Source organism: Natator depressus, chromosome 1, assembly GCF_965152275.1.
Source record: "Natator depressus isolate rNatDep1 chromosome 1, rNatDep2.hap1, whole genome shotgun sequence".
Lineage (NCBI taxonomy): Eukaryota > Metazoa > Chordata > Testudines > Cheloniidae > Natator > Natator depressus.
Genome location: NC_134234.1, coordinates 4436181 through 4508269, shown reverse-complemented (window position 1 = coordinate 4508269; position 72089 = coordinate 4436181). Strand labels below are relative to the sequence as shown.

At 45.1% G+C, this 72089-nt stretch overlaps 4 protein-coding genes across 4 annotated transcripts; 3 read left to right on the top strand and 1 right to left on the bottom strand.

The window, feature by feature from the left end:
• Positions 1 to 1910: 1910 nt before the first annotated feature.
• Positions 1911 to 2798, bottom strand: LOC141975851 (olfactory receptor 52N4-like). The gene has a single exon (XM_074936544.1). The coding sequence runs from the start codon at positions 2796 to 2798 to the stop codon at positions 1911 to 1913; it is 888 nt and encodes a 295-aa protein (XP_074792645.1).
• Positions 2799 to 20816: 18018 nt separating this feature from the next.
• On the top strand, positions 20817 to 21786 carry LOC141981021 (olfactory receptor 52D1-like). Its single transcript, XM_074942839.1, has one exon. It carries the CDS (start codon positions 20824 to 20826, stop codon positions 21784 to 21786), a length of 963 nt encoding a protein of 320 aa, XP_074798940.1. The 5' UTR covers positions 20817 to 20823.
• Positions 21787 to 48214: 26428 nt separating this feature from the next.
• On the top strand, positions 48215 to 49144 carry LOC141975767 (olfactory receptor 52P1-like). The gene has a single exon (XM_074936440.1). The coding sequence runs from the start codon at positions 48215 to 48217 to the stop codon at positions 49142 to 49144; it is 930 nt and encodes a 309-aa protein (XP_074792541.1).
• A 12119-nt stretch (positions 49145 to 61263) lies between these two features.
• Positions 61264 to 62202, top strand: LOC141975699 (olfactory receptor 52E2-like). The gene has a single exon (XM_074936313.1). The coding sequence runs from the start codon at positions 61264 to 61266 to the stop codon at positions 62200 to 62202; it is 939 nt and encodes a 312-aa protein (XP_074792414.1).
• Positions 62203 to 72089: the final 9887 nt, after the last annotated feature.

The following is a 72089-nucleotide window of genomic DNA, read 5'->3' as shown; positions in this document are numbered from 1 at the left end:
CTGGCCATCTCTTCCCCATTCTGTGATATGCTACATATCAAGTCATGTCAAGTAACGTATCTCTGTAAACATTATGATCTACTGAATCTATTAATCCTATTTGTATGCATGTATCATTTTTGTATTCAAAGTTATGAATATTGGCTGCATACTTGTTTGATTCTGAGAAGGTTTTAGTGAAGCAGTTGGTCAGCTTCCTGAGAAAAGACTATTCTCAGTAAGTGCCCAGCCAAGAAGCCCTTAAGCCAACATTGAACTTGGAGACGCCAATCCACATCTGGGCTTTCCCAGGAATGTGGCTTGGCTGGTAAGGAACTCAGTCATGTGTGGACGTGTGACTGTCCGGGGACTCCAAAGCTCCATTTTGTAGCTGGACTTTGGATAGGAGAGAGGAGGGAGTCTCCACCCACAAAAGAAAGTCTATTTAAATCCCTGGGAGACCGCTCCATTTTGTCTTCAGCTGGCTAAAGAGAGAGCCTCTCCACCCCCAAAGATACTTGAAAGGACAGTAACTATGGGGGGGAAGGGTGAGTGATTGCTGGACCCAGACTAGAAGGAGACTAGTCTGTAAAAGAAAGCTTACTGGAACTGGTGAGGTTTTTATCTGTATCCAGTTTTATTACCATACTAGACATAGACTTGCATGTTTTGTTTTATTTTGCTTGGTAAATCACTTTGTTCTGTCTGTTATTACTTGGAACCACTTAAATCCTACTTTTTGTAGTTAATAAAATTACTTTTTACTTATTAATTAATCCAGAGTATGTATTAATACCTGTGGGTGGGGACAGCTGTGCATATCTCTCTATCAGTGTTGTAGAGGGCAAACAATTCATGAGTTTACCCTGTATAAGCTTTATACAGGGTAAAACAGATTTATTTAGGGTTTGAACCCCGTTGGGAGTTGGGCATCTGTGTGTCAGGGACAGGAACACTTTCTAAGTTGCTTTCAATTAAGCCTACAGCTGTTTGGGGATGTGGTTCAGACCTGGGTCTGGGTTTGCAGCAGGCTAGTGGGTCTGGCTCAAATCAAGCAGGACACTGAAGTCCTAAGCTGACTGGGCAGGAAAGCAGGAGAAGTAGTAGTCTTGGCACATCAGTTGGCAGCCCCCAGGGGGGTTCTGTGATCCAACCCATCACAATCTCAATACTGACTTTTGACATCTTCCAGCATGGGAAAGGCTGGTGTATATCTTATAAGGTCCAGCTTAAAAGCAATACCAAAATCGACTTCACAAAGCAACAAGTAATTTGACACCAAGGTGACATCATAGCTTAATCCAGCAAAGTCCGGTTCTCAAAAACACACAGTTTCACAACTCTCACCAAGTCCTCAATTCCTGCAGCAGGTTTCCTGTATTATCACTTTCCAGTGGAAAACTTTGGTTTATGCTCCAGGCTTCCTGAAGGATTGGATGTACTAAAATCAGGTAAATTTTGCTTACTGGATCACTGTGCATATGATAAAGAAGTTCAGCACTGCAGTTACTTTCCTTGTCTTTAGCTATCTGAAAGAATCCTGTTCACACAGGAACTAATGGAAAGTCACCTAGCATCGGAAAGCTGCACTACCTTCTGGTGGTCTGGAAGGCATGGACAGGCCAAGTGAGAAGGGGATAGGAGTGGGAACTGGTGAGTGACACTAAAAAGTATCAGGTGACATTCAGGGACAGGAAACTCAGCAACAGAGAAAGCAGTGCTTGGTGATGATGTGATAAGACATTAGATGTGAGGAACTTCTCCAACTGTGAAATTCCACAATGCTATGCTGATCCAAATGGGTACAGAGCACCCTTGATTAACAAGGAGATATCCTTCCCCCTCTTGTCACACAGGCTTAAAGTCAGTGGCCCAAAGTTATCACTTTCTGCAGATGTATTTGCCCACTTTGTCACGAAGCTCTTTGGTTTTCACCCCATAAAAGATAGGGTTGAGCATGGGGGGACGAGGAAGTAGAGGTTGGCCAAAATGATGTGAACATGCGGAGCAATGCCCTCACTGAACCGGTGTGTCAGAGAGGAGAAGAGGGAGGGAGTATAAGATGTCAGTATCACACAGATGTGGGCTGTGCAGGTGTTGAGGGCTTTCTGGAGGGCTCTCTTGGAGGAGATTCTGAGGAGAGCCCTGATGATTAGACCATAGGACAAGGCAATGAGCATAAGGTCTAACCCATTGACTACAAATGCTATCACCAAACCATACATCCAGTTGACTATGATGTCTCCAGACGACAACTTCACCACAGCCATGTGGTCGCAGTACATGTGCGGGATAATGCGGTTGGTACAGAATGGCTGCCTCTTCAGGAGCAGGGGCAGGGGCAGAATGAAGAGAACAGCTCTTATCAAACCCAGAAGCCCTAGCTTAGCTACTCGTGTGCTCGTGAGGATGGTGGAGTATCTCAGGGGATTACATATGGCGACATAGCGATCAAAGGCCATTATCACGAGGACTGCTGAGTGCATAACAGAAGCCGCATGAAGGAAGAACATCTGGGTGAGACAGCCACCCACAGTAATGCTTTTCAAATTGAACCAAAATATACACAGTGCCTTTGGTATGACAGAGCTAGACGTGTTGATGTCTGTGAGCGCCAGCATGCAGAGCAGCAGGTACATTGGCTTGTGCAGGGTCTGCTCTTTGCTTACAATAAATAGAACCATGAAATTTCCCAAGAGGATGATAATGTAGAACATAGAGAAAAGGATGGAAATCCAGATGTGGGCATCTTGCAAGCCAGGGATGCCCGTTAGGATGAATGCTGATGGGTCAGAAGGGGTGAGGTTGAAAGATGCCATGAGGTAGTTGAAGCATCAATCAGAATTGCTGAAGATGCCTGTGAAGGGAGAGAAACAGAGATGCACGGGGGGTTACACACTTGATAACAGTACAGTAAAGACGAGAAAGGAGGATGAGCAGTGAAGTGACAACATTTACAGATTTCACCAGATTATTTTGGTCATTGTCAAGTCCAGAGAAGTCCTTAGAGGGAGATAACCAAGCCAGATGAATGGGTAGTATGATAGCAGATATATTTTGATGCCAAAAATGGGAACATTTATGCCATTGGAGTGAAAAACTTAAATTTCTCAAGCACCTTGCTAGGTTCTAATTTTACTTGTATGAACTCAGGACAGGGACATGGGTATCATCGTACACAGTTCTGTGAAACCCTGCTCACAGTGCAAGCATGGGCAGATGCTAAGCAAAACACTGGGATGCAGGAGGAGTGGGATGGAAAATCATTAAAAAAATACAGAAAATGCAATGCCATGAGATCAGTCACTCAATGTTTCACCCTCCTCTGGACTCGTCTGTGTAATACTGGGCACCCTTCTCACTCAGGGTATTGCAAAGCAAGAGGGGTTCAGGGAAGGGCAAGGAGAATGATCAAGGGCCCAGGAAAACAGCCTGTATCAAACGGAGTGTAGTTGGTACTGATCTGATTGTATGATTCTAACTCTCATACAGAGAAAGGTTTAAAGACTGGTATTGTTACCTTAGTAAGGCGATTAATAAGAGGGGATATGAAATACTGTAAAATAATATACAGACTGGTACAGCGTAGATCCAGAATGTGTTCTCCTGGTCCTCTAACTCAAGATCAAGAGGACATTCAGTTAAACCGAAACTTGGCAAATTCAAAACAGAAAAAAAAGATGCTTTCTTCACTCAGTGCCTAATTAGCCTGAGGAACTCATTACCACAAGAGGTAGTGGAGTCCATGAGATAACTGAGAATCAGGAATGGTTTGGACATTTACATGGATAGTGAGACTATACAGTTACAATAGTCACAGCAAAATACATATTTTGGAAAGTCTCTAAGCCCACGTGTTTCAGGACACAAGCCAACGTCTAGCTGTTAGGAAGTGTGTCACGGATCAGACCTATGGTCCATGTAGTCCCTTTTCCTTCTCTGACAGTGACAGCCTGAGGTGCTGCAGAAGAAGGTGTAAGAAACCCCTCAGTAGGTGGAAGGGATATGCGTGAATTGACCATCAAGAGGGTGTCACCCTAATGCCTATGCTGGAACAGAGCCAAGTTTCCCCCATGGAAACTGGCATTATCATGCTGTGTTAAGCCTGTGCTCAATAGAATGGACATGAAGGGCACAAGGGTCTTGGTATTTAGGGCTACAGGCCTGCATCTCTGTTACTTCCCCTGTTTCTTTTGGTGAGACACTTTCTTGCAGGCTCCCAACTTTGTGTGTGTCATATGTTAAAGGTGTTGACTGATAAGTGTTAGCAGAGACACATATCACCAACTGAGCTGCTAACCCATCTCATGCCTAAATATTAATGTACTTTACAGATGACACATACATTTGGGGATTGTTAATAATGGAGAGGACAGGGCATGGATTCAGAGCCATCAGGAATGGTTGGTAACCTGGACTGAAACAAACAATATGTGATCAAATATGAACTAACAGCTAATTACTAAGTGATCCATCCCCTGTCGCCCATTCCCAGCTTCTGGCAAACAGAGACTAGAGACACCATCCCTGATCATCCTGGCTAGTAGCCATTAATGGACCAATCCTCCTTGAATTTATCTAGTTCCTTTCTGAACCCTGTTATAGTCTTGGCCTTCACAACATCCTCTGGCAATGAGTTTCACAGGTTGATTGTGTTTTGCGTGAAGAAATACTTCCTTTTAAACCTGCTACCTATTATTACAATAACATAAAGCTACAGAAAGCAGTTTTCATTTAAGATTTCAGCAATACAGAAGTTTTCATATTATGTCACTTAAATTATGATTGGATAATAAAAGGAAACTATTTTCAAAATGAAAAGAATATTTAGAATCTCAGTTCAATTTATCTCAAATTTAAAAAGAAAAATTTCCAACATTCCTATACTCAGCCTGTGACAGTTCAAGAAGAAGTTGCTGGGGTTTTTTTTTCCTCCGAGAAAAATAAGCCAAGGTTTTTGGAAAGCTATGAGAGTCCTAATTTATAACCTTAAATATGAAGTCACAAATACCCTGGAAGCCCATGTGGAGAAATGGCTCTTGATGGGGGGTTATTGTTCAAGATTATTTTTATTACAACACCAACATTTTAGTTCTCCTAAAACACTCAAAATGCTTCTCTAACTCAGCTTTTAAGGAGATTGATTTCCATTCCTTATTATTATTTAAGATTATGGTCGCACCCAAAGAATAGTAGCTGGTTCCTAATCAGAGGAAACAGTTCCTATCCTGAAAAAAACACATTGTTTGATAAGAGAAAAGGGGGAATACAACATAGTATTTGTATTACAGTAGTGGCCAGATATTCTGATCAGTACTGCAGTCCTGTTACATTGTGTGCTACAGAACTAAAAGTAGATAGGGTGCCTGGTCTAGAGAGCTTACGGCCTAAGATAAAGAATTTACAAAAAAAGGGTGGGGGGGGAAGGAGAGTTGTTTTGTTTGTTTTTACTTTATTTGCATTAATACATATTGACTTTTTCCAAATGACCTTCAGCTTAATTATTTAAATGCTGGTGTTAGGAGTTGAGACTGAAACAGGTCTTGGGAAGAGATTTGGAGAAGAGGGTAGCAGTCTTACAGCTTAGTTCAAAGAGGACCATATATCCATAAGAGTCTATGTGGAAGAAAGCAAGATGACATTTGCAGAAGTCTCACATGAGTGGGCAGTCAAGTCTTGCAAAGCTGGGAGCGTGGAGGGAGACACTACAAGAGACGGGATCAGATAAGTGAATTGTGAACGTACTTCTTTCTTGTAAGTTTCATCTTCCTCCCCTTTCCTCACACACATTAACTACACTTCCTCCATCCTCATTCTGCAAACCAGCTCTCTTGTTTTTCCCCTTTCCAGCTTTGATTCAATTGTCATTATAACTTTATATGCTGTTTGAAACTTGTCTTCCATACATTATAAGTATATTACTTTCACTTCCTGTCCAGCCCTCACAAAGAAGGGGCAGAATATAAAACTGATAATGCAGAATATAAAACTGATAATGCATAGACTGATTTTCTTCCTATCCTAAAAGTAACACACATTGTTTAGATTGTTTGTGCATTTATTACTATAAAATACTGGTATAATTCTGTCAGTTCTTTCGTATTGATCCTGAGAGAGGTGTAATGATCTTGGTGTCCATATTTCTTTCATTCTAAGGTGAACTTGTTTTTAAAATGTCTGAGTACAGCCCTCTGCCTGACCCACAACCTCTGGCACTGCACACCTGTCTGTGTGCATGCCGTTCCCCACCCACAGAACCCCCAGCGCTGCCAGTTTGTCTGTGTATACCCTACTCCATGCCCCCTTTAACCCCAGCGCTGGCCACTTGCCCATGTAAGTTCTTCACCCCCCAAATTTCCAGCCTCGCCACACAGTGATACCCCTCACCCAGGACCAAAACCAGGTATCAGACCCCACAGCGACAGCCACAGAAATACCTCCTCAGATGAGGTGAAACTCAGTGTCTGCCTGCACCGGGGGAAAGGGGGGGATCAGCCTGAACAGCCTCCCTGGGGATGAAGGGAACCCCAGCAGCTGCTCAGTCAGTGCGGGGAAGGAGAGAGGGACAGATCCGGTGGGAGGCAGAGAGGATGTGGAGACTAAAAGGAGCCAGTAACTCTTCCTCAAAATGACACAAAGCTTTACGTATTGCAGCCTGTTAGAAACCCAGACACCCCTTCCTGAGGCTGCTTTTCCGTCTTGGCAATTGCTGATGTTACCACAAGGCTGTAGTGAGGCTGCTCATGGGAGGAGGGGTGGTTGAGAAGGGGTGGTGTCAGAGACAGTCTGCGACAGTGTGGTCCACATGCCGTTACTGTCTGAGACACCCCTCTGCCCAGGAGGCCTCTTTACATCTCTTTGGTCTGTACATTAGACAGAATGTGCATTCTCTATTTCGCCCAGTTTCAGGACTCTGTGCCACTGTGATCCGGATACTGAAGCCGCACCCCCCACCCCCACTGTGTGTTCCTGGGCCTCCCCCGGGGAAATTTCCAACACTGTCTGGTTTCCTCTGAACCAGATGCGTGCTTTTCTTTTTAATGTCTTTTGGGGCTTCTCGTCCTCTCCAGACGCAGAGGTGCAGGGCACAGAGAGCAGACGCCCTCCATCTCTGAAAAAAATTGTTATCCTGATTGTTCTGAACCTCTAAGCCTCGGAGTGTGAGATTCCAGCAACTCTTCTGTCAGTTCTTCTGTGGTCCAGAGGAGCTTACCTGTCCTTAGAGGCCATGGGATGACTCCAGTTGAAGTCACTGAAGGCTCATGGCTGGTGTAAATCAGGCCATTTATTTAAGTCCCTACACGAGGATTTAGTGTGAACTCCTGGCCGTGTTGGGAGTTTTGCCTTTGAACTTAGTGGGTCCTGCTCCAAGCTACAAAAATCATGGCTTCCATTCCTGCTACAGAAAGTGCTATTCTGTTAGAATGGTGAAAGAGTCTGAAGGAAACCCCAGTTTACGTGGCGACTCTCATTGTTATGTCAGGGAGGCCAGCGTCAATCTGGAATTACCCAGTGAGGGCAGAATGTTAGAGCAGAATCTGGCCAGTGTGTGACCCATTCTTGCTCTAAACCCTCTGGTTTAGACACAGATACCCACTGAAGAGGCTTTGTCTGCACTTCCTAACAGGGCAGCGACGTTTCTGAATTGAATTGAAAAACTGGAGAGAACCAGATGAAAAAGAGACAGCCCCCCCCAAAAGCCCACGAAAGCTTATGCTCAAATAAATTTGTTAGTCTTTAAGGTGCCACAAGTCCTCCTGTTCTTTTTGAGGATACAGACTAACACGACTGCTACTCTGAAACCAAAAAAGAGAGCTACTGAGACAGATAGAAGGACACAGTAAGAGAAAAGGAACTGATCTTAAAATCAATAATTTTGTAGATCCAGTGTTACCAGGTACATACCCTGGTGTTTCTGAAAGTACTAAATAGTAAAAGCTGCCACGCTGGTGAACTCCTGCCCAGATGTTTTCGGAACTGAACCCTTCCTGAGCCCTTTGTGCTAACTTTAATGCAGAAACAGGCAACTCACCGAAATCCCGCTGAACAGAGAGATGAAATCTTACTGCGACAGGAAGGCAGAGCCCTGAGAATCAGTATATGAATCTCACATGTCTGACACTCAGCTACCTTTATGAATCCCCTGTACAATCCCTGCAGACTCTCAGGTTGGCCAGGAATCCAAAGACTCTGTGAGCAGTGGGAATAGCAGAAAATAGACCCGAGAGAACTACAGCCTGAGAGCCTCCACTGGGAAATGATTTGTCAATAACAGAGCCTCGGGTTGTCAGGGCACACAGTCTTGCAGACTTGATAGAGTTGTCCAGCAGTACTGAATCCCCGGAGAGAAAAGGAAGACCCAAAGCTTAGAAAAAACTAATTTATCTATCAGCATTTCCGTGCTGCTGCCCGTCATCCTAGAATCTGAGCATCTCCTCCTCATCCTCCTGGCTGACGAGCCCTGCGCTGAATCCCTGGGAAAGCGACAAGCAATGGAAAGTCTCTGGGAAATCCTTGTTTCAAACACAGAATAATAATTCCTCCCATCTGATAGCCTCTTTCTGATTGAGGGCAGCACAGATTGCCCCTGCTTAGTCATAAACCCACCATAGCACAATATCATGCCATGGTCAGGAACAGCTTCCTGAGACACTTCAGTGATCAGCATGTGCCCTGAAGCCGGTGGACTGCTAGAGTCACTGCACCGGCTGTAATTAGGAGAGGGAGGGTGGAGGCAGATGTTCAGAGGAACAGCTGTGAGTTAGGTGCCCAGTGGTTCGTCTGCATTCAGTGGGACTCAGGTTGTTAGAGGCACAAGGCAGTAGACCCCAATTATAGTCTTGGCCATCATAACATCCTCTGGCAAACAGTTCCACAGGATAGGTCCAAAGAGTTCCTGGAGGACAGGTCCATCAATGGCTATTAGTCAGGATGGGCAGGGATGGAGTCCCTAGCCTCTGTTTGACAAAAAAGGTGGGAATGGGTGACAAGGGATGGATCACTAGATGATTACCTGTTCTGTTCCATCCCTCTGAAGCACCTGTCATTAGCCACTGACAGAAGGCAGGATACTGGGTTAGATGGATCTTTGGTCTGATCCAGTATGGCCGAACAACGTTCTAATGACTAAGAGGAGCTAGGATATTGATCTACAAAACAGTGACTGATGTGGAGAAAATGAATACAGCAGTGTTGTTTACTCCTTCACATAACACAAGAACGAGGGGGGCATCAAAGAAAATTAATAGGCAGCAGGTTTAAAACAAGAGGAAGTATTTCTTCACACGATGCACAGTCAACCTGTGGAACTCATTGCCAGGGGATCATGTGAAGACCAAGACCGTAGCAAGGTTCAAAAAAGAATTAGATCAGTTCACGGATGATAGGTCCATCAATGGCTATTAGTCAGTTTGTTCAGGGACACAACCTCATGCTCTGGGTTTCCCTAGCCTCTGACTGCCAGAGGCTGGGACTGGTTAACAGGAGATGCATCCCTTCATAATTGCCCTGTTCCATTCTTTCCCTCTGAAGCAACTGGCCACTGTCAGAAGACAGGATGCTGAACTAAATGGAACATTTGTCTGATCCAGTGTGGAAAGTTTTATGTTCTTATCTGAGTCTCTTTTTTTCTTCTCTGGATGCTGGCCATAGTCGACAGGGCCCGCATACCTCAATACCTCAGTTTTCCCTGCTATTAAACCAGTCATTTGAACAGCAAGCTTGGCAGTACCACTAACAGTCAATCACCCAGTTTGAACACCTGCAGAAGGACGCCTTTCTCATCAGCTTGTCCTTGTACCGACTGTGTGTTTAGGAAATTCTTCTAGCAAATGCCCACAAAGTCTTGAGGCAATTTCTTAATTGAAGACTGTATTGGACTATAAAAAGAACAGGAGGACTTGTGGCACCTTAGAGACTAACACATTTATTTGAGCATAAGCTTTCGTGATTGCAGAGCCCTTGGCCATTATGTTTGAAAACTCGTGGCGAACGGGGGAAGTCCCGGATGACTGGAAAAAGGCTAATGTAGTGCCAATCTTTAAAAAAGGGAAGAAGGAGGATCCTGGGAACTACAGGCCAGTCAGCCTCACCTCAGTCCCTGGAAAAATCATGGAGCAGGTCCTCAAAGAATCAATCCTGAAGCACTTACATGAGAGGAAAGTGATCAGGAACAATCAGCATGGATTCACCAAGGGAAGGTCATTCCTGACTAATCTAATCGCCTTTTATGATGAGATTACAGGTTCTGTGGATGAAGGGAAAGCAGTGGATGTATTGTTTCTTGACTTTAGCAAAGCTTTTGACACGGTCTCCCACAGTATTCTTGTCAGCAAGTTAAGGAAGTATGGGCTAGATGAATGCACTATAAGGTGGGTAGAAAGCTGGCTAGATTGTCGGGCTCAACGGGTAGTGATAAATGGCTCCATGTCTAGTTGGCAGCCGGTGTCAAGTGGAGTGCCCCAGGGGTCGGTCCTGGGGCCGGTTTTGTTCAATATCTTCATAAATGATCTGGAGGATGGTGTGGATTGCACTCTCAGCAAATTTGCAGATGATACTAAACTGGGAGGAGTGGTAGATACGCTGGAGGGGAGGGATAGGACACAGAAGGACCTAGACAAATGGGAGGATTGGGCCAAAAGAAATCTGATGAGGTTCAATAAGGATAAGTGCAGGGTCCTGCACTTAGGATGGAAGAATCCAATGCACCGCTACAGACTAGGGACCGAATGGCTAGGCAGCAGTTCTGCGGAAAAGGACCTAGGGGTGACAGTGGACGAGAAGCTGGATATGAGTCAACAGTGTGCCCTTGTTGCCAAGAAGGCCAATGGCATTTTGGGATGTATAAGTAGGGGCATAGCGAGCAGATCGAGGGATGTGATCGTTCCCCTCTATTCGACACTGGTGAGGCCTCATCTGGAGTACTGTGTCCAGTTTTGGGCCCCACACTACAAGAAGGATGTGAATAAATTGGAGAGAGTCCAGCGAAGGGCAACAAAAATGATTAGGGGTCTAGAGCACATGACTTATGAAGAGAGGCTGAGGGAGCTGGGATTGTTTAGTCTGCAGAAGAGAAGAATGAGGGGGGATTTGATAGCTGCTTTCAACTACCTGAAAGGGGGTTCCAAAGAGGATGGCTCTAGACTGTTCTCAATGGTAGCAGATGACAGAACGAGGAGTAATGGTCTCAAGTTGCAATGGGGGAGGTTTAGATTGGATATTAGGAAAAACTTTTTCACTAAGAGGGTGGTGAAACACTGGAATGCGTTACCTAGGGAGGTGGTAGAATCTCCTTCCTTAGAGGTTTTTAAGGTCAGGCTTGACAAAGCCCTGGCTGGGATGATTTAGTTGGGGATTGGTCCTGCTTCGAGCAGGGGGTTGGACTAGATGACCTTCTGGGGTCCCTTCCAACCCTGATATTCTATGATTCTATGATTCTATGATTCTTTCCCAGTCTCCATGGTGTAGTCTGGTCCTTGTGGCACTGCAGATAGCAACACTTTCCTAGTAGGGCAATTACAGTTACCGCCTGAATTATTATTGGTGGTAGGCTGAGTGGTCTAAAATACTGGGATGGGCACTATTGCAGTGTGTCCAACAGTGCTTTGTGTAGGAGAAGTAAAAGAGAAGTGTGGAGTGGTGACATTACGAATGAGGCCTTTATATACAAATGTCTTGTAATTAGTTACTACACAGTACTGGCCATTCATGTTATAGGTTACCCATACTGCCAGTTGTCACCTTCTGGTAAACTGTACTGGGCAGGAAACAGGAACAGCTTCTCGCTTCCATGGGTCGCGTTGCTCTGTGATACACCAGTAGCTGACATAGATCCAGTTGTTTCTTATGCATGCTGTCTTTCAGATAATCTACTGAATGGATGTAACCAATTTGTTAAATATTGCTGTTCCAGGATTTAGTGTTGGATCCAGATACTGAAAACGATTGTTTTGAATAACATGTGCCTTAATTAGGATGCAGTGTTACTGACCCCAAAGTGTGACTGGTGCTGTCAGGGAATTTGTTTACCCACTTTATAGTTACTGTGTTACCAATTTGTTTTTTCCAAGCCTTCATGTTGTTTGCTGCCATTCCTTTGCTGATTTTTACGTATGTGTTGGTTAAACAGTTTAGCAATGTTACGCACATTGTAAACGATGTACAACAAAAATACAACAATACAGCAGTAATACAGTCACTTTTACACAGTAGCCAAGTTTAACTTAACTGGCAATGGTTTCTAGCTGATCACCAACTTCATTGTCAATATACAGTAGGTTCTCTTCCCACTACAGTCACCAGTGTCTTCTCCATGCTCCCAGTCTGCTCCCAGAGGAGAAAAAATGCATTCAGTAATCTCAGGCATGAGCTTGCAGGCAAAATGCCTCCAGTTGACTCCTGGGTACATGTTCATAGATTCCAAGCCCAGAAGGAACCATTGTGATCATCTGGTCTTACTTTTTGAAGAGCACAGGCAGATAATTTCCCCAAAATTACTCCTAGAGCAAATCTTTTAGAGAAACATCTAACCTTGATTTCAAAATTCTCAGTGATGGAGAATCTGCCAAGACCCTCTGTAAATTGCTCCAATGGTTAATTACTCTCACTATTAAAATTATATGCCTTATTTCCACTCAGAATTGGTTTAACTTCAACTTCCAGCCATTGGATCCCATTACACCTCTGTACACCAGGCAGAAAAGTCTATTGTTATATATCTGTTCCTCATGTAGTACTGACAAATTGTGGTCAAGTCATAGAATCATAGAATATCAGGGTTGAAAGGGACCTCAGGAGGTCATCTAGTCCAACCCCCTGCTCAAAGCAGGACCAATCCCCAACTAAATCATCCCAGCCAGGGCTTTGTCAAGCCTCACCTTAAAAACTTCAAAGGAAGGAGATTCCACCACCTCCCTAAGTAACCCATTCCAGTGCTTCACCACCCTTCGAGTGAAAAAGTTTTTTTCCAAATATCCAACCTAAACCTCTGCCACTGCAACTTGAGACAATTATTCCTTGTTCTGTCATCTGCTACCACTGAGAACAGTCTAGCGCCATCCTCTTTGGAACCCCCTTTCAGGTAGTTGAAAGCAGCTATCAAATCCCCCCTCATTCTTCTCTTCTGCAGACTAAACAATCCCAGTTCCCTCAGCCTCTCCTCATGAATCATGTGTTCCAGTCCCCTAATCATTTTTGTTGCCCTCCACTGGACTCTTTCCAATTTGTCCACATCCTTATAGAATCATAGAATATCAGAGTTGGAAGGGACCTCAGGAGGTCATCAAGTCCAACTCCCTGCTCAAAGCAGAACCAACTAAATCATCCCAGCCAGGGCTTTGTCAATCCTGACCTTCTTGCAGTTTGGTGCCCTCTAGTTCTTGTGTTATGTGCAAGAGTAAACAACTCTTTTGTGTACACTTTCTCCACAACAGTCACAGTTGCATAGGTCAATATCATATTCCCCCTTAGTCATAAGAGTGGGCATACTGGGTCAGAGAGAAGATCCATTTTGCCCATTATCCTGTCTTCCGACTGGCGAATGACAGGTGATTCACAGGGACTGAACAGAACAGGTAATCATCAAGTGATCCATTCCCATCTTTTGTCAAACAGAGGCTAGGGATGCCATCCCTGCCCATCCTGACTAATAGCCATTGATGGACCTGTCCTCCAGGAACTCTTTGGACCTATCCTGTGGAACTCTTTGCCAGAGGATGTTATGACGGCCAAGACTATAATTGGTGCCTACTGCCTTTGTGCCTCTAACAACCTGAGTCCCACTGAATGCAGATGAACCACTGGGCACCTAACTCACAGCTGTTCCTCTGAACTTCTCCCTCCACCCCCCCCCCCCCCGAATTACATCCTGTGCAGTGACTCTAGCAGTCCACAAGCCTCAGGGCACATGCTGATCACCGAAGGGGCTTAGAAAGCTTCTCCTGCCCATGGCACGAAATTGCGTTATGGGGGGTTTATGACTGTGCAGGAGCATCTGTGCTGCACTTGGTCAGACAGAGGCTATCAGATGAGAGGGGCTATTACTCTGTGTCAGGGTTCCCTCCCCACTCTGAACTCTAGGGTACAGATGTGGGGACCTGCATGAAAGACCCCCTAAGCTTATTTCTACTATCTTCCCTAGGGAGATGGTTACCCAGGGAGGTGGTGGAATCTCCTTCCTTAGAAGTTTTTAAGGTCAGGCTTGACAAAGCTCTGGCTGGGATGATTTAATTGGGGATCGGTCCTGCTTTGAGCGGGGGGTTGGACTAGATGACTTCCTGAGGTCCCTTCCAACCCTGATATTCTATGATTCCCCAAGGCAGAAACTCTTTGCCCTTGGAGGATACGTTGCCACCACCAAGTGATTTAACAAAGAATAAAGGAAAGGACCATTTGGAGTTCCTATTCCCCCCAAATATCCCCCCAAGTCCTTACACCCCCTTTCCTGGGGAGGCTTGAGAATAATATCCTAACCAATTGGTTACAAAATGATCAAAGAGCCAAGCCCCTGGGTCTTGGAAGAATGGAAAAATCAGTGAGGTTCTTAAAAGATGGATTTTATTAAAAAAAGAAAGGTAAAAATCATCTCTGTAAAATCAGGATGGAAAATACTTTACAGGGTACTCAGATTCAAGAACACAGAGGATTTCCCTCTGGGAAAAACTTTAAAGTTACAAAAAAGCAAACCAGGAATACACCTTCCCTCTCAGCACAGAGAACAACACAAGCCAAAACAAAGATATGCTAACACATTCCCTTGCTAGTACTTACTAATTTTAATGGAGTTGGAGTGCCTGTGGAGTTCTTTTGATCTGTCTCCATCAAGCACACAGAACAGACAGAGCCAGAACAGAAAAACAAAAGCCTTCTCCCCACTCCCCAGATTTGAAAGTATCTTGTCCCCTTATTCGTCCTTTTGATCAGGTACCAGCCACGTTACCTGAGCTTCTTAACTGTTTAAAGGTAAAATGATTTTGGGCCTCTGTCCAGGAGGGATTTTATAGTACTGTATACAGGAAGGTTGTTACTCTTCCCTTTATATTTATGACACTCTGTGTTTGAAACAAGAATTTTCCAGAGCCTTTCCATTGCTTGTCGCATTCTCAGGGATTCAGCACAGGGCTCTTCATTCAGGAGGAGGAGCTGCTCAGATTCTGTGACGATGGGCAGCAGCATGGAAATGCTGATAGATAAATGAGTATGTTTAACCTTTGGCTCTATCTTTTCTCTCTGGTGTTATTGTAATGCTGGACAACTGTATCAAGTCTGCAAGACTCTGTGTGCCCTGAGAATCTGAGCCTTTGTTATCAGCAAATAATTTCTTCACTCCCAGCGAAGGCTCTCAGGCCGATGATCTCCAGGGTCTATTTTCTGCGCTTCCTGCTGCTCATGGAGCTGAGGGAATTGTCTGGGAGTCCTGGCCAACCTGAGAGTCTGCAGGGACTGTACAGGGGAATCATAAAGATCACTGTCCGGAATGCCGAGTGTCAGACATGTGAGATTCATACGCTGATTCTCAGGGCTCTGGCTTCCTGTCGCTATAAGGTGATTTTCTCTCTCTGTTGAGCAGGATTCCGGTGAGTTACTTGTTTCTGTATTTAAGTTAGTGCTAAGGGCTCAAGAAGGGTTCAAGGGTCCATACCAAAAATCATCTGGGCAGGAATTCACCAGTACAGCAACTTGACATTTTTAGTATTGTCAAAAGCACCAAGGGATTTACCTGGTAAAATTGGAACTCAAATATTATTGGAAATAGTTTAGAGAAATATTCATTTTTATGATCATAGAATCATAGAATATTAGGGTAGAAGAGACATCTAGTCCAATCTCCTGCTTAAAGCAGGACCAACACCAACTAAATCATCCCAGCCAGGGCTTTGTCAAGCCAGGCCTTAAAAACCTCTAAGAATAGAGATTCCACCACCTCCCTAGGTAACCCATTCCAGTGCTTCTCCACCCTCCTAGTGAAATAGTGTTTCCTACTATCCAACCTAGACCTCCCCCACTGCAACTTGAGACCATTACTCCTTGTTCTGTCATCTGCCACCACTGAGAACAGCCGAGCTCCAGCCTCTTTGGAACCCGACTTCAGGTAGTTGAAGGATGATATCAATGTCCCCTCACTCTTCTCTTCTCCAGATAAAATAAGCCCTGTTCCCTCAGCCTCTCTTTGTAAGTCTTGTGCCCCAAGCCCCTAATCATTTTTGATGCCCTCCGCTGGACTCTCTCCAATTTGTCCACATCCCTTCTGTAGTGGGGGGACCAAAACTGGACGCAATACTCCAGGTGTGGCCTCCCCAGTGGCGAATAGAGGGGAATAATCACTTCCCTCAATCTGCTGGCAATGCTCTTACTAATACAGCCCAATATGCTGTAGGCCTTCTTGGCAACGAGGGCACACTGCTGACTCATATCCAGCTTCTCATCCACTGTAATCCCCAGGTCCTTTTCTGCAGAACTGCTGCTTAGCCACAGGTCCCCAGCCTGTAGCGGTGCATGGGATTCTTCCATCCTTTGTGCAGGACTCTGCAGTTCTCCTTGTTGAACCTCGTCAGATTTCTTTTGGCCTAATTCTCCAATTTGTCTAGGTCATTCTGGACCCTATCCCTACCCTCCACTGTATCTACCTCTATCCCCAGTTTAGTGTCATCTGCGAACTTGCTGAGGGTGCAATCCACACCATCCTCCAGGTAGTTAATAAAGATGTTGAACAAAACCAGCCCCAGGACCGATCCCTGGAGCACTTCGTCTGATACCGACTTCCAACTAGACATCGAGCCATTGATCACTACCCATTGAGCCCAACAATCTAGCCAGCTTTCTATCCACCTTATAGTCCATTCATCCAATCCATACGTCTTTAATTTGCTGGCAAGAATACACTGGCAGACCATATCAAAATCTTTGCTAAAATCAAGATATATCACATCCCAAGATATATCACTTTTCCCATATCCACAGAGCCAGTTATCTTGTCATAGAAGGCAATCAGGTTGGTCAGGCATGACTTGCCCTTGGTGAATCAGTTAATTCTCTCAAACCGTGTCCTTCTGTCTGTCTGAGTAGCTTTCTTTTTTGGGCAGTGTGGTTTTTCTTCTGATTCACTCAGGTTTTCTAATTCAGCAACTTTACTTCCTTGTTAAGAAGTGCAGCTAAAGCCTCTTCAGGGGGTATTTCGTTGTGACACCTACCAAAGGATTCACAAGAAAGGGATGCACAGGGTTTCACTCACATTCTGCCTCCCTGGGTCACTGACACTGGGTTCCCTCTGAGCAAAATCCCTGCCTTGTTTTGAAATCACTGTCCTTCATGCCCAGTGTCAGAGCTGCATGCTAACTAGGGGTTTCCTTCAGACTCTTTCAGCATCCTAACAGAATTACCCTCTCTGTAGCAGGACCTGAGGGCTTGAGTTTAAGAGGTGGGAGCCAAAAGTTAAACACTGAGGGTGAATCTGGTCCCACTGAGATCAATGGCAGAACTCCCAACAGGTCCAGGAGTTCAACCTAAATCCTCATGTAGGGACTTAAATTAATTACTTGATTTATACCAACCATGAGTCTCCCGTGATGGGTGAATGCATTTGGACCAAAGAATAACTGACAAGATTGTTACTAAAATCTCAAACTCACAGGCTTAAAGGTTCAGAACAATGAATAGAACAACTTTTTCAGGGAGTCTGGCTTAGAGGAAACTATATGGTGTTGGAAATCTCACCGGGGCAGGTCCAGGAACACACAGTGTGTGTGTCGTGGGGTGGGGGGAGTGTGGGACATGCAGGAGCTACTGGCAGCTGCCTGAAACAGTGGGCTACTGAGACACAGATGTTAAACCCAGGATGCTCTGGGACCATTTGCTAGCCAGCTCTGCTAGTCATTAATGGCAAGGGTTGTAAATTCATTCCTCAATGCAGAGATTTTATGGGCTCAAGTCATTATTTTTCTCACCTAAAACATTACTCTTTACTTTGTAACAGGATCCCTGATCCTCGTGAAATACACACCTAGTGTAATATTTCGAAGGTGCAGTAATCACATCAGAACTTCTCATAGGGCTCAACCCAACATGACCCATTAGAGTGCTACCCATTGCCTTGTACTTGTGGGTTCGATTAAAACATCTCTATCCATCATGCTGTCATCCTGACCTTACCTCTGGGTTTGGTCAGTGTGTCCCTGTTATCTCTGGGGAATAGGCTGGTATTGAGTTGTTCTGGTATCACCACCTTTCTGGAATGTGGTTGTGTGAGTGCTTTGTGCCTTGCATCTCTTAGGAATATGTGATTTTCCAATATCACCACTATGCTTGCCAAAATCTGTGAGGAGGGCCCTGCCTTTTGCTCAGAACCCGACTTTCCATTATATCAGCAAAGTTTTGACCAGTTTAGTTCAGGCTGATACAAGGGCTTATGTTTCAATCACCCTTCCTACTATGGTAGGTACTGACAGACTTTTATCAAGTCACCCCTTCACCATCTTTCTTAAAATATATAGACTGAGATCTTTGAGTCTATCACTATAAGTTTGTTTGGGGACTGGAACACATGAGTTATGAGGAGAGGCTGAGGGAACTGGGGATGTTTAGTCTATGGAAGAGAAGAAAGAGGGGGGATTTGATAGCTGCTTTCAACTACCTGAAAGGGGGTTCCAAAGAGGATGGCTCTAGAATGTTCTCAGTGGTAGCAGATGACAGAACAAGGAGTAATGGTCTCAAGTTGCAGTGGGGGAGATTTAGGTTGGATATTAGGAAAAACTTTTTCACTAGGAGGGTGGTGAAACACTGGAATGCATTACCTAGGGAGTTGGTGGAATCTCCTTCCTTAGAAGTTTTTAAGGTCAGCTGCGATGATTTAATTGGGGATCGGTCCTGCTTCGAGCAGGGGGTTGGACTGGATGACCTCCTGAGGTCCCTTCCAACCCTGGTATTCTATGATTCTAAGGCAGGTTTTCTAATCTTTTAATAATTCTTGTGACTCTTCTCTGAACCCTCCTCAGTGTTTCAACATCCATATTTAATTTTGGACACCAGAAGTGGACACAGGGTTCCAGCAGCAGTCGCACCAGTGCCAAATACAGAGGTAAAATAACTTCTCTACCTCTCCTTGAGATTTCCCTGGTTATCATCCCAGGATCACATTGGCTATTTTGGCCACATGGTCACACTGTGACCTCATGTTTTAGCTAATTATCCCTTCAGGCCCCCAAATCTAGTTAAGAGACGTTATATATCCCACTATAGTCCCCATCATGTAAGCATCACCTGCATTCTTTGTTCCTAGATGTAGATATCTACAGAACTATATTAGAACACATATTGATTGCTTTGACCCAGTTTACCAACCAATCCAATTTGCTCTGAATCAGTGGCCTGTCCTCTTCATTATTTACCATTCCCCAATTTTTGTGTCATCTGCAGACTTCGATATTCAGGCATGAGAATAGTTAGTAGCTGAGTTGCTCACATGTGTCTCTGCTTACACTTGTCATTTAACACCTGAAACTTATGTCTCAGACAAGAAAGTGTCTCACCAAAAGGAACAAGTGAAGTAACAGAGGTGCCGGCCTGTAGTCCTAAATACCAAGGCCCTTGTGCCCTTCATGCCCATTCTGTTGAGCACAGAGTCATAGCCCAGTGTGATAACATCTGTTTCTACAGGGGAAACTTGGCTCCTTTCTTACATACGAACTTCATCATGGATCAGACCTATAGTCCATCTAGTTCAGTGTCCTCTCTCTGGCAGTGACAGCCCCAGGTGCTGCAGAAAAAGATGTAAGAAACCCACCAGTAAGTGGATGGGGTGGGGATGATTGAACATCATGAGGGTCTCACCCTAATAACTTACAGCTTGATATTGGCTTGTGCCCTGAAACAAGTGGGCATAAAGGCTTTCCAGAACATTTATTTAGCTGTACCTATTGTAACTAAATACTTTTACTGTCCACGTAAATGCCCAAACCCTTCCAGATCCTTGCTTAGCTTATGGCCTCAGCTACCACTTGTGGCTATGAGTTCCTCGGTCTCTTTAGGCACTGAGTGAAGAAAGCATTCTTTTTGTTTAATCTGTTTTGAATTTGCCACATTTCAAATTAATTGAACATTATCTTGATCTCATTTTATGAGACAGGGAGAACACAGTCTCCATCTACTCTCTACCAGTCAGTATTTTATGTACTTTCCTCGTGTCCACTCTTATTCATCGTCTTTGTAAGGTAACAATCCCAGTCTTTTCAACCTCTCTCTGTGTGAGAGTTTTCCCAGGCCCTTAATCACTCTTACTGCCCTTGCCCGAATCCCTCTAGTTCTGCAATATCTTGTGTGAGAAGGGTGCCCAGTACTACATAGAGGAGTCCAGAGGACCGTGAAATATTGATATGACTGATCTCACGACATTGTATTTTCTATAGGATTCCCCATCCCACTCCTTCTGGATCCCAATGTTTTGCTTAGTTTCTATCCATGCTTGCCCTGTGAGCAGGGTTTCCCAGAGCTGTGTACCATGGTGCCCAGGACCCTTTTCTGAGTTCATACACTTAAATTAGAAGCTTGTTAGGTGTTTGAGGAGTTCCACTATTCCCTACATTGGGCATACACATTGCAGTTTATTGACCTCGAAATTCATCTGCCGTCATGTTGCCCATTCACCTGGCAGGGTTAGTTCACTCTGAGGACTTCTCTGGGCTAGACTATGACCTAAATAATCTGGCACCATCTGTAAATGTGGCCACATCACCGCTCAGCCTCCTTTCTCTTATTTTCTGTACTGGTATCTAATGTGTAAACCCCCATCTCTGTTTCCCTCCCTTCACAGGCACCTTGAGCATTTCTGTGCCTGATCGACTCATCCACCACCATATGGCAGCTTCCAACCTCACCCCCTCTGGCCTTTCAACATTTATCCTAACAGGCATTCCTGGGCTGGAAGCTGCCCACATCTGGATTTCCATCCCTTTTTCTACATTCTATATTATCAGCCTGTTGGGAAATTTCATGGTTCTGTTTGTTGTAAGCAGAGAGCAGACCCTGCACAAGCCGATGTACCTGCTGCTGTGCATGCTGGCACTCACAGACATCAGCATGTCTACCTCCGTCATGCCAAAGGCACTGTGTATATTTTGGTTCAATTTGAAAGACATTACTGTGGGTGGCTGCCTCACCCAGATGTTCTTCCTTCACGCAGTTTCTGTTATGCAGTCAGCCGTCCTCGTGATAATGGCCTTCGATCGCTATGTCGCCATATGTAACCCCCTGAGATACCCCACCATCCTCACGAACACACGAGTAGCTAAGCTAGGGCTTCTGGGTTTGATGAGAGCTGTTCTCTTCATGCTGCCCCTGCCCCTGCTCCTGAGCAGGCAGCCATTCTGTGTGAACCATGTTATCCCCCACATGTACTGCGAGCACATGGCTGTGGCGAAGATGTCTTGTGGGGACATCACAGTCAACAGAGCATATGGCTTGGTGATGGCATTTGTAGTCTTAGGGTTAGACCTGATGCTCGTAGCCCTGTCCTACAGTCTGATCATTGGGGCCGTCCTCAGAATCTCCTCCAAGACAGCCTACCAGAAAGCCCTCAACACCTGCACAGCCCACATTTGTGTCATGCTGATGTCTTGTACTCTCTTCTTCTTTTCGACTCTGACACACCGGTTTGGTCAGGGCATCGCTCCACACATTCACATCATCTTGGCCAACCTCTACTTCCTCGTCCCCCCCATGCTCAACCCTATCATTTATGGGGTCAAAACCAAAGAGCTTTGTGACAAAGTGAGCAAATACACCTGCAGAATATGCTTGCCTGGAGGCCACTGTCTTTAAACCTGCATGACAAGAGCGGGAAAGGATATCTCCTTCTTAATCAAGGGTGTTCTGTCCCAGTGTAGATAAGCTCAGCATTGTGGAAGTTCAAGTCTGAGAAGCTCCTCACACCTAACATCTTATCACTCCATCACCAAGCAATACGCTCTCCTTTCCTCTCTGATCATCACCTGATCTCTTTCAGCGTCACCCTGAGAAACTGGAAAGGATCCAGAGGTGAGAGACAAACATGACCAAAGGGATGGAATGCAAGGCATATGAGCTGAGGCTGAAGAAACTGGGGACTGCAAACAGGGGACTTTGTAAGAGATAGACATAACAGAATCACTATGGTTAGGAAGGGCCGCATCGCCAATGCCAATGCTGCTCCTCTCTCCTCCACCTGTGCCTGTATCCAAACAGACAACCTAACCATGGATGCCTCTACCCAGTGATGAGCTGCTAAAATCTTAACAACCTGTTCCCCCCTCACCCCAAAAGGGGGTCATGCCCCCCCGCAGGACGCCTGCCCCATCCACCCCCCTCCTCTGTCCCCTGACTGTCCCCGGAACTGGGCAGGAGGGTCTCGTGGGCCACCGTAGTGGGTGTCCTCCCCGCCCCTAAGAGCCAGAGGGACCTGCCGGGGGTGAGGTGGGGAGTCCCGGCGGTGCTTACGTGGGGCAGCTCTCGGGAAGCATCCGGCAGGTCCCTCTGGCTCCTAGGGATGGGGTAACATAGGTAGGGGGGGAATCGGGGGAGAAGCCGCTCCCCCCACTGATCACATCAAAAGTGGCGCCTTAGGCACCGACCCCGTGGGTGTTCTGGGGCTGGAGCACCCATGGGGAAAAGTTGGTGGGTGCAAAGCAACCACCAGCAGCTCCCCACCCCATGCCTGGCCCCTGCTTACCTCTGCTCCACCTCCGCCTCCTCCCCTGAACGTCCCCCACCCCAGCTTCCTGCGAATCAGCTGTTCGCATGGAAAGCCTGGGAGGGCTGAGAAGCAAGCAGCGACTTCGCGCTCAGGCCCAGGGAGGCGGAGGAGAGCTGGGGTGGGGAGCGGTTCCCCTGCGCCCCCCTGTCTCGGGTTACCTGCTGCGGCGCGGGCAGCCCTCCTCGGGCCCCCCCCAGCTCACCTCCGCTCCGCCTCCCTGGGCCTGAGCCTGAAGCCGCCTCTTGCTTCTCAGCCCTCCCAGGCTTCTCACGCGAACAGCTGATTCGCGGGAAGCTGGGGGTGGGGGGCAGAGAAGCAGAGCAGGGCAGAGCATAACTCAGGGGCGGAGGTGAGCTGGGGCTGGGCGGGGAGCTGCTGGTGGGGGCTCTGCACCCACCATATTTTCCCCGTGGGTTCTCCAGCCCCAGAGCACCCACGGAGTCGGTGCCTAAGGCACCACTTTTGGCCGGTTGTTAAATTTAGAAGCCTTTTTAGAACCGGTTGTCCCGCACAGAACAACCGTTTCTAAGAAGCTTCTAAATTTAACAACTGGTTCCAGCGAATTGGTGTGAACCGGCTCCAGCTCACCACTGCCTCTACCCATATTCTGGTGTGGATTTGCGGAGATAGTGGCCTGCATTTTCCACTCTCAGGAAGCAAGCCTGGGGGGACCATCCAGTGCAAAAGGTACCTGCTGGTGGAATCTCGCAGGGAGTATGAGGGAGAGCTACAGAAAGAGGTGGCTTGGCTGAGGATCACACATGCCCATGAGGAATTCCTCAAGAGTATTCACATGGAGCCATCCAAGGCTGAGGAAGCCATCCAGCTACAGAGGATTGCTGTCACACCGCTGGGAGAGGAGGATATGGCTCTGTGACAGGGAGGATACTGGCTGCTGGTTACTTCTGGCAGCAGACAGTGCTCCACCCCTGCTCCCAAACCACTCAACATGGTGATGGAAAACCGATATGCGTCCCTGGAAATGAGCAATGAAGAATCACCCCAAAGGAGGAGGAAGAGGAGCCATGTAACCCCAAGGCTGGGAGGATCACAGCCACCATTCGCAGGAGGAAATGTAGTCTAGTGGTGGTTGGTGACTTTCTTCTGAGGGGGATGAAGGCACCCATCCTTGGTATGAAAGGATTGTCGAGGATCATTTGGCCCTCTGACCACTACCCCATGCTACCCATCCATGTGGGCACTAATGATACTGCAAGTTATGACCCTGAGCAGATTGGAAGTAACTGCAGGGCTCTGGGAGTATGGGCAAAAGAGTTTGGAGTGCAAGTGGTGTTCGCTTCCGTTCTTCTGGTCAAGCATAGGGACCCAGGCAGAGACAGATGCATCCTGGAGGTGAATCTGCTAAGCAGAGATGGGGTCCACGTTTCGAGGAAGGGGTGGAGCATATTTGGCTACAGCGTGGCTAACCTAGTGAGGAGAGCTTTAAACTAGGTTCAATGGGGACAGGTGACCAAAGTCCACAGGTAAGTCAAAAACACGGACATCTGGGAGAAGGGTTGGAATCTGGGGGGAGTATGGGCTGTTATAGCAGAAATAAGGGAGAGACAAGACAGAAGTGTGGGGGGGAGAAATCAAATAGATTATCTTAGATGTCTGTATATTAATGTGAGAAGTCTGGGGAATAAACAGGAAGAACTCAAAATGCTAGTAAATAAACACAACTATGACATCGTTGGCATCATGGAGACTTGGTGGGATAATACGCATGACTGGAATATTGCTATAGAAGGGTACAGCTTGCTCAGCAAGGGCAGACAGAGAGAACAGGAAGGAGGTGTTGCCTTATATATTAAAAATGTATACACTTGGACTCAGGTTAAGACAGAAATAGAAGACAGACTTGATAAATGTTTCTGGGTAAGGATAAAGAGGTAAAAACCAAACCTTGATGTCATGGTAGGGCTCTACTACAGACCACCTAATCAGGAAGAAGAGGTGGATGAGGCTTTTTTAAACAAGTAACAAAAACATCCAAAGCACGGGACTTTGTGCTGATGTGGAATTTCCACTACCCAGGGATCTGTTGGGAAAATAACACAGCAGGGCACAGATTATCCAACAAGTTCTTGGAACGTATTGCAGACATTTTTTTTTATTTCAGAAGGTGGAGACAGCTACTAGGGGAGAGGCTCTTCTAGTTTTGACAAATATGGGGGAACAAGTGGAGAATTTGCAAGTGGAAAGCAGCCTGGGTGAAAGAGATCATGAAATGGTAGAATTTATGATTCTAAGCAATGGTAGGAGGGAGAACAGCAAAATAAAGACAATGGATTTCAAGAAGGCAGACTTTAGCAAACTCAGGGAGTTGGTAGATAAGATCCCATGGGAACCAAGTCTAAGGGGAAAAAGAAGACAGTGGGCAGTTTTTCAAAGAGACATTATTAAGGACACAAGACCAAACTATCCCACTGTGTAGGAAAGATAGGAAGTATGGCAAGAGATCAACCTGGCTTAACCAGGAGATCGTCAATGATCCAAAAATAAAAAAGAGTCCTACCAAAAGTTGAAACTAGGTCAAATTGTAACCCACACACCTCCTGGGTGAGGTGTTCTGTCCTATCTCATGTCCGGCACTGAAACTACTAAGAGAGAGGGTTATATATAAAATGAGTTTTTTCTACAGCCTTAGCAAAGAAGCAATTGGCTTTTAGCTCATTCGGTAGAGTCTCATGCACTAAGCTCCAGAGCTCTCAGGTTCGATCCTGCTTACTGACGGCCGGGGTTTGTCGGTGCTACAAAATTACAAAGGATGAGTGTAAACAAATAACACAAGTATGTAGGGACAAAATCAGTCCAGGCACAAAACAAGATCAAACTAGCCAGAGACATAAATGGTAAAAGAAAATAATATACAAATACATTAGAAGCAAGAGGAATACCAAGAAGAAAGCCTATCACTCAAGGGGGGAGGGGGGTGATAATATAAGAAAATGTGGAAATGCAGAGTTGCTTAATGACTTGTTTGTTTAATTTTTCACCAAGAAGGTTTGTGGTGAGTGGACGTCTAATATAGTGAATGCCAGTGAAAATGAGGTCGAATCTGAAGAGGCTAAGGTGGACAAACTTCTGCTGGGGCTTGTAGCTTTTTTAAAAAAGTCAAATTTGTAGTAGGTATCCAAAGAAATCTTTCATTTCCTATTTGATATATAGAGGAATGTGTGAATAAAAAAAACCCCTTTGTCTCAAGAAATAGCTGGGACTACTTTTTGGTTAGTTTTTAAGTGACTTTGGGCTATTAATGCAGTAGACATTTGGCAACTCCAGCCAGAACCAGAGGGGCCAGAGAAGGAGCCCAGAAGGCTGAGCTGGGTCGGAGGCAGAGCATCAGTGCTGAGACAGAGCTGGGGAGATGAAGCTGGAGCACACCAGAGCCAGGAGATGGGGCAGCAAAACCAACTGAACCAATGGAGAGCCAGGGCTGAGCTACAGCAGGGAGCTGCAGGCCAGGATAGTGGATGCTGGCCGTACCACAAATAACATGGCAGCCAAGCACAATAAACAGCTGTAGAGAGTAAGGTAGGGCCATGGGAGGGAGCCCAGCACAGGAAGATGTTATCTGACAAGACGGCCTCAAATGGTGGACTCGGGGGGTGGGGCAAGAATCCAATGGGAGGGCAGATTCTGGGAAGAAAGTCCCTGCCTCCAAGAGTCTGTGGGCTCTGCTGCCCTTGTGTAGAGGTTGGGTGCCACTCACACTACCTTGTGGATATCTCCATTATACAAACTCTTCCCACTCTGCCACCTTTAACGATGGAATAGTTCACAAGGTCACTTGTTTCAAGGATCATTGCTGGGCTTTAGGATGCACAGGGGCACAGAAATTCTCTCAGACTGTCTGCAAATGACTGAAGGCCAAATGCAGAAATGATATCAATAGTGGTATGTGTGTTAGGCGCTAGTCAGCCAAGGTACAGCATTGCACCTGTTCTACTTGGCTTATGATGGGGAAAGTCCCTTTGCCAATGGAAGCGCTACAGATTCACAGGTTTGTTGATTTTAAATTCAAGCTGGGATTGTGATGCACAAGATACATCTTATAGAGTATCAGACCAGCTCACTGAGGGATGTCAAATGGGCCCAACTGGAGTCTTGTTCCTCAGAACTTAGAATCAGTGTCCAGGATGAGCTTGGCTCAGAACCTCATCAAAGCATCAGCACCTCAACAAGGCACCAAATCCCTCCACAACTGCCTCCTTTGTGCCCGTGCGTCTTGCTCCCAGCATTTGGACCCTAACAACAAACTCCAGCCAAACCCACAATCCCCCACACAGCAGATGCACATATGCTGAGCGGGCAGAGGATATTGTGCCAACAGGGGCTGCTGGAGGCCAGAATTCAGGGAAGCGTCATTTCCACAATATACCTAAAAGCCTGTTAGGAACAAAGATTTCACCCGTAGGATGGATGGGGCTGGAGTGGGTGCATGAAAGAGGCAGCCAGGACTGTCACTGCTGAGTCCCCCGTCCCCCCCCCACACACGGCAATTCACCTTGTGCACGTTAGGCAGAGTTACCACGGAGGGAGCCCAATTGTCTTCCTCCATGTTTTATTCCTCACAAGCAAAGAAACACCCGTTAAAGTACTGGAGAGACGTGGAGAAGCACCCCAGGGTCTGAGACTCCCAGCAGGGGCTTTGAGCCTGTGAGGCAGGTCCCATATTGTTAGAACAGAGCTTGGTGAGTTTTCATAGCACTTGGACTGTCCACTTCCAGTCTCAGGTGGGCAACTGTACAAGATGGGGGATTCGGAGGCAATATTATGTATAACTCCCTTATGTCCTATACCTCAGTTTTGCTCTTTGCTGGAGCCCAGGCCAGAGCTCTGACTTTCCAGGACTTTTCAGAAAGTGTTTCAAAAATTTAAACCTTGGTTCTATTTTATATAAAATACTAAAGGTAATAGCTCTTGGTCAGTTTCGAGAAGAGAGAACCGTACATCGTTTAATGGAGAATCTCTATATTCTAATAAGGGGGAGAGGATGGAAGATGAGGAAATACAAGTAGCATCTGGTGAGAAAGAGTCAAACGCAAAAGAGCCCCATTAAATTACATCATGTAATGCCAGACAGCTAAAGAGTGACCATTTTTAAGTGTTTATACACAAATGATAGAAGTCTAAATAATAAGGTGGGTGAATCTGAGTACTTTGTACTTTTTCAGGATATTGATATAATAGGCATCACAGAAATTTAAAGCTGATAATCAATGGCACACAGTAATACCAGGGTACACAAATCTATCAGCAGGACAGAACAGGTCATGCTGGGATAGAATCAAATAATGTTAAAATCTTAAATGAATCAAACTGTGCTATAGAATCTGTATGGAGAGTAATTCTGTGCTTCAATAAGAGTGTAGCAGTAGGGATATCACCTGACGAGGATGGTGATATTGACCGTGAAATGCTCATGGAGATTACAGAGGCTATAAAAATGTTCAAAAACCCCTCAATAATAGTGGGGAATGTCAACGATCCCCATATTGGCTGGGTACATGTCATCTCAGGACTGAATACAGAGAGAAAGTTTATTGACAACTTAAACAACTGCTTCTTGGAGCAGCTAGTCCTGGAACCCACAAGAGGAGAGGCAATTCTTGATTTAGACCTTAGTGGACCACAGGATCTAGTCCAAGAGGTGAATATAGTGGGGTGGGGGACACCACAGCAGTAGACCACAGTAGCATTTAATTTTAGAAAGGGGGCCTACACAAAAATGAGGAAGCTAGTTAAACAGAAATTAAAAGGTACAGTGCCAAAAGTGGAATCCCTGCAAGCCACATGGAAATTTTAAAGGACGTCATAATAGGCTCAATTTAAATCTGTACTGCAAATTAAAAAAACACGGTAAGAAGACCAAAAAAACGCCACCATGGCTAAACAAAAAACGTAAAAGAAGCAGTGAGAGGCAACAAAGCATCCTTTAAAAAGTGGAAGTTTAATCCTAGTGAAGAAAATAGAAAGAGGCATAAACTCTGGCAAATGACGTGTAAACATAGAATTAGGAAGGCCAAAAAGGAAATGTGTACAAGTAGCCAAAGACTCTAAAAGCACCAGCATCAATTTTTTTTAAGTATATCAGAAGCAGGAACACTGCTAAAAAACGTATGAGGTCACTGGATGATGGAGATGCTAAAGGAGCACTCAAGGACAATAAGGCTATTGCGGAGAAACTAAATAAATTCTTTACATTGGTCGTCACAGCTGAGGATGGTTGGGAGATTCCCAAACCTGAGCCATTCTTTTTTGGTGACAAATCTGAGGAACTGTCCTACATTGAGGTGTCATTAGAAGACGTTTTGGAACAAATGGATAAATTAAACAGTAATAAATCACCAGGACCAGATGATATACTAGTGTAGTAGGAAAAGAGCTAGAGACATAAGCCCTTGTATCAGAGGCCTGAAATGGGGCAGGACCTTCTCACAGAATTTGGCAAGAACAGGGCTCATATTGCAGAAATACATATTCCTAAGGAGAGCTAAGTACAGAGTACCCTCACAAACACATTCTGATATTCAGTGATACCAGAACATCCCAATATCAAGGATGGTACAAAAACATTCTCCAAGGACAGCAGGAACGCACTGACCCCTGCTAAAAGATAAGGTCAGGATGACAGGACATAAATTGCTTGTATCAGGGTGTAAAGATGTATCTCAGAGGGAGTATCTTTGGCCAGCCCAGGGGGCAGTGGAAAGTCCCAGCCCATGACTGAACTGCATCCATTGTCATGAGCACACAAGTCTTAGTGTTCTTGTAGAGTCTGCCAAGTGCAATTACCAAGCTTTGTCAACAACAAACCTGGCTGAATGCCTTTGTACCTTAACAGAGCTTCTGGTCATTGGGCATTTCGTGCCAAAATCTGTGCAGAGCTGGGGCAGCACACATGGAGAACACACATATACAGCCAAATATCAGAGAACAACTGGGACCACTGCTGTTCAACATATTCATAACTGATCTGGAGAAAAACCTGTTATGTGCCTGGCGTAACTGTTGTTCTTCAAGATGTGCTGCTCACGTCCATTCCATTGTCGGTATGTGTGCACCCACGTACACAGCTGCCAGAGATTTCTGCCCTAGGGTCGGCTGTGGCACCCTCTGGAGGGGCATTCCCATGGGTGGTATATTAGGCACCGACAGCCCTGCGCCCTCTCAGTTCCTTCTTTCCTGCAACTCTGACAGAGGGGGAGGAGGGTGGTAAATGGAAAATACTCTGAAGAACAATAGTTCCAAAAAAAAAAAAAAGGTAGGTAACTGTTTCTTTCTTCTTTGAGTGCTTGCTCATGTTGATTCCATTGTAGGTGACTCACAAGCAGTGTCCCTGGAGGTGGGCTCAGAGTTTACAGCTTAGTGGTTTGCAGTACTGCCCTGCCAAACCCAGCATTGTCCTGGGCCTGCTGGGTCCGCGCACAGTGGGGCATAACGGTATGGACAGACAACCAGGTGACTGCTCTGCAGATGTCCTGAATAGGCACATGGGTCAGAAAAGCTGCCAAGGAGGCCTGCACCCTGGTAGAGTGGGCAGTGACAATCGCTGGAGGCGGCATCTGCACTTGGTCATAGCAGACGCGAACGCAGGCCATGATTCAAGAAGAAATTATTTGGGGGCTCTTTTTCATTTGACTGTTTCTCATCAGATCCTACTTGTATGTTATCATCTTCTGTCTTCTCCTCCTTCCTAGGATGTAGAGAATCTCCATTATTAGCTGTATGGTCGTATCACTATTACTATTTTACATACAATAGCCCCAAGGCCTCACTCTGTGAAATGTCTGAACAGTCCTGGAAAGACAGAGCTCTGGCCTGGGCCCCAACCAAGGGCAAAACTGAGGTGCAGGACAAAGGGGAGCACAAGAGAATTATACATAATATTCCCTCAGAATCTCCCATCCGGTACAGTTGCCCAGTACAGCATCCACCTGAAAGAGAAAGTGGATGGTCTAAGTACTATGAAAAATAACCAAGTTCTGTTATAAGAATGGGAGGTCTGCCTCACCAGTTCAAAGTCTATGCTGTGGGTCTCATTCCCTGGGGTGCATCTCCATGTCTCTCCAAAACTTTAACGGGTTTTCCTTTTGCTGGTGAGGAGTAAACCATGGAGCAAGACGTTTGGGCTCCCTCCACAGTAGCTCTGCCTAAGCTGCCAAAGGTGAATTGCCAGTGGGGGTCAGCAGTGACAGTCCTGGCTGCCTCTTTCCCACACCCGCTCCAGCCCCATCCATCCTGCAGGTGAACCTTTTGCTGCTAGCAGGGTTTTAGGTATAATGTGGAAATGACACATCCCCCAATTCTGGCCTTGGCCATGGCTCCTCGTTGGCGCAGCTGGTCTGTGCCAATCCATCTCCCAATTCTGGCCTGCCCCAGCTGCAGCTCCCCAGCTCTGCCTCAGAACCGCTGCCCTGTCTCTGGCTCAGTTCTGGCTTTTCTGGTTCAGTGCTGCTTCCCTGGCTCCAGCCCAGCTCAGCCTTCTGGGCTTCTTCTCTGGCCCTCGTGTTTCCGTCTGCTGCTGCTCTGCCTCCAGCTCAGCTTGAGGTGCTGCAGGTTTGTCAGATTTCTACTGCATTAATAGCCCCCAGATCACTTAAAAAACCAACAACTTTGTTTCAAGAAACAGATCTGGTTAGTTTTTAACATATTGGTCTATTACAACAAGTAATAAAGGAAAGATTTTGTTAGATAACTGGTGTAGTACGATGAGGTCCTGAAACATAAGCCCGTGTATCAGAGGCCTGGTATGAGGCCTGAGACCTGAGCTGAAGTAATGGTCAAGACCTTGCTAATATAAAGCAAAGTTAAGCTGTGAGCAAGAGGCAGAGGCATTCTGCTCACAGAATATGGCAAGAACAGGGCTGATGCTACAGAAATACATATACCTAAAAGGTACTGGGCACAAGTGATGGAAACAAATGCCAGGAGGGTACCAGAATACTCCAGCACAAGTACATTCCCCACTGATAACAGGAACATGCCCACCCATCCTGAAGACAGGGTCAAAAGGATAATATAATGGATAGAGTAGTTTTGGTTGAACCAACGTCATGTAGAGGGGTTGTACCTCAGTACATCAGGAGTGATGTGTAACTTGTTTGTACCTCTGTATAACAATGTACCTCTGAGGGGCTGTCTTTGTCTGGCCTCGGGAGCAGTGGAGAATCCTGCCACTGGTCCTTTGTCAGAAGGCACATATTCAGAATATGTCCTGCAGAGTCTGCGGGAAACTATCACTGTGCTTCGTTTGGCAATAAACCTGGCCGGGTGCCTTCGTACCTTATCAGAGTCTGTGGTCATTGGGGGTTCTCTCAGGGCCTGCTATTCTGGCTATCTGCGCAGAGCCAGGTCAGCACACAGAGGGAGCACACACATGCAGCAGAAAAGGTATCAACATTGGACAGAGCAGAGCACCACACCTGTGATGTCTGATGACAACTAGTACAGGTTTGATTTAAAAAAAAAAAAAGCCACAAGCCCCAGCAGGAGTCGGTCCACATTAGTAACAAAGCTACGGGATGACAATCAGATTCAAATCAAAACCCCAGTACTTCTACTTGTATCCTGAGCACCTCAGCAGAACATTTTCACCTCGCCAGGAGTGGTCCCTTCATCTGGAGGTGGTTAATTCACTCTTCCACACGTGGAGAACTCTCCAGGTGAATGGGTTCATGCCCAGGCAGAACAGGGAATTTCTTCCCAAGGTCATCTCTCATTTTCATTCGAGTCAGGATATTGACTTACCAGTCTTCTTTCCTAAGCCACATAAATCAGAGGAGTGTAGGCTACCTGCCTTGGGCATCCGGAGGGCTCTGGCCTTCTACATTGACAGAACCAGGCCACTCCATAAGTTGACGCAATTATTTGTCCCTTTTTCTGACAGGATGAAAGGTTGCCCTGTATTAAAAGAACAGCAAAAATTGCTGTAAGTACATCCGAAGCAGGAAGCCAATTAAAAAAACTAGTGAGGCCATGGGATGATGGAGCACTTAGGGATAATAAGGACATGAAAGTCAGTATGTACTTCTTTCCTCTGGGTGTCTTTTTCGGAAAAGGACCCAGAATATCCACAGCTACTCGCTGAAATGGAACTTCAATGATGGGGAGTGTCTGGAGAGGGGCTTTGACCTGGTCTTGGGGTTTTCCCACTCTTTGGCACACCTCACAAGACTGGACATAGGTAGAAACATCCTTGCCCATTCCCTCCCAGTGGAATGACCCCCCCAAACGGTCTTTGGTCCTGTTCACCCCAGCATGGCCACTAGGGTGATCGTGGGCTAAGCTCAAGAGTTTGGCCCGGTATTTAGTTGGAACTACCAACTGTCTCTGAGGATGCCAGTCTTCCTGGTGTCCACCAGAAAGAGTTTCCTTGTATAAAAGTCCTCTTTCTACAACAAACCTGGATCGATTAGAAGAGCTGAGAGGTGGTGGATTGCTCCATGCCACCGTCCAAGCTCTCTGGAGGCTTTCATCTGCTTCCTGTTCGGTCTGGAACTGTTCCCTTGATGCTGGAGACATCAGTTCCTCATTGGATTGTGGATCTGGGCTTGGTCCCTCTGGAAGTGATGTAGGGGATGGGGCTGTCTCCATTGACTGTGAACCGCTCTCCGCTGGTGCACTATGTTGGGGTTCAGGCTCCAACTGAGCCTCTTGTGTAGGGTTATGGGCTGCTGCCGGTTCAGGTTCGGTGGGGCCCTCTGGTGTTGGGGTTCCAAGCACCGGATTCAGTGCTAGCAATGTGTCTGGTGCTGGTTGTTCCACCTGTTTTGGTTCTGGGACTGGCTCTGTCTGGGTCTCTGTGACTGGATCCACTACTGCTGTTGCAGACGTTGGCATGGGGTCCGGTTCCATCACCTCTGACCGGGTCCTGGTAGATGTCTCCAGAACAGAGTTAAGTGTGACAGCTTGCTTAGCCTGGCTGTAGGTGACCATTCCCACCCTCTTGGCTAGCTTTACATGATTGGCCAAGTCTTCCCGCAGCAGCATGGGGATGGGATAATCATCATAGACTGCAAAAGTCCATGTTCCTGACCAGCCCTTGTACTGGACCGGCAACTTGGCTGTAGGCAACTCAAAAGGGTTTGACTTGAAGGGTTGAATCATCACTTGGACTCTGGGTCGATTAAATTGGGGTCCACTAAGGAAGCGTTGATAGCCGACACTTGTGCTCCAGTGTCCCTCCATGCTGTAGCCTTCTTCCCACCCCACTCACAGTTTCCCTCCACTCTGAGGATATCTGGGAGGCATCTGGGCCTGAGGACCTTTGGTGGGACCCCGGTGCAATGAACTGTAATCTGTTGGGGTTCTTGGGGCAGTTGGCCTTTACATGCCTCAGCTCCTTACATTTAAAACATCGCCCAGATGACTGGTCACTGGGTCAAGGTGGGTTGCAGGAGAACAGTGTGGTGAGACAATAAGGTGTCTGGGGTTTTTCTTGGGGTGTAGTTGGGGCTTTGGGTTGTCCCCGGTAGTAGGGTGTTGTCTGAGGGTGTCCCTTCTGGTATCCGCTGAAACTGTGACCAGGGTTATTCCTCTCTCCTCCCTTCACCTGTTTTGTACCGGTTTGCCCCACCTCTCTGGTGGTCTGGGACTGCTCATATTGATCAGTATAAGAAGCAAGACTTCCTGCTGAGTCCATTTTCTTGTCCCATAAACACTGTTTTATATCATCCTTTGACATACTCAGGAATTGCTCCTGTATCGTCAAATAATGCATTCCTCCAAAGCTAGTTACCTTTTGAGCCATTTATCAAACAGATCCTTCATCTGGTTTACATAACTCACATTCCTTAGTCCAGCCCTCTCTTAAGGGTTCAAAATTTTACTCTGTAAGTTTCAGGTGTAACTTGAAATTGTTTTAAAACCAAATCCTTGAATTTATCATAGTAAGAAGCCTCATCAATAGGCATCTTATTGAATATGTCCAGCGCTCTTCCAGTCAATTTTGCGACCAATGTGGTCATCTTGTGAGCGTTAGGAATTTGATGGAATGTGCACAGTCTGTAAAAGGTGAGAAAATATTCAGCAATATCACTGGATTCATCATACTGTGGACATAGTCGCTCCCATTTGTGGATTGTTGGGGAAGGATTGTTAGAGTTATTTGGTATATTCTGCTGAGCCCTTGCCTTCTCTATCTCCAGTGCATGTTTCCTTTCTTTTTCCCTCTCCTCCATTTCTTTTTCTTTTGTCCCCATTTCTTTTGCTTTTACCTCCATAGCTCTCTGGTGAGCAGCCTCCTCTGCCTCCTTAGCTTTCCTGTGGGCAACCTCCTGCACTTTCTCTGCCTCTCTCTCTCTGCCTCCATATCGAGTTGTTTTAATTTGACCAGTCTCTGGTGTTCCTTTTCTTTGTCTTCTGCTTCCAGTCTGACTATTTCCAGTTTCTGTTGGGCATTGCTTTTTGTCATCTTAGCCTCTCTGTTTTTAACCTAGCTATATCTGAGAGTTAGAAAAAAAAACCAACAACCTGTCTTGTAAAATTTGCTGTGCTGTAACCTGATACCTTTGTCTCTGATAAGTGTTCCCAGCCTACAGAAAACTCCTTTTGTTGTGGAGCTGCTCTGTCCCCAGGCAACGAGACAGAACCTGCAGCTGTAATCACCTTTTAAAATCCTGCTGTGCTTCTGGTTCAGAATGATCCCATCACTCTGCCACCATGTCAGGATTCCTTCCCCACTCTGAACTCCAGGGAACAGATGTGGGGACCCGCATGAAAGACCCCCTAAGCTTATTTCTACCAGCTTAGGTTAAAACTTCCCCATGGCACAAAGTCTTTGCCCTTAGATTAGGTAAAACGCTGCCACCACCAAGTATTTTAGACAACGGACAGGGAAAGGACCACTTGGAGTTCCTATTTCCCCAAAATATCCCGCCAAGCCCTAACACACCCTTTCCTCAGGAGGCTTGAGAATAAACAAGATGAGCACAAACCACTTGGATTTTTAAGACACAAAAAACAAATCAGATTCTTAAAAATCAGAACTTTATTAGAAGAACAACAAAAAAAAAGAGAACAACTCTGTTAGATCAGAATGGAAGATAATCTTACAGGCAGTCAGATTCAAAACAAAGAGAATCCCTCTAGGCAAAACCTTAAGTTACAAAAAGACACAAAAACAGGAATACACATTCCCTCCAACACAGCGAATTTACAAGCCAAAAAAACAAAGAAAACCTAAAGTATTTTCTAGCTAGATTACTTACTAACTTTACAGGAGTTGGAGGGTTTGCATCCTTAATCTGTTCCCGGCAAAGGTATCACACTAACAGACAGTCAAAAGCCTTTTCCCTCCCCCTCCAGATTTGAAAGTATCTTGTCTCCTCATTGGTCATTTGGGGTCAGGTGCCAGCCAGGTTACCTGAGCTTCTTAACCCTTTACAGGTGAAAAGATTTTGCCTCTGGACAGGAGGGATTTTATAGCGCTGTACACAGAAAGGTGGTTACCCTTCCCTTTATATTTATGACAGAAGGTTTTGGAACAAATGGATAAATTAAACAGTAATATATCATCAGAACCCGATGATATACTGGTGTAGTAGGAAGAGAGCCTGAGACATAAGCCTTTGTAACAGAGGCCTGGTATGAGGCAGGCCCTGCTCACAGAATCTGGCAAGAACAGGGCTGATACTTGAGAAAATCACATTCCTAAGAAGAGCTAAGTATAGAGAACTCAGGCAAACAAATCATATGTCCCCTTAGTCGTCTCTTCTCCAAGCTGAAAAGTCCCAGTTTTATCAATCTTTCCTCATTCGGAATCCATTCCATACCCCTAATAATTTTTGTTGTCCTTTACTGAGCTTTTTCCAATTCCAGTATATCTTTTTTGAGATGGGGAGACCACAGCTACATGCAGTATAAGAGATGTGGGTGGACCATGGATTTATATAGAGGCAATATATTTTCTGTCCTATTATCCCTTTCTTGATTATTCCCAACATTCTGTTCACCTTTTTGACTGCCGCTGCGCATTGAGTGAACCTTTTCTGAGAACTATCCACAATGACTCCAAGCTATCTTTCTTGAGTGATAACAGCTAATTTAGACCCCATCATTTCATATGTATAGTTGGGATTATGCTTTCCACTGTGCATTACTTTGCGTTTATCAACATTAAATTCCATCTGACATTTGGTTGCCCAGTCACCAAATCCTTTGGTAGCTCTTTGCAGGCTGCCTGGGTCTTAACTATCTTTAGTAATTTTGTATCATCTGCAAATTTTGCCACCTCACTGTTTGCCCCTTTTTCCAGATCATTTATGAATATGTTGAATAGGACTGGTCCCAGTACAGAGTCTTCGGGGACACCGATATTTACTACTCTCCATTATGAAAACTGACCATTTATACCTACCTTTTGTTTCCTATCTTTTAACCAGTTACAGATCCATGAGAGCACCCCCCCTCTTGTCCCTTGGCAGCTTACTTTGCTTAAGAGCCTTTGGTGAGGGACCTTGTCAAAGATTTTTTATACTATATCCACTGGATCCAGTTTCTCCACATTTGTTGACCCCCTCAAAGAATTCTTGTAGATTGGTGAGGCATGATTTCCCTTTACAAAAACCATGTTGACTCTTCCGCAACAGATCATGTTCATTTATATGTCTGACAATATTGTTCTTTATTATACTTTCAACCAGTTTGCCCGGTACTGAAATCAGGCTTACATCTGTGAGAGATGAAGCAAGATGCAGGACAACTAAAGAGCTCATGGCAGAAATCCTGAGCCAAAGATGATTTATTGGGACAAATGTTTCCTAAGGTCTTGAGGTCTAATGGTGTGAAAGGCAAAGCATTTACAACCTCTTGAGAAGAACCAGCATTCCATATGGTATAGAAACTATTTAATGGAGTTTGCCTTCTCACAAGGGCTGATTTGACTATACCTCAGTGAAAGCAAATTTCTGTTTATTTTTCAGAGAAAATTACTTGGACTAAGACTAAATTGCCCACCTTTAAGAAGGGGAGAATACTGAGAGCTCTTAAAGAAATAGGTTTCCACAGTTAAGATATGCATTATCACTTGATCTTGACACTTGTCCGTTATCATCCTGCATCTCATCTTCAGTTTTTGTTTCAGAGTATTGAACGGATGGGGATGAAACACCTTTCAGAGACAACGAAGGAGCCAGATACCCCTTCCATCAAGCCAGGTTACCTTTTTTCTCCCTGAAACTCCTGAAGTAGTCTGTGTAGGCTCTGGAGCCCTTTTTAAAAAATGGTGTCACATTAGCTATCCTCCAGTCATCTGGTACAAAAGCTGATTTAAATGACAGGTTACAGACTACAGTTTAGTAATTCTGCAATTTCATCTTTGAGTTCCTTCATAACTCTTGGGTGAATCCCACCTGGTCCTGGTGACTTATTGCTGTTTACTTTATCAATTTGTTCCAAAACCTCCTCTAATGACACCTCAATCTGGGACAGTTCCTCAGATCTGTCACCTAAAAAGAGTGGCTCAGGTTTGGGAATCTCCCTCACATCCTCAACCGTGAAGACTGATGCAAAGAATTCATTTTGTTTCTCCGCAATGGCCTTATCATCCTTGAGTGCTCGTTTAGCAGCTTGATTGCCCGGGGGGCGCACAGATTGTTTAGCTGGCTTCCTGCTTCTGATGTACTTAATTTTTGTGCTATTACTTTTTGAGTCTTTGACATTCTGTCTTGGCCTTCCTAATTACATTTTTACACTTCATTTGCCAATGTTTATACTCCTTTCTATTTTCCTCACTAGTTTCTTGGTTAACATAGACGTCCTTTCCATGTCGAGGAGAGGGCAAACTCTATGAATGAGCTTACATTATACAGATCCCTGAGCAGGAAGGTATAATTTTGGGTTTATATTCCAGTGTGTGGGAGCGAGGGGGAGGAGGGGTTGAGCCTGGGGAGCTGGGAAATTAGCTGATATCTGATGTTTGTACTTGGGTGATAACAGGGCCTGGAGAGGCTGAATCACCAGCAAAGCAGTGTGGAAAAGGGCCAGCTCAGCTGGGTGGTTAGAAAGGCACCACACTTCTTATGGTTCCCAGACTGTACCCCAGGGGTCATAACCTATCACACTCATACTCTCTGGAGCCCAAATTAGGCCCCAAGGCACCTGTAACACAATCATGGGGGAGGGACTGTAGCCTGAACAAAAGACGAAGATATACCAATTGTTTGATTCCTTTATCCCTGTGTTATCAGTGGGGCACACCTACTAAAAATACCACCAAACTGAAATGGTCACAGAGCAACACAGCCTTCAGATTCTGTGGCTGTTCCCTCCTGAAAAGTGGAATACCGTGTGAGATGAACTCCAGGTCATTTGGGCTCTGGGAATGGTAAAGGAATCACACAATAAGAGGAGAATTCCCACGGTACTACTTCCGACGCAGGATAGCACAACCCGTTTCTGTATCGATTTCAGAAAAATCAACACATTATTGAAATGTGATGCTTTCCGGATGCAGAGAGTGGATGCATTATTAGAACAGTTTGAGCTGCCATATATATATATATATATATATATATATATATATATATATATATCCACTTTAGACCTCATAAAGGAATACTGGAAAATATCTTTGATTCCACAATCCTGGGTGAAGAAAGCCTTTTTTCAAGTACTTAGGGCGGCTATGAATTTTCGGAGGCTAATGGACTGGATATTACAACTGCACGGGCAGTATTCAGTGGTGTGCTGCTACGAGCGATTGAAAATGGTTGTTGTCCCGTATCTTCTGGCAGCATTCCCACACATAGTGCAGATTCCTATACAGAAAGGAAAACATCGTCAACTGCTTGGCTGAACAGTCTGCAAGACTCAGTTGGCCCTTACAATCTGAGCCCCCTGTGTCAGTGAATCATTTCTTCACTCCCGGGGGAGGCTCTCAAGCTGAAGTTCTCCAGGGTCTATTTTCTGTTTGTCCCACTGCTCATGGAGCTGAGGGAATTGTCTGGGAGGCCTTCCAACCTGAGAGTCTGTAGGGACTGTTCAGGGGAATCATAAAGGTTGCTGTCCTGTATGGCGAGTGTCAGACATGAGATTTATACATTGATTCTCAGGGCTCTGCCTTCCTGTCTCAATAAGGATATTTCCTCTCTCTGCTGAGCAGGATTTTGGTGAGTTGGCTGTTTCTGCATTAAAGTTAGTGCTAAGGGCTCAGGAAGGATACAGGGTTCAAGTCAAGAACCATTTGGGCAGGAATTCACCAGCACGGCAACTTGAACTGTTTAGTATTGTCAGAAACACCAAAGGATTTACCTGGTGAAATGTAAAAAAGGATTTACCTGGAACTAGAAATGTACTAGAAATTATTTAGATAAATATTTGTTTTTAAGATCAGTTCCTTGTCTTGGAATTAATTGAATTGGTATTGGAATTAATTGATAAACTTAAGAGTAACAAGTCACCAGGACCAGATGGCATTCACCCAAGAGTTCTGAAAGAACTCAAATGTGAAATTGCGGAACTATTAACTATGGTTTGTAACCTGTCCTTTAAATCAGCTTCTGCACCCAATGACTGGAAGATAGCTAATGTAACGCCAATATTTAAGAAGGGCTCTAGATGTGATCTTGGCAATTACAGACTGGTAAGTCTAACCTCAGTGCCGGGCAAATTAGTTGAAACAATAGTAAAGAATAAAATTGTCAGACACATAGATGAACATAAATTGTTGGGCAAAAGTCAGCATGGTTTCTGTAAAGGGAAATCACATCTTACTAATCTATTACAGTTCTGTGAAGGGGTCAACAAACATGTGGACAAGGGGGATCCAGTGAATATAGTGTACTTAGATTTCCATAAAGTCTTTGTCAAGGTCGCTCACCAAAGGCTCTTAGATAAATTAAGTTATCATGGGATAAGAGAGAAGATCCTTTCACGGATTGAGAACTGGTTAAAAGACAGGGAACAAAGGGTAGGAATAAATGGTAAATTTTCAGAATGGAGAGGGGTAACCAGTGGTGTTCCCCAAGGGTCAGTCCTGGGACCAATCCTATTCAAATTATTCATAAATGATCTGGAGAAAGGGGTAAGCAGTGAGGTGGCAAAGTTTGCAGATGATACTAAACTGCTCAAGATAGTTAAGACCAAAGCAAACTGTGAAGAACTTCAAAAAGATCTCACAAAACTAAGTGATTTGGGCAACAAAATGGCAAATAAAATTTAATGTGGATAAATTTAAAGTAATGCACATTGGAAAAAATAACCCCAACTATACATATAATATGATGGGGGCTAATTTTGCTACAACTAGTCAGGAAAAAGATCTTGGATTCATCGTTCTCTGAAGATGTCCATGCAGTGTGCAGTGGCAGTCAAAAAAGCAAACTATATGTTAAGAATCATTAAGAAAGGGATAGAGAATAAGTCAGATAATATCTTATTGCCCTTTTATAAATCCATGGTATGCTCACATCTTGAATACTGTGTACAGATGTGGTCTCCTCATCTCAAAAAAGATATACTGGCATTAGAAAAGGTTCAGAGAAAGGCAACTAAAATGATTTGTTAGTCTTTATGGTGCCACAAGTACTCCTGTTCTTTTTTTAAAATGATTAGGGGTTTGGAACGGGTCTCATATGAGGAGAGATTAAAGAGGCTAGGACTTTTCAGCTTGGAAAAGAGGAGACTAAGGGGAGATATGATAAAGGTATATACAATCATGAGTGGTGTGGAGAAAGTGAATAAGGAAAAGTTATTTTACTTGTTCCCATAATATAAAAACTAGGGGCCACCAATTGAAATTAATGGACAGCAGGTTTAAAACAAATAAAAGGAAGTTCTTCTTCACTCAGCGCACAGTCAACCTGTGGAACTCCTTGCCTGAGGAGGTTGTGAAGGCTAGGACTATAACAGGGTTTAGAAGAGAACTTAATAAATTCATGGAGGTTAAGTCCATTAATGGCTATTAGCCAGGATGGGTAAGGAATGGTGTCCCTAGCCTCTGTCTGTCAGAGGGTGGTGATGGATGGCAGGAGAGAGATCACATGATCATTACCTGTTAGGGTCACTCCCTCTGGGGCACCTGACATTGGCCACGGTCAGTACACAGGATACTGGGCTGGATGGACCTTTGGTCTGACCCAGTACGGCCATTCTTATGTTCTTTTGTTCTTATGTGTCTGACTGTGTCCTTCTACCTGTCTCAGTAGCTTGCTTTTTTGGTTTTATGTGGCTTTTCCTCTGATTCAGTCAAGTTTTCCAATTTAGCAACTTTACTGCCCTGTTAGAAGGTGGAGCCAAACCCTCTGCAGCGGGTATCTGTGTTACCAGAGGGTTCGCAACAAGAATGGGTCACACACTGGCCAGATTCTGCTCTCACATTCTGCCTTCAGTGGGTCACTCCAGATTGACACTAACATCCCAGAAAGCAAAATCAGGACCCGGGTGTTTTGGAATCCCTGTCTTTCCTTCCTGGTCTCAGAATGTCACAAAAACTGAGGGTTTACTTCAGACACTTTCAGCACCCTAACAGAGTAGTGCTCTCTGTAGCAGGACCTGAAGCCGTGATTTCACAGCTCAGAGCTGAAAGTTAAACACTGAGGGTGAAATCTTGGTCCCATTGAGATCAGCTCTCAACACGGTCAGGAGTTCAGCCTGAATCTACATGTGGGGATGTAAATAAATGGCCTGATTTACAGTGGCCATGACTCTCCAACGACTTCAACTGCAGTTGTCTCATGGCCTCTAAGGACGGGTGAGCTCGTTTGCACTAAAGAAGAACTGACAGGAGAGTTGCTAAAATATCTGACTCAGGGGCTTAGAGGTTTAGAACTCCTAGGATAACAATTTTTTTTCAGGGAGGGAGACGGGTCTGGTCTCCTTGTACCCCAGCATCTCTGCATCTGGAGAGAACAAGAAGCCCCAGAAGGCAGTAAAAAGAACAGCATGTTTATGGTTTAGAGGAAACCAGACGGTGTTGGAAATCTCAATGGGGAGAGTCCAGGAATGCACAGTGTGTGTGTGTGTGTGTGTGTGTGTGTGTGTGTGTGTGTGTGTGTGTGTGTGTGTGTTTGCGCGTGGGTGCGGAATGTGCAGCATCCAGATCACAGTTGTGCGGAGTCCTGAAACTGGGTGAAATAGGGAATGGACATCCTGCCTCATGCACAGAGCAAAGAGGCGTAACGAGGCCTACCGTGGCAGGGGGTGTCTCAGACTGTAACGTAATGTGGACCACACTGTAGCAGATTTTCTCTGACACCATCCCCAATCTGGAACCTCCCTCCTCATATGAGCAGCCCCACTAGAGCCTCGTGGTTACGTCAGCAATTGCCAAGATGGAAAAACAGCCTCAGGAAGGTGTGTTTGGGTTTCCAGCGGGCTGCAATATGTTAAAGCTCTGTGTCATTTTGAGAAAGAGTTACTCACAATGGCTCCTTTTAGTCTCCATGTCCTGGCTCCCTCCCGCCAGGTCTGTCCCTCTCTTCTTCCCTGCACAGGTTGAGCTGCTGCTGGGGTTCCCATCACCCCCAGAAAGGCAGTTCAGGCTGATCTCCCCCTTTTCCCCAGTGCAGGCAGACACTGACTGTAACCTCCTCTGAGGAGGTATTTCTATGAGCTGGTGCTGTGGGATCTAGCACCTGGTTTTGATTCTGAGCGAGGGACATCACTGTGTGACAGAGCTGGAAGTTATGGGGGTTGGGGAATCTACATGGACAAGTGGCCAGCACTGCGGGGTTCTGGGATATGGAGCGGGATATAAATGGGCAGGCGGGTAGCACTGAGCGCTGTGGAGGCGGGGAACCGGGTGTTCATGGACAGATGGGCAATGCTGTGTGTTGTGAGGGCAGGGAGGGACGTGTACACAGAGAAGCAGGCAGTGATAAGATGTGTGGAGGCAGACAGGGGCGCTGGGTTTGTGGGGGTAGGGAGTGCATGTACCTGGAGTGGTGGGCAGCGCTGCTGAAATTGAATTTGTCTTTCTAATTGTTGGTCCAAGGCCAGTGCTGGGATCTTTCCTGGTCCAATGTGCATTTGGGCTGGTCTCAGGGTCTCTTTCCCATGGCAAGCCACTGAACTGCAGCCTGGATGTCACAACCTTTGCTCAGCGTTTGTTTCCAGGTGTTCTCGGTGTTGTTGTTGTTATGTAACTTCAGGCCTTTCGCCGGTGGAAAGAACCATTGATCTTTGGGTGACACTGCACCCCGTATTCTTCATAGAGATATAATTATGATATGATTATGGCAAAATTATCATGCATTTTGTGCAAGACAGGTCTTGTAAGATGTCATTGGAAAAGTTATGATTTTCTGAATACACTTATCCTACTGGTGTGAACTTATCGTTTTTGGATATGAATTTATGAATATTGACTATGTATCTGTACTTCAAATATAGTTACACCTGGGTACTGCCCACTAGGCAAGATGCTGGTTGGGAAGGGCCTATTCAGGGCAATGAGCCATTAGGGAGAACAATAGGTCTGAGGAGAAACTTAGAAACTTACCTTCCACCTGGTGAGCCTTCCTGAGAACAGCCTTTAAGAAATGGATGCTATGACTCTACAAGGGCATGTGGCCAGCGCACATAACTCTGCACTCTATCTTGGGGAGTCTATATTTTCCCACAAACTGGTCTGGGAACCAAGTTTTGAAACAAAGGGTTCCTGCCATATGCTAAAGCTATATAAGGCAGGGAGTGACATCTTTGTGGTTCCTTACTCCCCACCCAAGGAGACTCCTGGATACACCTGAGGACAAAAGTCTGAACTGGGAGAAGTGCTGGACCCAGGCTAAAGAGATTTCTAGCCTGTGTATGGAAACCTGAGAAACCCAAGCTGCAAAGCAAATGCAGCTTGTGCCTTGAGAATGTGCCAGACTGCTTGTATCATCAATCAGGTTGATACACTGCTAAGTCATAGTCAATCTAACTATTGTGTTAAGCTTAGTTTGTGTTATTTATTATTTGCTAGGTAATCTGCTTTGATCTGTTTGCTATCCCTTATAATAACTTAAAAACTATCTGTTGTAGTTAAAAAAACTTGCTTTATGATTTAATCTAACCCCAGTATGCTGTTAAGTGAAACGTCTAGGGATAAAATCTCAGCTTGGTTACCACAAGTTTACACTGTGCTCCCCACATTGAGGGAGGAATGAACTGGGTAACAAATTCATAGTGGTTGCAGTTTGGACCATGGCAGGATGGTACAGCTCTGGGCTTCTAGGCTAGGGAGCTGGTGGCTATTTTGGCTGCAGCCTCTCTATTGTTGGTTCATGCAGTGGCTGGTCAAAGAGCCTGCACGTAACTGCAGTTTGGTGTGTCCCTCCCTGTGTGAATGCTGCTGAAGGTGTAGGACCAGGAGTCGGTCTGCAGCTTGTCACAGCAGCGCTTTGAGAGAGGGAGCCCTGGCTGGTGAGTCAGAGGGCTCAGTGGTACCCAAGTTCCAGGTGTCACCCTGGGGGGAACCCGTCACACTTTGCTCCTCAGCTGCTTCAATCTCCCATAATACTCTGACACCCCCTTTCCGAACTCTCCTTCCCCATCCCAGGCTGCTTCGATTCCAACAGCACTCTGGTTGCTAGTGTCTTCTCCATGCTCCCAAGTCATCCCTGGCTCCCACAATCTCCCAGCTGCCCCATGGTCCCCACAGCTCTTCCCCTGCAGAGGGTGAGGTGCCTCCCATCAGGACTGCTCCCTCGGCTGGTGGGGCGGTGGGGAGATCAGTGCTTGTCTCTTATCAGTGAGAAATCTCACGAGTGGCAAATGCCAAGGCATGCACCTGTATGGCCTCTCTTGTTACATCCTTACACAGTGTGTGGTGTTTCAAGGACTGCTACACAGGAATAACTCACAAACTGAGAAGTATGCACATTATAAAGTGAGAGCGGGCAACTCTGGGACATGTGATGGCCTAGATCAATACAGCTGCCATGTGCAGGAACCACTGGTAGGTGATTGAAACAGTGGGCCGCTGGCACACAAACGTTAAACCCAGGATACTCTGGGACCATTTACTAGCGGGTTCTGTTACTCATTCATGGTGATGGTTGCACATTCATTCTTCACTGCAGACACTTTATGGGCTCAAGTCGTTATTTTTCTCACCTAAAACGTTCATCCATGCAGTGCCTCACATGATCCTCAGCTTTGTGATATACACACCTATTTTAATATTCCCAAGGTGCTGCAGTCATGTGAGAAATTCTCCCAATAGAGCTAAATTGAATATGGTCACGAACAGAAAAAAATGATTAATTACTCTCACCTTTTTAAAAAAAATGTATGCCTTATTTCCAGTCAGAATTTATTTCACTCAACTTCCAGCCCTTGGAACTTTTTACACCTCTGAATGGTAGGCTGAAAAGCCTGTTATGAAATACTAGTACTCCATATAGGTCCTTACAGACAGTTTTCAAGTCACCCGTAATGATCTTTGTTAAACTAAAAAAACTGAGATTTTTTGAGTCTATCACTATAATACAGGGTTTCTAATCTTATTATAATTCTTGTGACCTGCACCAATGACAGAGGTAAAATATCTTCTTTACCTCTCCTTGAGATTCCCCTGGTTATCATGCAAAGATCAAATTGGCTCTTTTGGCCATATGGTCACACTGGGAGGTCAGGTTAAGCTAATTCTCCTTTCATGCCCCCAAATCTTGTTCAGAGTCATTACTTTTCCTACTATAGTACCCCAGCATGTATGCATCAGCTATATTCTTCGTTCCTAGATGTAGATGTCTGAATAGCTATATTAGAATATATGTTGTATGATTTGACTGAGTTTACCAACCAGTCCAGATGGCTCTGAATCAGTGACCTGTCCTCTTCATTATTTACAATTCCCCAAATTTGGTGTCATCTGAAAACTTCACTGATATTCAGGCATGTGAAGGGTTAGGAGTTGAGTTGCAGACACTTGTCTCTGCTTACACTTGTCACTTAACACCTGTAATTTACATCTGAGACAGAGCTGGTTGCCAGCAAGAAAGTGTCTCACCAAATAAATCAAGGGAAGTAACAGAGGTGCAGGCCTGTACCCCTAAATACCAAGACCCTTGTGCCCTTTGCACCCATTCTTTTGAGCACAAAGTCATAGCCCAGCATGATAGTGTCTGTTTCATAAGAACAGAAGAATGGCCATACTGGGTCAGGTCCATCTAGCCCAGCGTCCTGTCTTCTGACAGTGACCAATGCCAGATGCCCCAGAGGGAATGAACAGAACAGGGAATCACCCAGTGATCCATCCCCTGTCGCCCATTCCCAGCTTCTGGCAAACAGAGGCTACAAACACCATCCCTGCCCATCCTGGCTAATAGCCCTTGATGGACCTATCCTCCATGCACTTATCTAGTTCTTTTTTTAACCATGTTATAGTCTTGGCAGAACGTTCCATGGGGAAACTTGGTTCCTTTACAAGATACGAATTTGAGCATGGATCAGACGTATTTTCTATCTAGTCCAGTGTCCTCTCTCTGACAGTGACAGCCCCAGGAGCTGCAGAAGAAGGTGTAAGGAAACAGCAGTAGGTGGATGGGGGGATGACCTAATGGTCCTGACAGTGTCACCCTAATGGCTAACAACTAGAGATTGACTTGTGCCCTGAAACATATGGGCATATAGCCTTTCCATAATGTTTATTTATCTGTAAGAATAGTAACTGGATCGTCTCACTACCTCTGTAAATGTCCAAACGCTTCCTGATTCTTGCTTAGCCCGTGGCGACAACTACTTTAGGAAAGCAATTCCTCATTAGGCATAAACTGAGGAAAGTATTCTTTTTGAATCACTTTTGAATTTGCTACATTTCAAGTTAATTGAATGTTCTCTTGATCTTGTATTATGAGAAAGGGAAAACAGATTCTTGACCTACTCTCTACCAGTCAGTGTTTTCTAGGCTTTTCTCATGTCTCCTCTTATTCCTGTCGTGTGTAAAGGTAATGATCCCAGGCTTTTCAACCTCTCTCCATAGGAGAGTTTCCCCGGGCCATTGATCATTCTCATTGGCCTTCCCTGAACTCCTCTAGTTCTGCAATATCCTGTGTGAGAAGTACTACACAGCCCAGTACTACACAGAGGAGTCCAGAGGAGGGTGAAACATTGACTGACTGATCTCATGGCATTGTATTTTCTGTATGCTGTCCCATCCCACTCCTCCTGGATCCCAGTGTTTTGCTTAGTTTCTGTCTGTGCTTGTGTTCTGAAAAGGGTTTCACAGAGCTGTGTACCATGACACCCAGATTTTTGTTTGGAGGCCATACTGTTCAATCAGAACTCGGTAAGGTGTTTGAGGAGTTCAAGTTTTCCCTCCAAAGGGCACAAAAGTTGCAGTTACTTACACTTCGTTTGGCTTCGTTAGCTCCCTCTGAGGACTTCTCTGCACTTGGCTGTGACCTAAGTATTCTGCTGCCATCTGCAGATGTTACCATGTGACTGTTCACCCCCTTGTAGATTGGTAATAACTATAAAATATTTGCTGTGCTATTTGTTCTAAAGTCTGTAATCCTCTTGCTGTGCTTCTCTTTCTTCACAGGCACTTTAAGCTTTTCTGAGCCCAATCGATGCATTGAACATCTCATGGCAGTTTTCAACCTGACCCCCTCTGACTCTTCAACATTCATCCTTACAGGCATCCCTGGCCTGGAACCTGCCCATCTCTGGATTTCCATCCCTTTCTCCATGTTCTACATTATGGGACTCTTGGGAAATTTCATAGTTCTCTTTGTTGTATGGAAAGAGCAGACCCTGCACAAGCCGATGTACCTGCTGCTCTGCATGCTGGCGCTCACAGACATCAGCATGTCTACCTCCGTCATGCCGAAAGCGCTGTGTATATTTTGGTTCAATTTGAAAGGCATTACTGTGGGTGGCTGCCTCACCCAGATGTTCTTCCTTCACGCAGTTTCTACTATGCAGTCAGCTGTCCTCGTGACAATGGCCTTCGATCGCTACGTTGCCATATGTAACCCTCTGAGATATGCCACGATCCTCACCAGTGTTGAAATAGCTAAGCTAGGGCTCGTGGGTTTGACGAGAGCTGTTCTCATCATTCTGCCCCTACCCCTGCTCCTGAGCAGGCAGCCATTCTGTGCCAACCACATTATCCCCCATACTTACTGCGAGCACATGGCTGTGGTGAAGATGTCGTGTGGGGACATCACAATCAACAGGACTTATGGCTTGGTGATGGCCTTTGTAATCATTGGGTTCGACCTGACACTCATTGCCCTGTCCTATGGTCTGATCATCAGGGCCGTCCTCCGAATATCCTGCAAGAAAGCCCACCAGAAAGCCCTCAATACCTGCACAGCCCACATGTGTGTGATGCTGACATCTTATACTCCCTTCCTCTTCTCCAGTCTGACACACCGATTCAGTCAGGGCTTCTCTCCCCATGTTCACATCATCTTGGCCAACCTCTATCTACTTGTCCCCCCCATGCTCAACCCTATCATTTATGGGGTCAAAACCAAAGAGCTTCATGCCAAAGTGTTCAAATATGCCTGAAGAATGTGATCACTGGGGACTATTGACTTTAAACCTGTGTGACTAGAGGGGAAAGGATATCTCCTTGTTAATCACGGGTGCTCTCTTCTAGTTTCGCTGAGCTCAGCATTGTGGGATTTCACAGTCTGAGAAGTTCGTCTCATCTAATGTTTTATCACTCCGTCATCAAGCACTGATCTCTCGATGGCTGATCTCCCTTGCTCTCACCATCACCTGACCACTTTCAGCATCACCCATCAGCCCTGATTCCCCCCCAACACACACCTTTCACTCATCCTGTCTGTTACTTCCAGATCACCAAGAGAGACTGCAGCTTTCTGATGCATGGTGTCTTTCCATTAGTCCCTGTTTGAAAAAGGCTTCTTGATCAATTTAAAGAACAGAAGCTACACTTTCAGATAGCCAAAGACAAAGAAATCAGCTACAATGCTGAACTTTTTTGTTATATATACACTGATCTGGTGAACACATTTTACCTGATTTCTATACGTCCAATATTTCAGGAGGCCTGGAAGATAAACCAGAAGTTTCTGTGGGAAAGTGCTAATACAGGAAATCTGCAGCAGGAATTGAGGGCATTCTATACAGCTTATTAGGGAGAGTTCTGGAACGGTGTGTTTTTGAGAACTGGACTGTATTGCCCTGTATTTGAGGGGTGTGTACCACAGAATGTGATGAAGCCAATTGCAACCATAAGATGTGCACTCAGCCACTATGAATTACAAAAATAGAATACCACATAGTTTAGGATTAATTGAAAAGCAGGCTTTTATATGCAAGGTCAAAATATAGCTGGCAGTTTTTGCCAATATAAATGGGAGGAGTGGACAGACAAGTCAGTAAGTGAGAATGAAAGAAGATAAATGCATAAAAACCTTCAGTCTAGACACCTCTTATATTAGAAGTTTATTGAAAATTAGGAAAAGTGATGATCCTATGTGTTTTGTAGAAGTTATTAAAGATTAGCTAACGCAATGTACTTTAGAGCAGTCCTCTGAAGTCATCTTGAGAGACTTTTTCCAGACAAAAAGAAAAGAAGTACTTGTGGCACCTTAGAGACTAACCAATTTATTTGAGCATGAGCTTTCGTGAGCTACAGCTCACTTCATCGGATGCATACTGTGGACACTGCAGAAGACATTATATACACAGAGACCATGAAACAATACCTCCTCCCACCCCACTCTCCTGCTGGTAATAGCTTATCCAAAGTGACCACTCTCCTCACATCGTCTACAGCCAAGCTCTGCGATACAACCGCATTTGCTCCAACCCCTCAGACAGAGACAAACACCTACAAGATCTCTATCAAGCATTCTTACAACTACAATACCCACCTGCGGAAGTGAAGAAACCGACTGATAGAGCCAGAAGAGTTCCCAGAAGTCAGCTACTACAGGACAGGCCTAACAAAGAAAATAACAGAACGCCACTAGCCGTCACCTTCTGCCCCCAACTAAAACCCCTCCAACGCATTATTAAGGATCTACAACGTATCCTGAAGGATGACCCAACACTCTCACAAATCTTGGGAGACAGGCCAGTCCTTGCCTACAGACAGCCCCCCAACCTGAAGCAAATACTCACCAACAACCACATACCACACAACAGAACCACTAACCCAGGAACCTATCCTTGCAACAAAGCCCGTTGCCAACTGTGCCCACATATCTATTCAGGGGACACCATCACAGGGCCTAACAACATCAGCCACACTATCAGAGGCTCGTTCACCTGCACATCTACCAATGTGATATATGCCATCATGTGCCAGCAATGCCCCTCTGCCATGTACATTGGTCAAACTGGACAGTTTCTACGTAAAAGAATAAATGGGCACAAATCAGATGTCAAGAACTATAACATTCATAAACCAGTCGGAGAACACTTCAATCTCTCTGGTCACGCAATCACAGACATGAAGGTCGCTATCTTACAAGAAAAAAACTTCAAATCCAGAGTCCAGCGAGAAACTGCTGAATTGGAATTCATTTGCAAATTGGATACTATTAATTTAGGCTTAAATAGAGACTGGGAGTGACGAAGTCATTATGCAAGGTAGCCTATTTCCCCTTGTTTTTTCCTACCCCCCCCCCGACGTTCTGGTTAAACTTGGATTTATGCTGGAAATGGCCCACCTTGATTATCATGCACATTGTAAGGAGAGTGGTCAGTTTGGATGAGCTATTGCCAGCAGGAGAGTGAGTTTGTGTGTGGGGGGGGTGGGGTGAGAAAACCTGGATTTGTGCTGGAAATGGCCCACCTTGATTATCATGCACATTGTAGGGAGAGCGGTCACTTTGGATGGGCTATTACCAGCAGGAGAGTGAGTTTGTGTGTGTATGGGGGTTGGGGGGGTGAGAAAACCTGGATTTGTGCTGGAAATGGCCCACCTTGATTATCATGCACATTGTAAAGAGAGTGGTCACTTTGGATGGGCTATTACCAGCAGGAGAGTGAGTTTGTGTGGGGGGGGCGGAGCGTCAGAAAACCTGGATTTGTGCTGGAAATGGCCCAACTTAATGATCACTTTAGATAAGCTATTACCAGCAGGAGAGTGGGGTGGGAGGAGGTATTGTTTCATGGTCTCTGTGTATATAATGTCTTCTGCAGTGTCCACAGTATGCATCCGATGAAGTGAGCTGTAGCTCACGAAAGCTCATGCTCAAATAAATTGGTTAGTCTCTAAGGTGCCACAAGTACTTCTTTTCTTTTTGCGAATACAGACTAACACGGCTGTTACTCTAAAACCATTTTTTTCCGGACATTGTTTCTCCCCAGCAGGTGAGCAACTGGCAACTGGGAACCTGCTGTTAATTACTCAGCACCATTCCAGATGTTAGGTAAAATTATTGGGATGTTCTAAACCTATTGCTTATCTCTGTGTATGCTTAAATCTAATAAACTGCAGAGTTAGATGATTGCATGATTACTTGCATTTGATTCATGATCAGACGGAATTGCTGGGTTCCCACTGATTTATTCCGGAGACCTCCTGGAGTAAATTGTTAAATTACCCCTTCTGGGGATTCTGGAAACCCCAGGTTACAGACTGCTGTCTTGAACTATGACCTCGCCTTGGGGTCCAAAACTTACCACTTTGCACAGTTGATTTGGAGATGATTTCAGCTGGAACTTTCAAAATACACACAATCCATTCCCGTTGTCAAAGACATCAAAAGTAGGTGTTGAGATGTCATCTTGGAGTGTCTGAAATGGATTAAACAGAGATTCCCACCAAAAGTCCAGGTGATTGAATCGTTTGCAGTACTAAGACCTTCTCGACCTAGAATGGTTGATATTTCATTTTTGCCGTTGTTTTGTGGAGACCTTGGAGAGTTGAAGCAGCAGTGGAGAGTTTTGTCTATGGTTCAGAGGCCTCATACTCAGGACAACGAAGTTTAGCAGTTTGGGCCTGAATTTCTTGAACACGCGGATGCTGCTAAGGACAAAGACTTTTGTAAACTTGGCTTGTTTGTTCTTTCATTGGTGTCGCTACCTTTTAGCAATGCTGCAGTTGGATGTTATTCAGATGAACTTGATAAAAACTAAACAGTGCAACAAGATATAAATTTTAGAGAACATTCTTTATGTTGGAATGTACATGCTGCGACATAAAATCTATTATGAACAATTTGCGGCAACGAAAGGAATGATTGCACTGCTCACTGCTGATATGTATGACCAGCAGCAGAAGCATTCTACTTCTGACGAAGACAGTAAGGATGAAATGTTGCCTTTTAGAGACTAATGGTAACAAACTAATTCAACTCAAAACAGTAACAAACTAATTCAACTCAAAATATGAACACGCACGACTGTCATTGAAAGCAAATAGAAATAAATAATTTAATAATGTTGTTGTTTTTACACTACATATATTTTGGGCTACTTTTGATCTTTTTTGACACCATTATTTGCTGTTTTTTGTTTGAAACCCCTGCCAACCTTCAATCGAGATACAAGTACCAGTATGATGGTTTTGATTTTGAGTTTCTTTGTTTCATACATTTGTTGCTAATGTGGACAAACTTCTGCTGGGACTTGTACCTATTTAAAAAAAATCAAATCTGTAGTAGGTATGCAATGAAAGCTTCAATTTGTATTTGATGTCTAGATGAATGTGTGAATAAAAAACCCTTTGTTTCAAGAAATAGATGGGACTACTTTTCTGTTAAGTTTTAAGTGATTATAGGCTATTAATGCAGTAGAAATCTGGAAAACTTGAGCAGCAACTCAAGCTGAATTCGAGGCAGAGCAGCAGGAGTCAGAAACACAAGGGCCAGAGAAGCAGCCCAGAAGGCAGAGCTGGGCTGGAGCCAGAGCAGCTGTGGTGAGGCACAGCTTGGAGGGCTACAGCTGGAGCAGACCAGAACAGGGAGCTGGGTCAGCATAGACCAGCTGCGCCAATGGGGAGCCAGGGCTGCGCTACAGTGGGGAGTCTGAGGCCAGAGCCATTCAAAAGGCCTTTGCCCATTACTGAACACATTGGCCGTACTTTCTCTGTATTGTATCCCATAAGTTTGTATCTGTACATATCGTATTGCTAGTATAGTTTCATTGTTAATTTCAGACACACCAAATAAATTCACATTTAGAGACTTTTTAAGGCTCGGCTCTGTGTCACATGGAGCTCCACACTTCTTATTCCTTGCTTGGAGAATGCACCAAAATTTTCTTTCACATGTGTCTGTATAGCCCCAAAATCTTACCCAAGTCTGACATGCCCCCCTGTAATGTCTCAATACGGTTGGACTATAGCGGAGACATTCATCAAAAACGTTCTGTCACTGCTCTCAAGAGAATTTTCAGAAGCCCCCAGGGAGCCAGATGGTCCCTATGTAACAAGGGCACCTGACAAGGGCAAGGTGAGAACTTACTCGGTATCGCTGAGCTACTGCACACCCGAACGCGGGGTGCAAGATAAACTGTTCGATTCTATGAGCAAAGCGAAGAGACTGCAGAGGCAACAAACAGCACATTACTTGAAGAACTCGACACACAAACTAGACATGAACAAAGTGTCTTACTACTGTTTCGATCGTGCAAACATGAATTATGGAAAGTGACAATCAGTGTACCTTGCCTGCAAATTGCTCAGCCCACGATGTGCACAACGCCATGAAACAAGCTATCAATACCCTGCAACCTGATATCTAGACTCTGGTGATTAAGACGTTCAATCATTTCTGCTGTTCTGCTAAGAGAGTAGCAGTGTTGAAGGATGTGTTTGACTTTGTGAATATGGACTATGCCACTTTACTGCACCACATTCTGACACACTGGTTCAGTCTTTTCCCAGCTGTACACAGGCTTGTAAATACATGGCAGGCTTTGTCTGGGCACTGATGAGTATCCAAAATCTCTATGGATGCTGTTTTCCGACATGGAAAATGGTGAACAAGGTGAAGGGCCTAGCAAAGTTGAGGTTCATCTGCCTTTCCTCCAGAATGCCCTGAAAGTCTTCAGTGATACTGTGCTCTGCTTGGAAAATGAGAGTGTGATGGCATGAGAAGTGTATGCCATAATGAATATTCTGAGAAAGTTCAGCAATGGAAGAATAACACATTCATCAGATCCAAAGCTGAAAACTGAGATGCTGTCAGCCACTGCTGAATGTCTCCGGAAAGACTTCCTGAAATGTTATGGTGTGTCGGTCCAATATCTGGGAAAATGTTTTGTTTTTTTTGACAGCTGGCTACTTGTTCAATCCTCAGTGCTTGAACATCAAAGTTAAGAGGGACTTCAAATACAGGGATCAGGGCACCACTTACATAGTCTATAGCCCGCACCTCGAACCTCTGAATTTCATACTTGAGGTCTGCTTAAAGTGCAAGTCCTAGCCCCAAACAGAGCTCTTAAATGCAGCAGAGCTTGTGCTGCTCCTGGCTTTCCCTTTGGAGCAGGGAGTTCATTTATAAACAAAGGAAGGAAAACATTGCCAAGTATCCATTTAAAAGATAGGAAACAAAGGGTAGGAACCAATGGTGAGAATGGACAGAGGTAAATAGTGGTGTCTCCGGGTGTCTGTATTGGGACCAATGCATGTTCAACGTATTCATAAATGATCTGGAAAAAAGGGGTAAAAAAACAAAATTACTCAAAATAATTAATGACTGCAAGGAGCCGCAGGGGGATCTCACAAAATTGGGTGATTGGGCAACAGAAAGTCAGATGGAATTCAATGTTGATAAGTGCAAAGTAATGCACATGGCAAAATATAATCCCAGTGTGAGGATGTGACACAGCAGGGAGGGGGGAGTGTTGACCTGGGAATGTGCCCTGGGGGTGGGAGACCTGAGAGCCTGTCACCTGAGCCAGGAGGGAGAGGGGGAGGTGACACCTCTGCCCAGGAAGACAGACTGCAGGAGGGAACCTGCTGGGTGGGTTTAGTTTCAGTTTGGGGCTGGGTGGAGGAACACAGGGAACCCCAGGGCTGGGGTCTAAGCTCCCTGCTCCCCCAGGAGGACTTGACTGAGGGGTCCTGGGTGTCCCCACAAGCTCTGTTTTGGACTGTGTTCCTGTTGTCCAATAAACCTTCTGTTTTACTGGCTGGCTGAGAGTCTCAGTGAATCCCAGGAAGAGGGGTGCAGGGCCTGGACTCCCCCACACTCCGTGACACCCAGCTATACTTACAAAATGATGGGGTCTAAGTTAGCTGTTAGCGCTCAAGAAAGACATATTGGAATCATCGTGGATAGTTCTCTGAAAACATCTGCTCAATGTGCAGCGACAGTCAAAAAAGCGAACAGACTGTTGGGAATCATTAGGAAAGGGATGGATAATAAGTCAGAAAATATCATATTGCCTCTCTATAAATCCATGGTATGTCCACATCTTGAATACTGTGTGCAGATCTGGTGGCCCCATCTAAAAAAAAATCACAAAATAAAAAGGCTTTTGGTTGGTATCTAAAAGAAATACAAAAACTTAAAATACAAAAAATCATAAAAAGCTAATATTCACTAACACACCTCAGATGGGCAGAGAAAAGGAACCAGGAGCCTGGGGGACAAGACACTCAACCGGTGTGGGAGAAGGAAAAGGACAAAATGCTGCAGGACAGTGTGGCCAAGGCAGAGGAACAGCTGGAGCTCCAGAGAGAGAGAGAGGGAGGAGAGGCAGCTGCAGAGAATGAGGGAGGTAGCCCAGCTGGAGGAGAGAATGGGGGCATGGTTACTGGAACATGGCTGGAAGTTGAGGGAGGACGACAGAGCTCTGCAGAAAGACTTCTTGGCAGTAGGTTAGACTAGATGACCCTTGAAGTCCCTTCTAACCCTATAATTCTATGACACTTTTGAGCAGCTGGCCACCAAGACACAGGCCCATAAGATGATTCGTCCATCCACAGAACCATTCTCAGCTCTCTGCAGTCCCTGCTCCCCATGGCAGCTGCTCACTGCGAGGCCGCTGATGGAGTGTCCTCCCTGGGGGCACGGTTTTGGTGCTGCTGCACTTGATGCAGTGGCATCGATTTTGCAGGTCTGGTGAAGACACGCTAAATCAATGTGAGAGCGCTCTCCCGTCAATGTCTGTACTCCTCCACCCTGACAAGCATAAGGTAAGTCGATGGGAGAGTGTCTCCCATGGACACAGCGTGATGTAGACACCACAGTAAGTGGATTTAGCTACCTCGACTTCAGTTACATTATTCACATAACTCAAGTATGTCTCAAGGATGGGCATGGTGTGACCGGGCTCCCATTGGGGGCCAGCTGAGGTCACTCAATTAGGGTGAACTGCAAAGAATGGAGCAGGCAATCCTCCAGCGGGCTGGCAGATATTCCAATATTTAGATTTACAAAGCCAGCACAAAACAGCTTCTATTATACCTCACTGGTTACTCAGAAGCCAGCAACACAGTTCCCTTAAAATAACCACACCTCAGGCCTCCACCTAGGCACACAAGTCAAATAGGATAAAGATTACTGAAAATCTCATTTAATCATATAATAGAAAAGGTTCTACCAATCCCAAAGGATTGTACACATTACCTCCCTGGTTATTGAGTATTCCAGATCTTATCCAAATACATGCTTACCGCCAGTTAGTAACTAAACTAAAATTTATTAAAAGAAAAAAGAGAGTGTATGGTTAAAAGCAGGGCCGGCTCCAGGCACTAGCTCTCCAAGCAGGTGCTTGGGGCGGCACTGAGAATGGGGCGGCAGTCCGTCTCCCGCGGTGGCAATTCGGCGGCAACTCCGCCGCTCTTCCTGCAGCGGCAGCTTTTGGGTGGCAGCTCTGCCGCTCTTCCGGGCGTGTCAGCTCTGCCGCCCTTCCGTCCGGGCGCGGCGTCAATTCGGCAGCGCCTGCTTGGGGTGGTAAAAGTGGTGGAGCCGCCCAGGTTAAAGGATCAATATATATACAGATGTGAATTCAATTCTTGAAGTTCAGATACACAGCAGAGACAGTGAGCTTTGTAGTTGCAAAGACTTCTTTGAGAAATAGTCCATAGGTTATAGTCCAAAGTTTATACTTCAGGGCAGTACAGTCGGAACTGGGATCTCAGTCCTTGTGGCTTAGATTTCCCTGCATGAATTCTCAATTAGATCTGAGATAAACAGGATCAAGACCCAAGGGCCTTTTATACAGTTTTCTAGCATCTACTTGACCATACAGTCCTGGGTAAACAATAGGTTTTAGATGTACCCTTCTGTTTTCTAAACACTACCGATAATAAGTTACACAGATCAACAAAGGGCAATTTATCCATTAGGCAAACTATCAGCACAAATTTCAAAGACACATCTAGACAATGACCTTATTTCACCCAAGATTCATCTAAATGTTAATATTCCATTTTGCCCTGACAATTTGAGCCTCTGTTAACAGCAAATCATTTCTTATTCCTGAGGCTCACAGGCTGAAGCTCTCCAGAGTCTATTTTCTGCTCTTCCAGCTGTTCATGGAGCTGAGGGAATTGCCTGGGAGTCCTGGCCAACCTGAAAGTCCTCAGGGACTGTACAGGGGAATCATAAAGGTTGCTGTACAGCACGGCGAGTGTCAGACATGTGAGACTCATACACTGATGCTTTGGGCTCTGCCTTTCTGTCTCAATAAGGAGATTCCTTTTCTCTGCAGATTGGGATTTCGGTAAGTTGCCTGTTTCTGCAATAATTTTAGTGCTGAGGGCTCAGGGAGGGCTCCAGGGTTCATGTCAAGAACCATGTGGGCAGGAATTCACCAGCACAAACAACTTGAACTGCTTAATATTGTCAGAAACACCAAGGGATTTACCTGGAATAGTTGGAACTAAAAATTTATTAGAAATAGTTTAGACAAATATTTGTTTTTAAGATCAGTTCCTTGTCTCTTACTGTGTCCTTCTATTTGTCTCAGTAGCTTCCTTTTTTTTGGTCTATGTGTTTTTTCCTCTGGTTCACTCAAGTGTTACAATTTAGCAACTTCACTGGCCTCTTAAGAAGTGCAGCCAAGGCCTCTGCAGTGGATATCTGTGTTACCAGATGTTTCACAAGAAGAATGGAATATACAGGATTTCACACAGTGGAAAGATTCTGCTCTCACATTCTGCCATTGGTGGGTCACTCTAGATTTACACTGACCTCCCTGAGAGCAAAATCAGAGCCCCTGTGTGTTTTGGAATCCCCATCTCTCATGCCTTGTCTCAGAACGCCACATAAATTGGGGGTTTCCTTCAAACTTTTCCAGCACCATAGATAATAGTGCTCTCTGTAGCAGGATGTGAATCTGGGAGTGATTTTCACAGCCGGGGGCCAAAATTAAATACTAAGGGTGAAATATTGTACCATTGAGTTCAATGGCAGAACTCCCAGCATGGCCTAAGTCCTCAAGTAAGGACTTAAATGAATGTCCTGATTCACACCGGCCATGAACCTCCAGTGAGTTCAACTGGAGTTGTCCTGTCACTGCTAAAGATGGAGTGAGCTCATTTGAACCAAAGAGGAACTGACAGGAGAGTTGCTGAAATCCTTAGAGATTCATAAAGTCATAGAAGATTAGGGTTGGAAGAGACCTCAGGAAGTCGTCTAGTCCAACCCCCTGCTCAGGCAGGACCAACCCCACTAAATCATCCCAGCCAGGGCTTTGTCAAGCTGGGCCTTAAAAACTTCTAAGGATGGAGATTCCACCACCTCCCTAGATAACCCTCCTAGTGAAATAGTGTTTCCTGATATCCAATCTAGACTTCCCCCACTGTAACTTAAGACCATTGCTCTCAAATCCCCCCTCACTCTCCTCTTCTTCAGTCTAAACAAGCCCAATTCCTTCAGCCTCTCCTCATAAATCAAGTGCCCTGGTCTCCTAATCATTTTTGTAAATGAACAATTAGGATTTTTTTTTTCAGAGGCAAAGGGAGGGTCTGGTTTCTCTGTGGCCCTGCATCTCTGGGTATAGAGAGGATGAGAAGCATCAAAAGGCAGGAGAAATAAAAGCAGGTTTCTGGCTTACAGGAAACCAGGCGGTGTTGGAAATCTCACTATGGGCAGTTCAGGGATGCACAATGTTTGTGTGTGTTGGTGGGAGGGGGGCGTGCAGTATGCACATTACAGTGGCACAGATACCTGAAACTGGACAAAATAGGGAATGGACATCCTGCCTAATGCACAGAGCAAAGAGGCGTAATGAGGCCTCCTGGGATAGTGGGTGTCTCAGACTGTAATGGAATGTGGACCTCACTGTAGCAGACTGTCTCTGACCAATCCCCCGTCTGGACTATCCCTCCTCCCGTGAGCAGCCTTACAACAATCTTGTGGTAATGTCAGCAATTGCCAACATGGAACACCAGCCTCAGGAAGGGGTGTCTGGGTTTCTAATGGGCTGCAATACGTTAAAGCATTGTGTCGTTTTGAGGCAGAGTTACTCACACTAGCTCCTTCTAGTCTCCACGTCCTCTCTCCTTCTCACCGGGTCTGTCCCTCTCTCCTTCCCTGCACAGCCTGAGCTGCTGCTGGGGTTCCCTTCACTGAATAGGTTCTTTTTCCCGGGTGCAGGCAGACACTGAGTTTAACTTAGTCTGAGGAAGTATTTCTGGGAGCTGTCTCTGTGGGATCTGGCACCTGCTGATGGTCCCGGCTGAGGGGTAGCACTGTGTGGCAGGGCTGGAAGTTGTGAGGTGGGGAACATACATTGACAAGTGGCCAGCACTGGAGGTTCTGTGGCAGGGACTGGGATATATAGTCATGTGGGCAGTACTGAGTGTTATGGAGGTGGGGAGAAGGGTATAAATGGACAAGCAGGCAGTGCTGAGGGTTGTGGGAGTAGGTAGGGAGATCTACACAGAGAAGCAGGCAGCACTGTGGTTTGTTGGGAGAGGCTGAAGGTGTAAAGCCTCAGTATCCATGTACATGTCCAAACCCTTCCTCATTCTTGCTTAGCTCATGGCTATAAATACATCTTGTGGCAAGGAGTTCCTCATTCTATTTAGGCATTGGGGGAAGAAAGCATTCTATTTTTATCAGTTTTGAATTTACCACATTTCAGTTTAGTTGAATGTCCTCTTGACCTTGTGTTATGAGACAGGGAGAACTTATTCTCCATCTACTCTACCAGTGAGTATTTTCTCATATCTCCTCTTATTCATCTCCTCTGTAACATAACAATCCCAGTCTTTTCAACCTCTCTCCGTATGATGGTTTCCCCAGGCCTTTGATCATTCTCATTGCCCTGGACGTAACCCCTCTAGTTCTGCAATATCCTGTGTGAGAAGGGTGCCCAGTACTACATAGAGGAGACCAGAGGAGGGTGAAATATTGACTGACTGATCTCATGCCATTGTATTTTCTGTATGGTTTCCTAACCCACTCCTCCTGGACCCCAATGTTTTGCTTAGTTCAAGCTTTTTCCTCCAGTGGGCATATACATCACAGTTTATTGACATTGAAATTCATCTGCCATCTTGCTCCCTGTTCTCTTGGCTTGTTCAGTTCCCTCAGAGGACTTCTCTGCACTTGACTCTGACCTAAATAGTCTGGTGCCACATGTAAATGTTGCCACTTCACTGATCACCTCCAGATTGTTGTTAACTATAAAATATTTATCATACTATTTTCTATAAAGGGCGTAACCCCCCTTCACTGTGCTTCTCTTCCTTTACAGGCACCTTGAGCACTTCTGAGCCCAACTGATGCATTGTCCACCTAATGGCAGTTTTCAACATCACCCACTCTAACCATTCAACATTCATCCTAATGGGCATCCCTGGCCTGGAAGCTGCCCACATCTGGATTTCCATCCCTTTCTTTATATTCTACATTATCAGCCTGTTTGGAAATTTTACAGTTCTGTTTGTTGTATACAAAGAGCAGACTCTCCACAATCCAATGTACCTGCTGCTCTGCATGCTGGCACTCACAGACATCGCCACACCTACCTGTGTCATACCAAATGCACTGTGTATATTTTGGTTCAATTTGAAAGGTATTACTATGGGTGGCTGTCTCACCCAGATGTTTTTCCTTCACACTGTTTCTCTTATGCACTCCGCCATCCTTGTGACAATGGCCTTTGATCGTTACGTTGCCATATGTAACCCTCTGAGATACACCATCATCGTCAATAACAGACGTATCGCTAAACTAGGGTTCGTGGGACTGATAAGAGCTGTTCTCTTCATTCTTCCCCTGCCCCTGCTCCTGAGCCGGCAGCCATTCTGTGCAAATCGCATTATCCCCCACACTCAATGCGAGCACACAGCTGTGGTGACGATGTCGTGTGGGGACATTAGAGTGAACAGGATATACGGTCTGGTGCTATTCTTTGTAGTCAACATGTCAGACCTGACACTCATTGCCCTGTCCTATGGTCTAATCATCAGGACTGTCCTCAGAATCCCCTCCAAGAAAGCCCACCAAAAATCCCTCAACACCTGCACAGCCCACATCTGTGTGATGTTGACGTATTATACTCCCAGCCTCTTTTCCAACCTGACAAACCGGTTTGGTCAGGGCATCGCTCCCCACATTCACATCATCTTGGCTGACCTCTATCTCCTCATCCCTCCCATGCTCAACCCTATCATTTATGGGGTCAGATCCAAAGAGCTTCGTGACAAAGTGGGCAAATACATCTGCAGAAAATGATCACCATGGGTCACTGATTGAAATCTTTGTGACAAGAATTAGAAAGTATATGTCCTCATTAATCCAGAGTGCTCTGCCCATGTTTGGCTCAGCTCAGCGTTGTGGGAAATGTTACCTGTTTTTTCCATGTCCAATACTTCAGGAAGCCTGGAGGATAACCAAAGACTAACAGTAACAAAGTAATTTAATACAAAATATGGACATTGGCTAGCATCACTCGCAATATCTTGTGGATATTCTTCCACTGTGGCTAAACAACAAAGGAAAAGAAGAGGCAAAAAGGCATCTTTTAAAAAGTGGAAGTTCAATTCCATTGAGGAAAATAGAAAAGAGCATAAACTCTGGCAAATGAAGTGTAAAAATAGAATTAGGAAGGCCAAAAAGAATTTGAAGAACAGCTAGCCAAAGACTCCAAAAGTAACAGTTAAAATTGTTTTAACTACATCTGAAGCAGGAAGCCTACTCATAGCTAGTGAGGTCACTGCATGATTGAGATGATAAAGGAGCACTTAAAGACAATAACACAGAAACTAAATGAATTCTTTGCATCAGTCTTCATGGCTGAGGATAAGAGGGAGATTCCCAAATCTGAGCCTTTCTTTTTAGGTGAAAGTCTCAGGAACTCTCCCAGACTGAGGTGTCATTAGAAGAGGTTTTGGAGCAAATACACACATTTAAAAGTAATAAATTGACAAGACCAGTTAGTATACTAGGAAGGATACGATTCAACATATTCATAAATGATCTGGGAAAAGGGTAAACTGGGAGGTGGCAAAGCTTGGAGATGATACAAAACAACTCACGATAGTTAAGTCCAAAGCAAACTGCAAAGATTTACAAAGGGATCCCATAAAACTGGGTGACAGGGCAATAAAGTGGCAGATGAAATTCAGTGTTGAGAAATACAAAGTAATGCACATTTGAAAACATAATCTCAACTGTACATATAAAACGATGGAGTCTAGATATGGTGTTACCACTCAAGAAAGAGATTTTGGAGTCACTGTATATACTTCTGTGAAAACATCCACTCAATGTGAAGCGGCAGTCATAAAAGCTAACAGAATTTTGTGAATCATTAAGAAAGGGATAGATAATAAAACAGAAAATATTGTATTTCCTCTATGTAAACCCACGTTATGCCTCCATCTTTAATACTGCATGCAGATCCAGTTGCCTCATCTCAAAAAAGATATATGGGAATTGGAAAAGGTTCAGAAAAGGGTAACAAAATGATTAGGGGTATGGAACGGCTTCCGTATTGGAGAGATTAATAGGACTAGGACTTTTCAGCTTGGAAAAGAGAAGACTAGGGGGAGATATGGCAGAGGTCTACAAAATCATGACTGGTGTGGAGGAAATAAATAAGCAAGTGTTATTTATGCCCTCTCATAGCACAAGAACTAGGTGTCACCAAATGAAATTAATAGGCAGCAGTTTAAAACAAACAAAAGGAAGTATTTCTTCCCACAACACACAGTCAACCTGTGGAACTCTTTGCCAGAGGATGTTGTGAAGGCCAAGACTATAACAGGGTTCAAAAAAGAACTAGATAAATTCATGGAGGATAGGTCCATCAATGGCTATTAGCCAGGATGGGCAGGAGCAACTCAGAGCTCCAGGTACCCCCACTGCCCAAGGTGGCAAAGAGCTGCTGGGTCCTTGAACACATTGGGAGCTGAGTGCTCAGGGTCCTCCACCAGCTGACAGCTCTGGCTCAGCTGTTCCGGAGTTTAAGTGAAAAATGCCATGAAGGTCTCTGAAAATCATGGAATCCATGAACTCCATGACATGAATGTCATTGCTTCAGTAACACTGTTCAGCCTGCTCAGTCCTTGTGTCCTTGGCGCTCCAATGTTATCAGTATCAGCAGATAAGGAAGCCTGCTCATTCAGCAGACCACAAAGTTATTCATAAAGAAAGACCACAGGAACGGTTTGGTGACAAATGCACCCAGCCAAGTTTATTGACCTCTTGCCACAGCCCTAGCACCCTGGCTATGAACCAAATAAGCAAATGAGCTTATGAAATTCCTCTCCCAGGTGGTATTACACCAAAAAATCCTTACTGATCAAGGACCCAACTTCACATTACAACTCATGAAATAACTGTGTGATCTACTGAGGGTAAAGACATTTTGGGGGAGGGATAGCTCAGTCCTTTGAGCATTGGCCTGCTAAACCCAAGGTTGTCAGTTCAATCCTTGAGGGGGCCATTTAGGGATCTGGGGCAAAAATTGGGGATTGGTCCTGCTTTGAGCAAGGGGTTGGACTAGATGACCTCTTGAGGTCTCTTCCAACCCTGATATTCTATGATTAAGAAGTGATGAGTTGGTAGAGTGATTTCACAAAACTTTGGTGGTGACGTGGCAGAAATTTGTATGCTCAGATTGCAACCACTGGGACCAACTCTTCCCCCAGCTCCATTTTGGTATCAGGAAGTTGCCTCAAGACTCCAAGTTTTCTCCCTTTGAATCACTGTCTGAGAAGCAGCCTTGTGGTTTTCCAGACCTCGTTGGAAAAACATAGAAGAGCAAAGACCCCAGGTGATGAACATAGTCCAATACATTCTTGAATTAAGAAATCACCTCAAGATTTTGTGGACGTTTCTAGAACAATTTTGCTAAATGCAGCACAGGTACAAGAAAAGGCCTGTAAGAAAGGGATCCAGCTCTGAATGTTCAAACCGCTGGAATGAGTGTTATTCTGACTGTCGAGCTTGTTCAAATTACTGGTTCCATGGAAGGGACCGTTTGAGAAAAAGAAGCATTTGGGCCTCATTAGCGATGATGTCCAGCACTCAGATAAGAAAAAGGAGACTCAGATAAGAACATAAGAATGGCCATTCTGGGTCAGACCAATGGTCCATCTATTCCAGTATCCTGACAGGGGCCAAATGCCAGGTGTTTCAGAGGGAAAGAACAGAACAGGGTTATTATTGAGGGATCCATCTCTTGTTGTCCAGTTCCATGATCTAGCAGTCAGAGGCTAGAGACACCCAGAACATGGGGTTGCATCCCTGAACATTTTGGCTAACAGCCATTGACGGGCCTATCCTCCATAAACTTATCTTATTCTTTTTCAAACCCCATTATACTTTTAACCTTCACAACATCTCCCGGTTTCATAGGTTGACTGTGTTGTATGTTGTACTTCCTTTTCTTTGTTTTAATCCGGCTGCCTATTAATTTCCTTGTCTGACCCCTGGTTGTTGTGTTATGTGAAGAAGTAAACAAGGCTTCCTCATTCATGCTCTCCACACCATTCAAAATTTTATGGTTCCAAGCTGAAAGAAGGTCATGTGAGACTGTATCAAAATCCTTACTAAAAGCATTACCTCATCTACCACTTCCCCCCATCCACAAGGCTTGTTACCCTGTCAAAGAAAGCTATCTTATTAAGAAAGTAGGGAAATACAACCTAGATGGAGCTACTATAAGGTGGGAGCATAACTTGTTGGAAAACCGCTCCTGGAGAGTAGTTATAAATGGTTCACAATCAGGCTGGAAGGGCATAACCAGTGGGGTTCCACAGGGATCAGTTTAGGTCCGGTTCTTTTCAATGTCTTCATCAACGGTTTAGATCATGGCATGAAGAGTACACTTATAAAGTTTGCAGATGATACCAAGCTGGGAGGGGTTGCAAGTGCTTTGGAGGATAGGATGAACATTCAAAATGATCTGGACAAACTGGAGAAATGGTCTGAAGTAAATAGGATGAAATTCCATAAGGACAAATGCAAAATAGGAAATCCACTTAGGAAGGAACAATCAGATGCACACACACAGAATGGGTAAAGACTGCCTATGAAGGAGTACTGCAGAATGGGATCTAGTGGTCATAGTAGACCACAAGCTAAATATGAGTCAACAGTATAACGCTTTTGCAAAAAAAAACAAACGTCATTCTGGGCTGCATTAGTAGGTATGTTGTAAGCAAGACACAAGAAGTAATTCTGCCACTCTACTCTGCGCGGATTAGGCCTCAACTGGAGTATTGTGTCCAGTTCTGGGCACCACATTTCCGAAAAGATGTGGACAAATTGGAGACAGTCCAGAGAAGAGCAACAAGGATGATTACTGGCCTGGAAAACATGACCTATGAGGGAAGATTGAAAAATTAGCTTTGTTTAGTCTGGAAAAGAGAAGACAGAGAGGAGACATGATATCCATATACAAATATCTAAAAGGTTGTTACAAGAAGGAAGGAGAAAAAATTTACTCCTTAGCCTCTGATGTAGGACAAGAAGCAATAGACTTAAATTGCAGCAAGGAAGGTTTAGCTTGGACATTTGGAAAAAACTTCCTATCAAGGTGGTTAGGCACTGGAATATATTGCCTAGGGAGGTTGTGGACTCTCCATCATTAGAGATTTTTAAGAGCAGGTTAGACATACACCTATCAGCGTTGGTCTAGATGGTGCTGGTCCTGCTATGAGTGCAGGGGACTGGACTTGATGACCTCTCAAGGTCCCTTCCAGTTCTATTATTTATCTTAGTTTGTAGTTTTGTTTATTTGCTAGGTACTCTGCTTTGATCTGTTTGCTATCACTTATAATCACTTAATTCTTTTTTTTTTGTAGATAAACTTGTGTTTGGCTTATGTAAATGAGTGTGCCTTTGAATGAAGTGTCAGAAAAATCTCAGTTTGGCTAACACAGGCTTGTTGTATATTCTTCCCATATCAAGTGCAGGGTGAACTCTATTTGTTGGGATGTGTGCACAATAATCCATATATCCATGTAATATGTTACAGGCCATGAGGCCTTGTGTGGTTGAAGTGCATTTGGACATGAGTGCATGACCTGCATTTTGGCAACCAAAGCAAGAACGTAAAGGTCAAGCGATCAAAACAACTTAAAGTGCCTCTGGAAAAATGGATAATCAACAGATATGCAAATAAACACCAGAAGGATTGCTATGAACATGTGTAAGAATGGGAGTAAATGGCGTGCCTTGGATCATGGAGGCCTGCCCAGGATTGTCTCTTTGGAATTGGTAAAAGGCCGAGTAAAGAAAGGCAAAGAACAGATAACGCAACAGAATGGAGTACAAATGATTGTCTATATTTTCTGAAAATCAGAGTCATTTATTGATCCAGAACCCCATGTGGATATAGGTGTGGTATTCGTGGATTCCCTGCACCTTGTGACTGGACTGAACCCCAGATGACCATCAGGATCTCTGATTTGAGTGGGTTCTGGTAGAGTATATTTGCGGTATGAATGTTCTATATTATTGGACTTTTGGGACATTTCATGATTCTTTTTGTTGTAGGCAAAGAGCAGTCCCTGCATAAGCTGATGTACCTGCTGCTCTGCATGCTGGCGCTCACAGACATTGGCATATCTATGTCCATCATGCCGAAGGCACTGTGTATATTTTGGTTCAATTTGAAAGGCATTACTGTGGGTGGATGCCTCAGCCAGATGTTCTTTCTTCATTCAGTTTCTATGATGCACTCCGCCATCCTCGTGACAATGGCCTTTGATCGCTATGTCACCATATGTGTCCCTTTGAGATACATCATCATCCTTCCCAATGCACAATTAGCTTCAGATGCCTGTGCAGCCTGATGATATTCTCTCTCCAGCCGGGAGATGTACTCCTCCAACACTACCCCCTCATCTCTGTGGGGGAAACCCAGGGCCAGAGCTACCTTCAGCCCTGGGTGTCAGCCAAACATTAAGAAGAATGGGAAAACCCAGTGGACTCATTCTGGATGTAATTATAAACATGAGGCATGGGCTCAGCATAGTCCTTCCAGTTCTCCTTTTGATCCAGATGCAGGGTTCCCAGCATATTCATGAGTGCTCGGTTGCACCGCTCAGTAGTCTCATTCCTTTGAGGGTGACAGGACGTGGTTCTGCTCTTTGAAGTCCTTAAGAGTTTCCAAAGCTGGACAAGGAGATTACTTTCAAAATTTCTCCCTTTGTCTGTATGTAGCCTTTCAGGGATGCCATAATGGCAGATAAACTATTTCCACATCACCTTGGCCACATTAGATGCCCGCTAGTCACGAGTAGAGTATGCCTGAGAATAGCAAGTGAAGTGGTCAATGATTAAAAGGACATTCTCGATGCCCCTTCCTGGGACGGTTCCAAGGGGAGAAGGTTGAGGCACACTAGCTGCAGAGGCCTACTGATATAGATTGAGGTAAGAGGAGCTTTGCATTCAGAGAGGACTCTCTGTCTTAGGCAGCACCATTCGCAAGAGAGGCAGCACCGCTGGATGGTGAATTGCATGTGTGTCTCTCGCCTGGGTGGCTGCCTGCCTGCCTGCCTCCATAAAGCCAGCTGGCTCATGGTCAGCAAGTCAGGTGACATGGAAGGTATCAAATCGCACCCCCTTCCTTATGCCCCCCTTTTCAGTCACCCAGACTGCCCATGTCAAAGGCCAGTGCTGGGTTTGACCCCACTGTCATAGTGAACACTTAGTACAGGGTCTAGGATGGCCTCCCTCTGGGTTCTCGTTCAGCACCAGCCACTTCCCTGACCTGCTGATCACTGCATGATGTTCGGACCACATACTGTTTATTAAACAGCAACTGTAAGAAAAATGAAGGAAAACTGGAAAGATGAAGGGAAATGATCTGTGGGGATAGGGACACCAGAAAGAGCCGTCTCTGGGATATAAGAAAACTTCATAGTCTGCTCTTGATACGTCTCAGGCCTCCTGCCCAGGCTCTGGCTTCCCTGTGCTGATACCTGGTGTCAGATACCTGCTGTGGCCACACAGCCCCAGGCTCAAGGTGACAGGACCCTTCTCCCCCGCATCTACCTTCCCATCAGGTCCACATCCCACCCTCTGGGTCCAGCCTTCAAGGGCCTCCTCTTTGGGGATGTCTCCCAGCACTGGGCCCTCTGCCCATGGTCCCAGCTTGCTCTCCCCACCTGTGCATCATGCTTGGCTGCCGTGTTATTTGTGGCATGGCCGGCATCCACTATCCTGGCTCTGGCCCCACATCTCCCTACTGTAGCTCATCCACTATCCTGGCTCCCCATTGGCACAGCTGGTTTGTGCTTCCCCATCTCCCGGTTCTGTTCTGCTCCAGCTGCAGCTCCCCAGCTCTGCCTCAGAACTGCTGCTCTGCCTCCGGCCCAGCTCCGGCTCTTCTGGCTTAGTGCTGCTGCTCTGCCTCCGGAAGAGCTCTGACTTTTTGGATGCGTCTCTGGACCATCTGGGTCAGGCTGGAGTTGCCAGATTTCTACTGCATTAATAGCTCAAAGTCCCTTAAAATGTTACCTAAAAGTAGCCCAATCAATTTCTTGAACCAATTTTTTTTTTCATTAACACATTGGTCTGTACATTATTAGATACTTAGTACAGAGTTGATTAAATAATAATTTAAAAAATGCTAGAAGCTCCAGCAGGAGTTCTTCCACATTAGCAACAAAGCTATGAAATGACAATCAAATTCAGAATCAAAACCCCTTTACTGGTGTTTGAAATATGCACATGAATTAATATATATTGTGATTTATATAGCCATGTAATGTGTTATGGGTCATTGAGGCCTGGTATGACTGACACATGCTTGTGATGAATATGTGTGTTGTGACTTAGTAACTGAAGCAAGAACTTAAGGTCAAGAACTATTAGAACTATTTATGCAAAAAACAATCTCGTTATGTTCTGGAAAAATACATAGAACCAACAGAAAAGGAAAGAACTTCTAGACTAATAAGAATTGGAGGACATGGTGGCCCGACAAGGGTTGTCTCTTTGGAATTGTGTGGGTAGAAGGCCTAGTTGTTACCTATCAGCTCTGTGTTCTTGGGGAACCGGCACACCATACACAGCCTTTCTGACTCATGAAGGACACCCTCCCCAGCCTCTTATCAAACCAAAACTGATCAGAAGAAAGACTTACAAAAAGCAATGAAAAAGCAGAGGGAGATACACCTATGCCCCTCCAGACAAGGGTGACAGGATTAAGGAAACTCCCTTAGCTTCATTTGCATCAAAGATGGGACAGGGAGGCATCTCCATTAGCATACAGAATGGAGAACAGAAATTCCAAGGCAAGAACTGTACTAAACTCTGGGATTAGGAAAGCACTGAAGCAGTGAATGATGGGAAATCTCTGCTCCAGATGTTAATGAACCCATGTCTGCACACACCCAGTTCAGTAATTATCAGAACAATTATAGTAAAAAATCCTCTCTTAGTATCCAAAATACTGAAGCTGTGTGATTGCATTGTAAGCTTCCTTGAAGGACCACTACCCAAACCCAGGAAAGATCAGTTCTTATTGTCTAGCCTGAACAAAACAACTTTGATATACTCCCTTAAATCATCAGTTTACCCACAAACAAACCTAGTGTTCTCCATTGAACCATTGTTATTTCCCTACAAAAACACCTACCCACAGTCAAGTAAGTGTTCTGGTGCCTGGATCCAAAATCTGCACCAGTTCCATTGGGACTTCACCTTTTCCTGACTGATCATGCTGGGGGCCCAGCACGCTGGACCCTCAACCACCACCAGCTGGGAACATCTAGGAACCCCGATCAAATCAAGCTTCATGGAGTGGTGAGAACCCAGCTCTCTCTTTTGCGCTCTCTCTCTCTCTCTCTCTCTTTCTCTAGGTATAGCCTTCTGACCCTGACTTGTGGGATCAGTTATCTGACTTTTGTAATTCAATTTAAGATATGTTTAATACTATAACTGTTTCGTTTGTTTGGATCTCCCATTAACTGGCAATACATAACTTTCATGGTTAACTGCTTCTCTCTCTTTCTCTTCCCCTCGTGCGTGTTTTTGGCTTCCCGATTTGCTCTGCAACAACGCTCCTCATACCTAAGCTAAAAATCCCTGCAGTGCTCAAAATTCCTGGGGGGTTTGCTCATCAGATGGGTTCCTACTAGCACTATTGTAACTTGAAAGTGGGGATAGGGAAGTGCCAAATCTGGGGCATATGAAGGTGGCAGTTTTGAAATGCTGATAACCCAGTCCACTAAGTCGAGGTACATATAACGGATGAGTTTGGGAGTGCTGATTAATCCAGGTTTCAGAGTAGCAGCCATGTTAGTCTGTATTCGCAAAAAGAAAAGGAGGACTTGTGGCACCTTAGAGACAAACCAATTTATTTGAGCATAAGCTTTCGTGAGCTTCTGATGAAGTGAGCTGTAGCTCACGAAAGCTTATGCTCAAATAAATTGGTTAGTCTCTAAGGTGACACAAGTACTCCTTTTCTTTTTGCTGATTAATCCAGTCATCTTAGAAGCATTTGGGTGTGTGTGTGTGTGTGTGTGTGTGTGTGTGCGCGCGCGCGCACGTGTGTGTTCATCTGATTTGGGGGCTGGAACATCTCAGCCCTGGGGAACCTAGGATCTGCAGGATAGCTCCATTGTGAGGGAACTTGCAGAAGGGAGAAGTAGAGCTCTGCAGGAGAACACAAGTGACAGAAGCAGTGCATTGATAGAATTACAGAAACCACCCCCAGAAGAGTAACACTAATAAATGAGCATACCCCAAAGTAACAGGCAAATCTGATAACATAGTAAACAGAGACAATGAACCAATGACCCAAGGAAATGGTCTATAAATGGTTACTTGTGATTTATTCAAGTTGGAGTCTTTTATTGATCCAGATCCTCGTGTGGATACAGATGTGGTTTTCTCTGGCTCCCCACGTCTTATGATCTTATGATTGGAAGGAATCTTGACTGGCCATTGGGCCTATTCTGATCTTTTTGAGACTATGTTTTAGTATGTTTGGAGTGTGATTGTGGACTGAGGAAGGTTTGTTTTGAAATCAAAAAAGAGCATTTAGAGACCTATGTACCAAGACTGTGTCCGCTATCTGCCTGCTCCCATCCTGCAGGGAAACCTCTATTGCAGGGTGTAACCTGTGGCCCAGAATGTGGAGCAGGGAGAGATATTAA

Coding starts and splice junctions, on each gene's coding strand:
- LOC141975767 (XM_074936440.1), top strand. CDS start 48,215: ATGGCAGTTTTCAACCTGACCCCCTCTGACTCTTCAACATTCATCCTT.
- LOC141975851 (XM_074936544.1), bottom strand. CDS start 2,798: ATGGCATCTTTCAACCTCACCCCTTCTGACCCATCAGCATTCATCCTA.
- LOC141981021 (XM_074942839.1), top strand. CDS start 20,824: ATGGCAGCTTCCAACCTCACCCCCTCTGGCCTTTCAACATTTATCCTA.
- LOC141975699 (XM_074936313.1), top strand. CDS start 61,264: ATGGCAGTTTTCAACATCACCCACTCTAACCATTCAACATTCATCCTA.